The 60948-nt window shown below is 46.4% G+C and overlaps 5 protein-coding genes across 6 annotated transcripts; 2 read left to right on the top strand and 3 right to left on the bottom strand.

The window, feature by feature from the left end:
• Positions 1-3021: 3021 nt before the first annotated feature.
• On the bottom strand, positions 3022-24028 carry DNAJC18 (DnaJ heat shock protein family (Hsp40) member C18). Its single transcript, XM_081233295.1, has 8 exons — positions 23909-24028; positions 22064-22247; positions 16318-16463; positions 12619-12804; positions 11652-11761; positions 10527-10636; positions 7815-7987; positions 3022-3245 (listed from the first exon to the last, which is right to left on the bottom strand). The coding sequence occupies exons 1-8, from the start codon at positions 23946-23948 to the stop codon at positions 3121-3123; spliced, it is 1074 nt and encodes a 357-aa protein (XP_081089421.1). The 5' UTR covers positions 23949-24028; the 3' UTR covers positions 3022-3120.
• A 4732-nt stretch (positions 24029-28760) lies between these two features.
• ECSCR (endothelial cell surface expressed chemotaxis and apoptosis regulator) lies at positions 28761-36475 on the bottom strand. 2 transcript variants are annotated; one of them, XM_081230481.1, is made up of 10 exons: positions 36319-36438; positions 32997-33032; positions 32705-32755; positions 32496-32555; positions 31467-31514; positions 30726-30839; positions 30243-30341; positions 29996-30032; positions 29279-29375; positions 28761-29108 (listed from the first exon to the last, which is right to left on the bottom strand). In XM_081230481.1, exons 1-10 carry the CDS (start codon positions 36377-36379, stop codon positions 29100-29102), a joined length of 612 nt encoding a protein of 203 aa, XP_081086607.1. In that variant the 5' UTR covers positions 36380-36438; the 3' UTR covers positions 28761-29099. The 2 variants fall into 2 exon arrangements, with proteins under 2 accessions (XP_081086607.1, XP_081086608.1); XM_081230482.1 differs by lacking the exon at positions 31467-31514 and having other exon boundaries at positions 36319-36475.
• Positions 36476-38104: 1629 nt separating this feature from the next.
• On the top strand, positions 38105-40071 carry SMIM33 (small integral membrane protein 33; the record flags this gene model as incomplete). The annotated part of the gene is made up of 2 exons (XM_081232618.1): positions 38105-38113; positions 39444-40071. 2 exons carry the CDS (start codon positions 38105-38107, stop codon positions 39921-39923), a joined length of 489 nt encoding a protein of 162 aa, XP_081088744.1. The 3' UTR covers positions 39924-40071.
• Positions 40072-42810: 2739 nt separating this feature from the next.
• STING1 (stimulator of interferon response cGAMP interactor 1) lies at positions 42811-48064 on the bottom strand. The gene is made up of 7 exons (XM_081232902.1): positions 47386-48064; positions 46630-46856; positions 46316-46499; positions 45958-46066; positions 44838-45076; positions 43917-44103; positions 42811-43315 (listed from the first exon to the last, which is right to left on the bottom strand). The coding sequence occupies exons 1-7, from the start codon at positions 47716-47718 to the stop codon at positions 43125-43127; spliced, it is 1470 nt and encodes a 489-aa protein (XP_081089028.1). The 5' UTR covers positions 47719-48064; the 3' UTR covers positions 42811-43124.
• Positions 48065-59203: 11139 nt separating this feature from the next.
• On the top strand, positions 59204-60547 carry LOC308616362 (uncharacterized protein; the record flags this gene model as incomplete). The annotated part of the gene is made up of 2 exons (XM_081232619.1): positions 59204-59254; positions 60090-60547. The coding sequence occupies 2 exons, from the start codon at positions 59204-59206 to the stop codon at positions 60429-60431; spliced, it is 393 nt and encodes a 130-aa protein (XP_081088745.1). The 3' UTR covers positions 60432-60547.
• Positions 60548-60948: the final 401 nt, after the last annotated feature.

Consider the following 60948-nt stretch of genomic DNA (forward strand, 5'->3'; position numbering starts at 1 on the left):
ATCTGTGTCAAACCTGGCTCTGGTCACAGAACATTCACATCTTTAATTCCAAATACTGAATGTGATGCAAAAGATGTAATCAATATCTAACACACAGGTATATAGTTACTTGGTGGTCACTGCACAGGTTATCAACAATGCAGGCTCAAAAAATAAGATGTATAATAAGTTGGTCCTTTCCAAAAATAAATATATTAGGACACTAAGCATATACCTTAAATGAATCCAAAATAAATACTAATTAAGTGCTAGCTCCTGTGAGGAACAGTGCATGCAGACAATGAACCCGCGTGTGTGGCTATTCATAACAGAAAGCTCTGGAATCCAAACAGTGCCTCCTCACAAAGCCAGTCCTGAGTGTGAGGATGTAAATGAGAGTAACACATAGCTTGACTAGGCTGCTGGATTCCACGTTCCAGTAGGGTTTGGAGTTCGGCGTAATTTCTAATAGTTTCCAACAGAAAGAACAGCAATGGCATTTTCTTGCTGGTCACTTCTCCCAAGCTGTGAGGCCTGGAGCTCATCAAGGAAGTTCAGAAGTCTTCTAGTTTGAGCAGATGAACCCCAGGGTTGCTAATCTGGGGACACGGATTCCTTTAAATTGCAGTGCCCCTTGTGATGAGAAGGGTTTTCATCCCACCTTCCTCACTGCTGATCATGCAGTGCAGAGGGCACTTCCATTCTTAGGAGAGCTTCGCTTTCTGCTCGAGGCTCAAGCCCTATTTCTTAGCCCCACTCCCATCACGCGTCTCCAGTCGGCATTTGTGCTCACAGAAATAGTCTAGAGTTGCATGCCAAGTTCTGAGAGCAAGAATACGCCATGCCTAGAGAGTTTATATATGATAAAAACTTTCCAAATGATGTAGGCAAGAGGAAAACGCTTATTTTACCATCATGCAGACAACCCATCTTAAAATGCAACCCAGGAAATTATAGTTTAACAATATTCTGGACAGTACTAAATAGATTAAACTATCCTTCAACCCGAAGCGAATACCATTCCTTTGAGGAAAACCAGATGTGAGTGTTGCAGTCTATTAGGTAATAAATAAAACAGTACCATCAGTGCTATAAAAACAGACAACAGACCTGACATTTAATGAAGTGAGTTAGTATTGCCTCTATTTAGTATCATCACAGATAACTCATCTCTGTCATGAAATCCAGGTGTGACTACGCTATTCATGGGCATCTAGAGCAGAGTCTTTTACCTTGTCAAGTCAGTTTAATTATGGCCCATTTTCTAGCAGAGATTGGGGTTGGGGACAGGAGAGCTTTGATTTTTGTGTGTACAGGAAAATAACTTTCTATAGCTCATTTGGCTCACAGGCACATTTTACCATGTAAATCCCTTCAGTCACTCAGAGGGGATCAAGGAAGCCCCCCAAAACCCAGGAGGATAGACTTCATTGGGTAACAAAATCTGACTATCTCTGGAGCTGCTCTCCCTCCCTACAGCTGAACGGGTGCCCCTACCAGCCTCCAAAGTCCCACTCTTTACCTCTGGACTCGTCTCCTGACCCTGTGGGATGCCCACACGTGGGACAATACTAGACTCATCTGCCCAAATCACGGCTATGCATCTGAAAGGAGAAACTCTACTTTGGAAACAAGTTTTAATGTAGACTCTCCTTCCAACAGGAACTTTTCTTCCATCCTGAAGAAAACATGGAGTGTAGACTACATTTACCTACTGATCCTTCCAGGTTCAGATTCATGATATAACCTGGGCTGCTCAATCCTGGTAGCTCACCTCCACAGGAAGGCCCAGAACCACACAGTCCAGGCAACAACTTCCCTCCTCCTTGTCACCAGTGGGAAGAGCTGCCTGCTTTTGTTTTGTATACAGAAGTGGTGTAGAGAGGTGTCCTGAGTGGACGTAGCACTGCCATAGAAAGGATACAGGATCCCAGGGTGGGGGGAGGAGCATCCTTGGGAAAGATTCTGCTTTAACCAATATGGCTAGAATTACCTGAGCAATGGGGATGATCACACACTTCCTACTTGATAGTTGGCCTACCATCTAGCTCTGTTACAACAAGTTGTGTGACCCAGTTCAACCATGCATCCTTTCTGGGCCAATGTTCTCATTCCATACCAGGCACTCAACAAATGTTGACTACATGAAAAAGCATCCCCTATCACAAAGTACAGGGCACTGGGTTAAACAAACTGACTGCTGGGGCCAACGCCAGACCCCCATAGCCACAGACTGAGGGTCTTTCCCCTCTATCTCTAGGCTTGAGCAAACAGCCCAGCTGGCTGGCAGGGCCTCCTCTTAGGTCTGACCACTGTACCTCTGTGGGGTGTAGGGACTCAGCTCAAGTGTGATGCTCCAAGGGGAAATGCCAAAAAGAACATTCTCTGGGTTCTGTGATGGACTAGGGAACCTGCACTGAGCAGCCGAGACTTAGTCTTGCATTTTACCTTCACCCCTGGCCCCTGCTTCCATGTGTCCATTGAATTGTTTCACTCAATAACTTAATTTCTGGGCTCTCTACAAGAGAGAGGGTTAAGGAAGTAAAAGAAACTCAAATTAGGCAGTTTGCTAATGCTAGTAGCTCTGAACAGATATTAGACAAATAGAAAACTGTGGACTACAACAGTTTACATTTCTCCACATTTCCCTTAGAAAATGGAAAGTTGAGTTGTTCCAACAGCTGAATCTGGTGGGGAGACAATGACTCTAATGAAGGGAGAGGTATAATTCTCAGTGCACATTGTAAACAACCAATATTAAGCTGCTTTGGCTAAGCCTAGGAATGACTGGCTATTGAGACTTCACTGAAGGGAAGAAGGAAGAAAACATGAATCTGCTTTGGGGTGCCCTGAACTACATTTCTAGAGGCAGGGTAGGCGCAGAGCAGGGGGCTGAATCTAATGCTTTGCCATTAATTCAATTTAGATGACCTGCTCCTGGCCCCCAGAGCCAATCCCCAGGAAGGATTCTGTGATGACAAGTCTGGCTCCGTGCTGAAGCACCTCCAACTCTGCCCACCAAACAAAGTTAGCAAATTGTAAAATGTTCGTCATTTCCTAATTTTGTATTATACAATGGAATTAGGAACATAAACAGTAACACGTAGCAAAACCCCGAGCCTGCATAGGATTACCATCCTCTCAGCCACCTCTGCGTAGGCCAATCAGTTTGGAAAGTTTTTCACAGTTTTCAAGTTTCAGCGACTCTGCCTTCTGCTTCAATCGTTCATCTCTGTATAATCCTGCCAAGTTGGTCAACTCCGACTCTGAAAGATAAAAGAGGTAACAATTCATCAGGAAAGTTGAGCCCCTCTGTTTCACTTCAATACTTCTGGAAGCAAAGCTCCTTTTACTTTAATGCTTTGTCTTTCAATTAAACTTAAGAAACACTCATTTACTCAAGAAACACGTATCAGGCAGCTACGCTACACCCACCAGGTGCTGAGGATTAAGGGACACCTGTGATCCTGGAGTCCAACAGTATCTGTACTCTATTACAAAAGCACTGGACTTAGTTCTTATCAACAGAACATTTGGCACCAGACTTAGGAAACCTGCACGCGTGCGGTAAGAGGAGACCCTGTTTCAGGGCTTTCCTACGAATGGTATTCAGATGGCAGTTGGGAGAGAATAGAGTCCAATCGCTTGTTCCTGTCATCTGAAACAAAGACAGCTGCTTCATCCTTCCCTCTGCGTTGCTGGATCATAACTCATATATGCGGACTGACACAGAGCCCTCCACTGGCAGGCATGCCTTCTATAGAAGGCCAGGTTGCTGGTGGCGTTCTTCATTCCCTCACCACACGTGGGGCCCCTAACTCAAAGGCCAAAGGCAGCTGGGCTCTTTTAAAAGTGAAATCATCTGGATCCGGTGACCTCTGTCTCCTTGACGAAATGTATTTCATTTTCTCTTCATGGTGGAGAAAGTCATTCTATTTTTAACCAGAATATAATCTCTGCTGTCCTCCCGGACTCAACAGTGGTTTGGCTGCCTCTCTTTTTTATCCTTTTGTATAGTTTCAGAGACATTCGTAGGAAGGAATGCCTGAAAAGCAACTCCAGAGACGTGTTGTGTATTAACAGGATGGCATGCTTCGAGGGGCTGCGTGGCTTCTGAAAGCCTCAAATAGCAGGCAGCTACTCAATGTTTAAAGGACCACACTTGTGAAAATGCTATTTTAATCATTCTGAAATATGTCTATCCATTCTTAGTCATCTTGCTGACAGATTTTGTTTTTCTTGGTGGAACGAGAGGCACCTGTCTGATTAATCAGCAAACTGCCTGGAAACAGGACTTAATACCTAGCCAGAGGGAACAATGCACAGTGGTTTCTGAATAAGTCTCTATCAACACAAAATACAGGCATTTCTGCTCACAATGGTTCCGTTCACACCAAGTAAGGCCCAAAGTGCAGATTAAGTGCAGGACTCCAGGGTGAGGGGTGGGTATGCATGAAAACCCACCCTCTGCGATGGGGGTTCAGAGGCTGGGCCCTGGCCCAGCAGTTGCTTGGCAAACAGGGGGTGTCCTAGGCTCTAGAACAATGTGCTCTCACCCCGCGGTGTGGGGCCTGCAGTGCGCGCCAGCCAGAGCTTGCCCCCCGCCCAGGCATCCTCGCAGGTGATGTGGCTTCACGGCGGATCACGCACCGCACCCAGATGAAAGCCCTCTGCTCCTTGGTTCCGCCCAGAGCTAGGCACTGACTCCACTTGTCTGGCTTCTTTGGCATGTGGGAAACCTGTTCCAGAGGGCTCTGTGAAACCAGGCTGTCCCTTCGGTCCTCTGAGTCACAGTTACACCAGTATATAGAGCAGATCCTATGGCTTTGCTTTTCCTTGAAACGATTTCCTTAGGTTTTTTGTTACTGACCTTATCCAAATATCTCATTGCCTGAAATCTCATTCCAAAAACATTAAGGGCTAGTGATTCTTACTATTTTATACACTGACAACCACTGTAATAAGCTGATGAAAGAGAACTGCACATATATGAATGCTTTTCTCAAAACATGATGTTGCTTTTTTAAAGTTCATTGAAACCAGTTTTCAATGCTCCAGAGATTGAGAGCAATGACCTTGCACAAGGGCAGTGTTTCAAGGAACTATGTCGCACACCCCCATGACCATGCTTGGAGAAATTTCTCTCCAAACTGCCAGTGAATCCTTTTGCACTTCAATGAACAAAAGGTTAACTCAATGAATGTTACTTTTCACAAGTTCTGTTAATATTCAATAACTTCTAAGAAGAAACAAAATCTTTGGCAGGGGCAGGATCAAGAGAACATCCTTTCTTCTCTGCAAAATGTTTCCCGAGCCCTGAATGCCAGTGTTAATAGATGGACAGAGCATTGCACCTTCAAGGTAAGCTGACTCAGGCAAATTGCCAAGAGAGGCAAGTCCCAAAGCCTCTCTCAGAAACACTCTGCATGCATGGGCTACCCTGGTGGCGCAGTGGTTGAGAGTCTGCCTGCCAATGCAGGGGACGCGGGTTCGTGCCCCGGTCCGGGAAGATCCCACATGCCGCGGAGTGGCTGGGCCCGTGAGCCATGGCCGCTGAGCCTGCATGTCCGGAGCCTGTGCTCCGCAATGGGAGAGGCCGCAACAGTGAGAGGCCCGCGTACCGCAAAAAAACAAAAAACAAAAAACCCTGCATGACAGCCCGGATCAGAGTCCTGACAGCTGGAAGACCCCGACAGATCCCAATGACCATCATGATCCAGCCTCATAAGACAGTGCTGCATCCAGTCGAGCAAGGCCAAGCAAGGTCTGGATTCAGTCAGGACCCAACCACTTACTATATGCCAGACACCATGCTAAGCGTTATACTCATACCATCTTCTATAATCCATACAACCTCCTTGGGAGGAAGAAAGCAGAGAAAAGAAATTAACAAAAGATTTTAAAAGACAGTGGCTAACTTTGCTAAAAACAGTTTCCATTCGGTATTTTGCCAAGAGTGAACTTTGTTCTCAAGCGGATTTATTTTTACAACCTCCATGTGCTAAATTTAACCATGCTGGCTGCACTTGCTGCTGGATCCGGAGGGCAGATGCTGCTTGTTCTCAAATGGCACTTGGGTTGTGTGGAGGCTCCGGACGGCCACCATCCTTAAATGCCAGAAATAGATTTTTAAGGGGTGTGTGCTGATAACCCCCGGGTTGGAACTTGTGGGTACACGCATCATGCTCACCCACTGGATCTGTTTATACCTGGAGGGTTCCAAAGCCCTGAAAGTAGGCCTCATGAGGATGGGGACAAAAGCCTAGAAGCCACCTTAGGTGTAATCCTTACCGTGAGCTCTCTGCATAATTTCAAAACCCTCTCAGAGTCTAAAATAATGGAGACTCTTAGCACATACACTGTGGCCTTCACCTGATTTGGATCCACGTTTATAATGCCTTTAAGTCTAAGGCCTCTATCTTGCTCCAAAATTCTTTCCTGATTTTGAAACTTGCAAAACCTAGTTTAACAGTGGGGTAGGGGTACTTCCTGACCCCTCAGTTTTTTCAATAAGAAAGCAACTTCCTCCTCCTGCTGAATTCCCCCTTACATCCAAGTCATTGCCTACCAAGCTCCTAATGCACCTGAGAGGTCAGATGGGCTCTGCCCTACTGAGATAAGGTCCCTCAGGGGCAGGGTTAGGACACTAGCCCTGCTCAGTGATTCCTAGTCCTCAGCAGTTTCACTGTTTTCCAGTCCTGAGAATCCTCTCTTCAAAAGACATTTGTGGAGCATCTGTTCTGAAGCAAAGACTGTGCCAAGGGCCTGGGACACAAAATTAGTAAGACATGGTTTTTGCCCTCAGAGAGCCCAGAGTCCAGCAAGGAGACTGTCATGTACCTACAGAACACGTTAACATGGTGAGGGTGGCACTGTCTTAGCAGGATGAGCAAAGTGCTTTAAAAACACAGAGGAAGGAGAGACTAACTTGGGGTGGGGTTGGGATGCATGATGGGTCAGCGAGGACTTAGCAGCACTGTGACTGAGGATCTAAATTTATCAGGCGCTGTTAGATGTTTAACAATACCCAGTGACAGACTAGGTTTTAAAAAATGAGTTCGTTTGCCTTTTAAAAATTAACCAAAGCCAAGTTTTATAAGATACAATTACTAATGGATATGTGTGTGTGTGTGTGTGTGTGTGTGCACTCCCCATGAACACTCACTGGGGTTGGAAGCCAACACTGTCACCCCCATTGTCTCCAGGGAAACAATGTGGAAGACCTGCTTCCTGGGAGAGTCGCTTTTGTTCTGTGTGGCCACAGCTGATTGGAGGGGAAGAGAAGGGGCACTGAACTCAATAACAACAACCTATAAAACTTTGGTTAGGTTGGATCCATCAGATTTCCCTCTGGGAAATGTGAAATTAGGAAATCATGGACCAAACCAGCAAGCTACTTAAACAGGAAGCTTGTGATGTAGAAAGGGGCCAATGACTTGTGGGGGTGGGGAAGTTGGGAGAGTGAATAGGAGGGTAGCAACCAAAATAAACCATGGCAAATTAAGGCTGTGAAGGAGGAGAGCTTGAAAAAGCAAAGAAAAGAAGCTGGCAGAGAGAGGAGAGAGGGCAGATAGGCAGAGAGATGTAGAGACTCAGAGACAGACAGACAGATAGGCAACTAGTACTGCTGAAGTTCCTAAGATTTCCCAGTCCTGGCCACATGTATCCTGTCAATAAACTTCCCTTTTTTTGTAATATCCTGAATGGGCCTCTGTCCTATCCCTGTTCATGTAAACATGAGTAGCTCAGACAAGGAGAGAGAAGGGATCAGGAAGCTGGGGATGCCTCACGTTGGAAGCATGGCACCAGCTAAAGCCCCTTTTAGAGCATCTTACTTTGTTGTTTCTCCTTCCAACAACTTGTCTGGATGTAATCAATGTAATCCTTTTCTATCGTCTTCTCCAGGTCACGCAGAGATGCTCCTCTGTAGGCCTTGTCAAAGTTTTTATCCACAAAGTAAGGCACCTGTAGGTTCTGGGTTTCTCTAGAAATGGTGTAGCCCAAGGTCCTGAAACAAGGAGAGAGAGGCTCAGGTATGCTTGTCATACTTGGCAATATCACTTTTAGCACTGGCCTCACAGAGATCATTCACACAGTCACCTCTTCATAGGGCAGATGCAGATATCATTTTCTAATACATCTAACATTTATTATTTCTCAAGCAAAGCAGTAAGTGTAATGTCATCATTGTTGCTATTATGTGAGCATGTTCAAATGGATTCAATCTCAACATATTTATTTCCTTAAAGGATTCACCTCCCTCTCTTCACTCTCTCTTTTTAAATTTAAAACATACGTCATGAAGGCTTGTCTTACATAATTATGAAATGATTACCACAATAGGTTCAGCTAACATCCATCTTCTCATATAGATACAATAAAAAGAAAATAAATAAGACAAGAATAAAGGAAAAAGAACCTTTCTCCTTGTGATGAGAACTCTCAGGATTTACTTTCTTAACTTTCCTATCATTTTCTATCATACAGCAGTGTTACTACTGTAACACTGTGTTGTATGTGACATACCTTGTACTTACTTAACTTATAACTGTTAGTTTGTACCTTTGACCATCTTCCTTCAATTCCCCTTCCCTCTCTCCTCCACATTCGGTAACCAGAAGTCTGATCTCTTTTTCTGAGTTTGGTTTGTTTTTTTTTTTTTTTTAGATTCCACATATAAGTGAGATCATACAGTATTTGTCTTTCTCTGACTTATTTCGCTTAGCATAATGCCTTCAAGGTCCCTCTATATTGTCACAAATGGTAGGATTTCTTCATTTTTTACGGCTGAATAATATTCCATAGTGCGCACGTGTGTGTGTGTGTGTGTGTGTGTGTGTGTTCAGGTTGTTTCCATGTCTTTACTGTAAATAATGCTGCTGTGAATATGGGGGTGCAGCTATCTGGATTGACCTCTCTTAGACTGCTTTCTATGTTAAAAGTAGAATGCTGAATGCTTAAAAAACAATTTCTATATTGTATAGGACCTAGCATGGCACCTGGCGCAGAGTGGCTATTGGTAAATGTTGGTTGAATTAAATGATTATTACTATAAACTATTTAAAAATAACCAGACAGCTTATACCAACTTAGTTCTAATTTTTAGGACATGATAAAAAGTACTTTACACATAGCCATTAGGTGAGAACTGCGAAAAATTAAGACAAAAGATTTCAATGATACCTCCAGGCTAACTCTCAGTGGGTCTAAGATATCCAAAGGTGTCTGGTGCTCAGCAACTTTAACAGGTCTGGGTTAACTGAAGTCTAACCGTAAGAAGGTACAGACGGGAGTTCAAATTCAAGTTAAAACAATGTGATGGCAATGTGCAAAATCCAAGCTGATTTTGTCCAAACTGGACAAAGTCCATCTTAAAGGAGTTATATTTGACCTTTTCCTAGCCTTTTCCTTTGATCTTTCAACTTATGGATCTTCCTGGATGTCTAAGAGCCATGACTGCTCTTGCCTCCCTCTGGGAAGCTGTTATCAGGGTAGGTTCCTGTCTGTCCCACTGGCCTGACAAGAAAGGAGGTAGCAGTAGCATATGGAGAAATATGGGAAGTCAGGAAATAAGAGGGAATCAGGCCATTGTGTCCCGACAGCAGTAACCTCTGAGTCTCAGCTTTCCTCTCTGTAAAATGAAGATATTGATCTAGAATGATAGTCTTTAGTCTACAGTGATCACCAACAAGAGCTCTTCCTGTTAGGTACGGTTCCATGGAGTCCACATTTTGAAAGGTTTTTGTCTGCTAAACTATAATAGTAATGACTCATTTCCCATTGTTAATTAAAAAAAATAATCCAGTGATTCTCAGACTTTAGTATGGACCAGAATTATCTGGAGGGCTTGTTAGAACTCATATTGCTGGTTCTCACCCCTAGAGTTTCTGATTCAGTAGATGTGGAGTAAGGCCTAAGAGTCTGCATTTCTAACATGTTGGCAGTTAATGCTGATGATGCTGGTCTAGGGATCAAATTGAGAACTGATTTAACTGAAATAGTTAATTGAAGAAATTTTAAAATTCCTATCAGAGCTCAAATTTTCCATGCAACACAAATTTTATAATGATTTCTATATTTTTAGCAAAAGCAAAGAAATGAGATACTATGGTTTGACTGTATAGCTTTATGAATAAATGTACTATTCTTGCAATTTCTTAAATTGGAAATAATCACTAGATCTTAGTTACTATGTTCTCAGACTCACAGGGGTCCAGCGATACTATCACAAGCTCAGTAAGGTCCTTTTTAACTCTAAAGTGGAATGTTAAGGATTTAATCTGAACCTGGAGTTCGTCTATTAACCCTTCAGAAACCAGCCATTGCTATTCTGCAGCTGACCAGATGGTGTCGCTGTAGAACAAAACAATCCAGGTCCTGAGTGCCTGGGAAACTGCCTAAAGTACAATATTTTTGAGTCTCTGCATTATTACTATCCAGCTGTTCCTTTAAACACAAAATCAGTGTTTTCTACAACAAAAGGTGAAATGGAATGTTAGTAATGTACCAGCTTGTTGTTAAGAAATATTTCTAAATATTTGACTTACGATTTATAGAATAGACTATATGGGGGATTAGCAGCTAGCAGCTGAGTAATCACAGATATAATCACAATCACCAGAACTGGAAGTAACTGAATAAATGCAGAATATGTAGTCTGAAAAAGAAAAAGCATTTGGTGTAAGTGCTCTTCATCAATATAAAGTTTACTGAAAAGAGAACAGTTTTCCCAAAGAAAATATGAATTACTGATGTACTGCACATAGCCCAAGGCTTTTCTGGGAAGGTTGTACCTTCTGCTGAGAAGTACCAAACAGCCCCATTCCGTCTGCTGAAAAGGCTGAACAAGGCCCACCTACAATCTGGATTGACACTCAGTAATCCTTCTGCAGCCCCCTTTTCTAAGACCAATGAAGCAGACACCTGTGTGGGAGCTTGCCCAGACTATGACTCTCATGAGGTCATGTTATTATGCAACTCTGTTGCCTTGGCCTCAGCTGAACGGACTGTGGGACATCTGGGGGACATCAAACCGTAGCAGGGATGATCACATTCTCCCTCCTAAGCATCTGGGATTGAGATTCATCACCATTCACTGCTAGGCAGTCACTTGAAGAAAGGACACATACTCTGAGGCACTGTCGACTTGACATTTGCAAGGGGAAGCAAAAAAGCCAGCCTGCTTAGGGAGAACAAAACAGATGCAGGGAGGCAGGAAAACTGGAGACAGTCTGGCCCCAAGAGTCATGGAGAGCACAGCTGCATGGGGGCCTGACAGCACCCCAGTTCCTGGTTCCCATCTGACATAAGGCCCAGCAAGCTTCCTGCCCTTAAGCTTCATGAGACTCCCTTGATCCCTTACCTTAAACCCCCTTTAGTACTGAATATTTTGAAGGGGGTTCCTATTCTCTGCAGTCAAGAAAACGTTTTTCAAGACAGCCCCATAGGTGAACAGAATTCCCGGGACAGTCACCAAAGAATGGATGGGGGAGGGGGTAACATTCTGGCTTATTTGGGCCAGTTATCCAGCTCTTCTTGCCAGGCTTCTGCTTTCCTAAAGCACATTTTAGCAACATATCTCAAGTTGAACTTCAAAAACCTGATCATACTACAAAAAGGTCAGCTCAGTACAAGTGTTTATGGGCAGCTGTTGTCCTGTCCTCCCCAGGTACCTGAGGCTTATCTTCTTCCTCTTCCTTCCGTGTCTGCATCCTCTCATGTCGGTGCCGCCGGCGGTAATAGTGGGGGTCATCTGTCACGTTTGAAAACATATGAATGTTTCCTGGAAAAGAAAGAAAAATACTTAGTATGCAATATGGCAAACACCCCTTCCTTGCCTTTTCCAAGGTCCTTGCTTCCAACTAGGTTCTCTGAGGGTAGAGTATTGTCCCATTTTACTCAGTAGAAAAATATAACAGTAGGTATGTCAAGTGAACCAGCTGGAAATGGGACATGCTTAGCTCTCTCGCCCTTATTTAAATAATCCTTTGTAACCAGGGAGTGAGAGAACCCCAAGAGGCTAAGAAAGAAAGCACTTGGGCCATGAATCCTGTCTGACATGCTCATGTCTGCCTCCTTGCCCAATATCAAATTATGTCACTACTATCTTTAATAGCACCTAACAAAATTCATTTTACTTCCCAGGCATTTAATTAACCCAACTTCCAACTCTCTGGGGGTACTTCTCTAACCTTTACCTTTATATAAATGCTATTTTGCAATAATGACAATATAGGCATTTTGCTTCTAATTTATAAAACACTTAAAAAAATATCCAATCCTCACAGCAGCCTTGTGAAGTTGGTATTATCAACCCCATTTCTAGGTAAGGAAACAAGATCAGACGGACTAAGTCAAAATCATGCATAGTTGGAGGGTGGAGACATGCCTTCAACCCCAGATTATCTGATTCCAAAGTTTGCTGCTGCCACCATACCATGGTCCCTCTATCAGATCCTCAAACAGATCTCAAAATATATATGAATTTTTTTTTTTTGGCCACGCCGAGCGGCATGTGGGATCTTAGTTCCCCAGCCAGGGATCGAACCTGCACCCCCTGCAGTGGAAGCATGGAGTCTTAACCACTGGACTGCCAGGAAGTCCCTATGACTTCTTAAATGATAATTTTGGGATACTAACCTGTAGGAAAATGTCCTCCAAAGAAGACATTGAACAGCTCTTCTGGAGTGATGTCGGCTTCAAAGTCCCTGTAATAATTATAAGGTCTGGCTCGAGGGGTAGTGAAAATCACCTGTTCATCTCCATATTCATCATAGCGGAGTCTCTTGTCAGGATTGCTCAGGACTGCAAAGGCATTTCCTATTGCTGCAACAAAAACAAAAAGCACCTGAGTACATAGTCTGCTGTAGCTGAGGGTGATCATAGTAGTAGCATTGAAGAGCCCGGAGTTCATTGGTGCTGGACAACTTCACAGTGACCCAAGGAGAGGTGCTTGGGCCTAGAAAGTTCACCAAAATGCTTGCCCTTGAAATCTTCCATGATCTAGTCTGATAAGCCTGAAACAACACTGGACTCAAGATGAACTAAGAAGTACTGTTCTCCGTCATCAAAAATGTGTTATTTCACTTGAGAGCAGTAGTTTATGGTTGGAAACAGTTCCTACATAAGTAGTGGTATTCTAACATGAAGTCACATACAATCTCCTGAATAAAATAATCAGTAAAAATCCTCCTGCTTGGCTAAAAGCAAAGTCCTCACTCATCAGTCTTATTTCAGCTTACTTTTTTTATTTTTGGCTGTGTTGGGTCTTCGTTGCTGCGAGCGGGGGCTATTCTTCATTGGGGTGCATGGGCATCTCATTGCAGTGGCTTCTCTTATTGTGGAGCACAGGCTCTAGGCACGCAGACTCAGTAGTTGTGGCACACAGGCTTACTTGCTCCGCACCATGTGGGGTCTTCCCAGACCAGGGATTGAACCCGTGTCCCCTGCATTGGCAGGCGGATTCTTAACCACTGTGCCTCCAGGGAAGTCCCTCAGCCTACTTTTTTTTTTTTTTTGCGGTACGCGGGCCTCTCAGTGTTGTGGCCTCTCCCGTTGTGGAGCACAGGCTCCGGACGCGCAGGCTCAGTGGCCATGGCTCACGGGCCTAGCCGCTCCGCGGCATGTGGGATCTTCCCAGACCGGGGCACGAACCCGTGTCCCCTGCATCGGCAGGCAGACTCTCAACCACTGCACCACCAGGGAAGCCCCCCCTCAACCTACTTTTTTTTTTTTTTTTTTTTTTTAGCGGTAGGCGGGCCTCTCAGTGTTGTGGCCTCTCCCGTTGCGGAGCACAGGCTCCGGACGCGCAGGCTCAGCGGCCATGGCTCACGGGCCCAGCCGCTCCGCGGCATGTGGGATCCTCGGGCTTCCCTGGTGGCGCAGTGGTTGAGAGTCCGCCTGCCGATGCAGGGGACACGGGTTCGTGCCCCGGTCTGGGAGGATCCCACATGCCGCGGAGCGGCTGGGCCCGTGAGCCATGGCCGCTGAGCCTGCGCGTCCGGAGCCTGTGCTCCGCAACGGGAGAGGCCACAACACTGAGAGGCCCGCCTACCGCTAAAAAAAAAAAAAAAAATGGTCTTTAGAAATTAAGAAATGTATCTCCAGGGAATTCCCTGGCGGTCCAGTGGTTAGGACTCTGTGCTTTCACTGTCGAGGGCCTGGGTTCAATCCCTGGTCAGGGAACAACAACAAAAAAAAGTATCTCCAATGTCTCAAAGAGGGATCAAAGACTGAATAGATTACATATGCATACCATCACTTCTCCTCCCTATGCACAAATGTGCAAACTTTGTCCAATTTCATTTAAACATACAATCAGTACCAACAATCAAAGAAATCTTGAAAAAAAATCTTTTAAGACATTCCTACCCACCTACCTTTAATTCAGTCAACACTATCAGAAACATAGCCAGAAAGAGCATTTCCTTATGATTCTTCTAGCTAGGCAATTGTATTAAATATTTATAGCAATAAAACTGCTAAGCAGAAAAAATAAACAGAAAAGCCTAAACAGAGTTGCTTAAACATTCACATCCCTTGAAATCTGGCAGATTTCTCAGAGAAATGGCATTAGTCTGTGAGGTACCTTACATGAAGGTGTGAGGAAATTGTGGGTTATCTGTTTCCTTGTAGAAACTGTGGGGAGAACTAGATTCACAATGGCACATCAACAAGGGTAGCTTGCCCTCTGAGGTAAATGCTGACTTTAAAAAATGTCTCAGATCTATCATTTTTTACCTTTTCTTTTGAAAAATTTCAAATCTCCAGAAAAGACGAAAAAATAGTACAATAAAAACCTTTACATTTATTCATCAATTGTTAGCATTTTACCATACTGCTTTCCTCAACTCTCTACACATACACATATAATATGTGTTCATTTTTTTGCTGAACCATTTGAAAGTAGGCTGCAGATATTATGACACTTCACCCCTAAATATTTTAGCTACGTCTCTGGAGAAGAAAGATATTCTCCTACATGATCACAACATCATATCATAGCTAAGAAAATTAACATCAATTCATTATCACCCAGTGACTCCATGCAAGGTTCATGAATTACATTTGGTTTCACGTCTCTTTAGTTACTTTTAATCTAGAACAGTCTCCCTACCTTTTTTGTTTTTCATTATATTGAATTTTTTGAAGAGTAGTTCAGTGTTCTTTGTAGAATGTCCCATATTTTGATTGCTTCTTTATTAGATTCAGGTCAAACATTTTGGCAAGAATACCACATGGTATTACAACATGTAATGTTAGGTTGTTCTAGTATTGGTGATGATAAGTTGGATCACTTGGTTAAAGTGGTGACAGCTAGCTATCTCCGTTATAAAGGAAAATCTCCCCTGTGTAATCAATAAGTATTCTGTGGGTGATTATTTGACATTATGTGAATATCCTATGCAACAACAACCTATCACCCAATGGTTTCGGCATCCATTGATAATCCTTGCCTTAATCAATGACATTCCTGAGGGTGAAGCTCTTAAGTAAGATTTTTATTTACGTGCTGGATCCAAAATATTTTTTAAGATTATATCACTGGGGCTTCCCTGGTGGCGCAGCGGTTAAGAGTCCGCCTGCCAGTGCAGGGGACACGGGTTTGAGCCCTGGTCCGGGAAGATCCCGCATGCCGCGGAGTAGCTAGGCCCGTGCGCCACACCTGCTGAGCCTGCGCTCTGGAGCCCGTGCTCCACAACAAGAGAAGCCACCGCGGTGGGGAGTGGCCCCCACTCGCCGCAACTAGAGAAAGCCCACCTGCAGCAACAAAGACCCAATGCAGCCAAAAATAAATAAAAATTTAAAAAAAATTTAAAAAAAGAATATATCACTGAAAGTATCACGGAAATCAATGGAAAAAAGATTCGATCTATAACCATGTTTTTGCTCTTTACAAAGCTGTATAAAGCTTTTTCATACATGTTAATAACAGAGGTTTCATGAACAAATATTTTGATGGTCAAAGAAGTTTGGAAGTGCTGTCTAGGCCCTACTTGCAAGTGGCCACCAACCTATAAGTTCCACAAGAGGAACCATATCTGTTTTACTCACCATGGCACCTGGCACATAGATCTTCAATAAAGATTTGCTGAATCGAGGAATGAAAGGTTCCAAAAGGTGTCACTGAGAAACCAAATATTTTTTCCAAAAGAAATTAAGGTAAGTGAATGAGGACAGGAGAGAGCTATGCTAATAATCACTATCTAAGAGGTGTGGCAGGAAAAAACAAAACCCTGTTTGTGGCCTTATAAAACAATTACAGGGGAGGCTGAAAACAACTTGTTCTGACCAAACAACATAAGAAGGGCAGAATTAAGCATTAGTTTAGGATCAGACCTTTGAAAGCATCTGTTGCTCCAGGAGCACAGTTCTTGTCAGGATGAAATTTCAGGGCGAGTTTTCGGTAAGCTTTCTTAAGCTCTTCATCACTGGCATTTCGTGAAACCCCCAGAATTTCATAGTAATTTCTGCATTTCTTGATCCTAAAAACACAAATCAGAAATATATTTTGGTATGTCTACAAAGGCCCCTTTTGTACAATTAACTTCAAAATAGTAAATCAATCCCCTCTCCAATCTGTAAGCCCCAAAACAAACCTAAAAGAAAACTGGTGAACACGTTAATGAAACATACAATTCACTAACAATGTCCTCCTCCCAGTGACAGCTTAATTCCTTTCAAAGTAATTTTACATCTAATATTTTTTTCTTTCTATATCCCTGCAAGTGGATAGAACAAGTATACTAACCCTTATAATATTAAGGCCCAAGCTAAGTCCTCAGAGTTGAACCATTGGACAGCAAAGTCAGAAGAAATACCCTAACAATCCTTTTTTTTTTTTTTAAAGCTACCTTTTTTTCCCCTTATGGCTATCTGTTTAAATTTTGTTTTAAAAAGTTAACATATTCACATGGTAGAAGAAAAATATCCAATGGTACTAAACTATATACAGTGAAAAATCTTCCTGCTTCCCCATTCCCTGTCCTCCAATCTCCTACCCTAAGAATAACCACAGTTAGAAGTTTTCTGTGGGGCGTTCCCTGGTGGCCTAGTGGTTAGGGTTCTGGGCTTTCACTGCCATGGCCCAGGTTCAATCCGTGGTCAGGGAACTGAGATCCTACAAGCTATGTGGCACGGGAAAAAAAAAAAAGTTTTCTCTGATTCCTATGTACAGAGAGAGTACATGTATAGAGACTTCCCCATTTTTTTTACATAAATGGAAGCATATTATAATCACCCTTCTATATCTCATTTTTTTAAACTAACAATTTATCTTGGGAATTGATCCATAACTTATAGAGATGAAAAGTACAGGGATAACAGTTTAGATCACCAGAGTGTTGGTTCTGAACTTTTTGATCTAAGAAGTCTTTTATAAAATGATATAATGGCATGTTATACAGCCTCTCAAAAATTCCACTGTATAATCCTGAAGGAATGAGAGTGAAAAAGGCAAATAATATGTTTGTATTATCAGGAAGATAGTTTTAAACTTGCAGACCCCTCCCCAAAAGGGTCTTGGGGTTCCCAAACCACACCTTGAGAGCGGGTGGACTACAGCATGAACTCTGGAGTCAAAATGCCTTGGTTGGCATCTGATCTTGCTGTGGACTTAACTCTGTGCCTTTGTGTTATCTTCTGAAATGGGCTGATAATTATACCTATATTTCACAGCTGTTATAATTAAATGAAGTATTCATTAAAATGCTTGATAGCATCTGACATGACGTAAATATTGGCTATTATTACAAATCTACCACATTCTACAGATGGTCAACAGGCACGTGAAAAGATGCTCAACATTGCTAATTATTAGAGAAATGCAAATCAAAACTACAATGAGGTATCACCTCACACTGGTCAGAATGGCCATCATCAAAAAGTCTACAAATAGTAAATGCTGGCGAGGGTGTGGAGAAAAGAAACCCTCCTACACTGTTGGTGGGAATGTAAATTGGTGCAGCCACTATGGAGAACAGTATGGAGGTTCCTTAAAAAACTAAAAATAGAACTACCATATGATCCTGCAATCCCACTCCTGGGCATACATCTGGAAAAGATGAAAACTCTAATTTGAAAAGACACATGCATCCCAATGTTCATAGCAGCACTATTTACAATAGCCAAGACATGGAAGCAACCTAAGTGTTCATCGACAGATGAATGGATAGAGAAGATGTAGTATATATACACAATGGAATATTACTCAGCCATTAAAAAGGAATGAAATGCCATTTGCAGCAACATGGATGGACATACAGATTATCATACTAAGTGAAGTCAGACAAAGACAAATATGATATCACTTATATGTGGAATCTAAAAAAATAACACAGATTAACTTATTTACCAAATAGATACAGACTCACAGACATAGAAAACAAATTTATGGTTACTAAAGGTGAAAGCAGGGGTGGGGGTGGAGAGGAGGGAGATAAATTAAATCAGGAGTTTATAATTAACAGATACACACTACTTTATATAAAATAGATAAACAACAAGGTCCTACTGTATAGCACAGGGAACTATACTAATATCTTGTAATAACCTATAATGGAAAAGAATCTGGAAAAGAATATATATATATATTCAGTTACATATAACACTGCTGCACACCAGAAACTAACACAACATTGTAAGTCAACTATATACTTTAAAATAAAAACCTACCACATTCTTTAAAAAAGCTGCATATTCTTGCATTTTATGGATGTATGTACATTCCCTACTGATGGGCATTTAAAGTATCTCCATTTTTTTGCTACCACACAATTCAGTTAGGCAGGCAGAGACCCAGAGCCTTGTTGAAGAGTTCACAGTAAGTCAGTTAACACAGTTGGGACTATAATGCAGGGTCTGGAATGTTGGTCAGGGCCCTTCCCCAAGAGCTGCCCATGAGGATCCTATGGATTCCCCACCCTAGTTTCTGATCCCTCCTTCAATGGCAGATCCTCCCCTGCCTTTCTCTTTCCCTCTCTCCCTTATCAGATATATAATTTGAAAATATTTTTTCCTGTTTTGTGGGTTGATTTTTCACCTTCTTGATGGTATCTTTTGAAGTACAAAAGTTTTTAGTTTTGATGTAGTCCAATTTGCCTATTTTTTCTTTTATCCCTTGGGCTTTGGGTGTCAACAAGAAATCGTTGCCTAACTCATATGTCACAAAGCTTTACATTTGTTTTCTTCTAAGAGTTTTATGGTTTTAGCTCTTACATTTAGGTCTTAGAATTAATTTTTGTATTTGTGTGAAGAAGGGGTCCAAGTTCATTTTTTTGCACGTGGATATCCAGTTGTCCCAACAACATTTGTTGGAGACTAGTCTTTCCTTCATTAAATTGTCTTGGCACTCTTGTCAAAAACCAATTAACCATAAATATAAGGGTTTATCTCTGGAGTCTCAATTCTATTCCATTGATCTACATGCCTATCCTATGCTGGTGCACACCGTCTTCATTACTGAAGCTTTGTAGTAGGTTTTGAAATTGGGAAGTGTGAGTCTTCCAACTTTGTACTTCTTTTTCAAGACTGTTTTGGCTACTCTGGGCCCTTTGCATTTTCATATGAATTTTAGGATCAGGTTGTCAATTTCTGCAAAAAAGTAGCAGGGAATTTGATAGGGATTGTGTTAAATCTGTGGATCAATTTGAGGACTATTACCATATTACCAATATTAAGCCTTCCAATTCATGAATACAGGCAATCTTCCCATTTATTTAGGTCTTCTTTAATTTCCTTTAATAAAGTTTGTAGTTTACAATGTAAAATCTTACATTTCTCTCATTAAATTTATTCCTAAGCATTTTATTCTTTTTGATGCTGTTATAAATGAAATTGTTTTCATTTTCAGATTGTTCATTCTTAGCATATAGAAAAATAATAATTTTTGTATATTGATCTTATACTGAACTTTGCTGAAGTAATTTATTAGTTCTAATAGTTTGTGTGTGTGGGTATTGCTTAAAATTTTCTATACTAGATCATATAATTTGTGAATATACTTTTATTTCTTCTTTCCAATTTGATGGCTTCTACTTCTTTTTCTTGCTTAACTGCCCTGGCTTGAACTTCTAGCACAATGTTGAATAGAAATGGCTAGAATCTTGTTCCTGTCCTGTTCTTGATCTTGGAAAGCATCAAATTATTCACCATTAAGTATGATGTTAGCTGTAGATTTTTTTTTTTAATTTAAGGAGTTTTTTTAAATTAATTATTTATTTATTTGGCTGTGCCAGGTCTTAGTTGAGGCATGCAGGATCTTCGTTGTGGTATGCGGGATCTTTAGTTGCGGCATGCGGGATTGAGTTCCCTTACCAGGGAACGAACTTGGCTCCCTGAATTGGGAGTGTGGAGTCTTAACCACTGGACTACCAGGGAAGTCCCAGCTGTGGATTTTTTTTTTTTTTTTTTGCAGTACGTGGTCCTCTCACTGTTGTGGCCTCTCCCATTGCGGAGCACAGGCTCCAGATGCGCAGGCTCAGTGGCCATGGCTCACGGGCCTAGCCACTCCGCGGCATGTGGGATCTTCCCGGACCAGGGCACGAACCCATGTCCCCTGCATCGGCAGGCGGACTCTCAACCACTGCGCCACCAGGGAAGCCCCCAGCTGTGGATTTTTTGAAGATGACCTTTATCAGGTTGAGGAAGTTCCCCTCTATTCTTGGTGTGTTGAATACTGTTATCATGAAAGTGTGCAGGGTTTTGTCAAAAGCTTTTTCTACACCTATTGAAACAATCATGTGACTTTTGTCTTTTATTCTATTAATATGGTATATTACATTATTTGATTTTCATGTGTTAAACAACCTTGCATTCCTAGGATAAATCTCACTTGTTCAAGATATATAATCCTTTTTAAACGTTTTAAATGTTGCAGAAATCTGTATCCATCTTGTGATGACTTTGTTTTTGGTTACAGGGTAATAATACTGGTCTCATGGAATGACTTGGGAAGAATTCCCTTCTTTGGTATTTTCTAAAATAGTTGATGAAGGATTAGTTAATTTGTCTTCAGACATTTGGTAGAATTCACCAGTGAAGTCACCTGGGCTTGGGCTTTTCTTTTGGGAAATCAAATTTATCCATTTCATTCAAGTTATCTAATTTGTTGACATATAATTGTTCACAGTATTCTCTTACATAATCATTATTTTGTAAGATTGGTAGTGATATCCCCTATTTCACTCCTGATTTTAGTTATTTGAGTCTTCTCCCTTTTTTTTGCTTGGTCAGTCTAGCTATAAGTTTGTCAATTTTGTTGATATTTTCAAAAAACCAACTTTTGGTTTTGTAGATCTCTATCGTTTTGCTATCCTCTATTTCATTTACTTCCACTCTATATTATTTCCTTCATTCTGCTTTTTGAACTTAGTTTGTTCTTCTTTTTTTAGAAGATTAGGTTATTGATTTGAGATTTTTAAAAAATATATAAACATTTATAGCTATAAATTTCCTTCTAAGTATTGCCTTAGCTGCATCCTATATGTTTTGGTATGTTGTATTTTCATTTTTTAAATTAATTTTTATTGGAGTGTAGTTGCTTTATAAGTGTTTTCATTTTCATTCATCTCAAAGTATTTTCTAATTTTCCTTGTGATTTCTTCTGTGACCTATTTATTTATCTTCTGTGACCAACATATTTAGGAATATGTTGTTTAATTTTCACATATTTGTGAATTACCCAAATTTTCTTCTGTTGTCAATTTCAAAGAACATACAGCGTTTGATTTTAATCCTTTTAAATTTATTAAGGCTTGTTTTATGGCCTAATATATGGTCTATCCCGGATAACGTTCCATGTATACTTGAGAAGAATGTGCATTCTGCTGTTGTTGGGTAGAATGTTGTACAGGTGTCTGTTATGTCAAGCTCATTTCCCCTGTCTCTCTTACAGTATAAGCAGGGCAGTTACTTCAGATTATACCCTAACACTCCACTTCCACCTAGCCGTGCCTCTGAGGCCAAGAAGCTATTGTGCTTCAATAATAGTAATAAAAATAATAATAGCAGTCAATACTTACATAACACATCATCTGTGCCAGGCACTGTACATAAAATCACTCATTTAATCCCACCACAGGCTCACCTTTGTACTCCAAGCAGCTGCTCCTCAGTATAAGTGGCATTCCCCTCACCCTGCCGGGTCTGATTCCACTCATGCTCAGACTTCTTTTCCTTTTGTGCCTTCCTGCAGTTACAGCAACCACAGGGGTCATGACTTTTAGGTCTGTCTTCTGGGTATTTGTTTCTTCTAACTGCATCAATGTAAGCTGCAAAGCAATGGCACCTCCATGAGGCTTCAGTCTGACCTGAAAATCAACTTTGCTACTGGCCTAAGCTATCTGGGAGGCTGCCTGTAGGCAAATGAGTGTGAGGCCCAGGTTACTGACATCAATGCTGACTTCTAAACAGCCATACAAAGCTGAAGAAACATCTTCCTTGAGAAAACAATATAGAAAATACAGAGGCAATCACGAAAAACTTTTAATGCCAGAAACATGAAGCATAATAATGTCCACCATACCTACAGTCATCGGTCAGCAAATAATCTTCACTCAGAGCCAGTAAAGGGGCTCAAGAGGCATCTGCCCAATACCTTGGCTTTAGGGCAGCACAGGGGAAGCCTATTTCTCTGTCGTTCATGGTCAGAAGTGAATTGATCATAACACATTATTTTTTGTCGCAATGCCTCCCACCACTAAGATTTAAAGTAGAAATGAGTTCAATTTTTTAACTGACAGTTATAAAACTAATATGTACAATACATTTGGCTAGATAGATCAAGGAGATGTATGCATAAGACCTACTCCTGACCACAAGGAGGATATAGTTTAAAGGAGAGTATTTAATTAATCATAATGCCTGCAGAGTACGAAGAGGGCCATAGCAATATAGTCAAAGAAGGCAGAGTACTCGTGTCCTGTATGGAGGATCTGGGTAAGATTTTTAAAAACCCTTTCTCCTGCTTAACATCTCTTACTGACTATCCACTGCTCGGTGTCCAGATTTCTTATCATGGGCCCAGCCTGTCTCTCCAGCCTCAAATCTCACCACAAGCTCCTTTGTAGTCTATGCTCTAGCCACACCAAACTCCCTTCAGATCATCAATGCTTTCTCTTTTCTCTGTGCCTTTGCACATGCTGTTCCCTCTGCCTGCAAAACTATTCTCTAAGTAGGTCTGGCTAACTCCAACGCACCCTTCATGTCATCATATGTAACACTTTCTTCATGAGGCCTCTGACACCCAGGCCACGCTGAGTGCCTAGTCAGTATGCCTCCCAAACCTACGACCTTGCTGTGTAGCCCAGGACATTCTGGCCCTGTTTTGTAACTGACTGTTTACCTGTCAAACTCCCTCAGTAGACTTAGAGTTCTGTGGGCTCCGGGGCCCATGTCTGTCAAATCCCGCTGCAGGATCAGCATAATGCAGAGTACGTAATAGGCACTGGCTCAGTACTCTTTGCCTGACTGTAGGATGGAAAAAGCTGGCCCATCCGTCCTGATGCTGGCTGCAGGGACAAGACCAAACCCAGGCCGAGGGTCAGGTAGCCCAGTTTGGAGGCGAGGATAAGGACCGAGTAAGCAAGCTGCGGGAAACCGCGTCACCCCGCTGACCCCGGCGCAGGCGGGCCTGACAGCTGCAGGCCCTGGGCGGGGCTGGGGGCCGGAGGCAACAAGTCGTCACGGGTGACTCTGGGTACCCGGCCGGGTCCTCAGCTTGAGCCAGCGCTCCTGGTTTCCGGATCCCGGCCCCCTGCCCTGGGCGGTTTCCCTCCTCACCAGGAACCGGACTCAGGCCCAGCATCTTCTCATAGACCTCCATCCTTCATCTCAGGCCCAGGATCTCAGCCCCTTCAGGCGCCGTCAGGAGCCCCATCCCTGATTTCTCCCTGACCCTGCCCTGTCCCACCCTCCGGCCAGGACTTGATACCTTCCGTCCAGCGCTCCCCGCTGCCCAGCGTCGCTGCCATACCGCTTCCCAGTCAGCAGGTCTGCCGAGCCTCCCCCGCGCCCGAGGCTGAAAGGGAAGGGGGCGCAAAAAAGCGCGGGGCATGCTGGTCATTGTAGTCCAATCCATAGGAGCGGAGGTTCATTGGACTACAATTCCCGGCAGGGATCGCGCCAGGGGTCGCAGATGCAGCGGTGTGAAGGGGCGCGACCCTTGCTGCCGGTTGACTGCTTTATGACTAGCGGCTCACAGCCGGAAACTGTGGCCACAGCGGGCCGCGCTTTTCCTCATTTGTAGAGTGGGGATAGTGGCTTTGGCCCCGCCTAACACTTCGGACGTTCAGGGAGACGCGATGAGATCCATCCTGGGAAAGGCATTGCAAACTAAGGGCTAGAGGGTGACATTATGACTATTTTTATCCTCAGGGATGTCCTTTTTAAATATAGCTGATGCCTGTTCTGTGCAAAGTGTATGTTCGGTCCTGGACAGGTTTTGGTGATGTCGAACCTAACCCTAGGGGGAACCAAGGAAATAAGAAAGTGAGAGATATATGTGGTTAGAGGGCGGGTCCTCTGGCATAGTTTCATTAGAGGGACCGATAGGAGTCAGGGGTAGGGAAAGAAGAAGAAGGCAGGTATTGGAGCTGGCATTAGATCCCCTATCTTTGCTGTTCCTTATCCTTCATTCATCCCATCCTACTCCAGGGCCCCTCCGAGACTTTTCTCCTCTCCTCCACCCCATTCGTTTCCTTGGCCCATTCCCTTCTTTTCTGAAGGACCAGGCCCTAGGAGATTAGTAAAAAGGAAATGAAGAAATATTCCTGCTTTTCCCCACCCAGGTTCGTATGGGGCCTAGCAAAGAATAAAAGCAATTCTTCATAGGTGGATAGGTCCAGTGTCATTGACTCATCCCTGCAGGTGAATTGAGATGGCCAAAAATCAGGTCTGCAAAAGTGAAAAATGATCATGTACATCCCCAAATAAAAAATTACCTGGAATTCAAGGAAGACCAAATCGGTTATGTCAATTATGATATCAACCAGCAGTTACTTAGGTAGTTGGAGTGTAGTGGGAAGATGTACAGCCCTAGACACAAACTGAAAGGGTAAATGCCTTCAGTGGTATGCAGTTCCATCCCTTCCCTGCAGTCATGGCCGTGGGATATATGAGCATCAGTGTGTTCAGAAGGCTGCGTCCTGAAGAAGCCACTTGTGCTCTTCAGACAAGGGGTCTGATCAGGGACATCCTTTAGATGGTTGAATATAAGAAGGAAGTGTATTTGGTTTAGGGAGGCTAGATAGACTGATCTAGAAGATGTACAGGGGAAGGTGGAATATGTCTTGAAGTCCAGGGGCACAGGGCTAAGGTCTGGAGGTACTCAAAGATGTCAGAGTACCATGAAGTCAGAGGTATCTGGTTGAGAGTGGGGGTACTAGAGCATTGTAGGGGGAATTGGATTGAGAAGGGGTGCTAGAAATTATGGGGCTACTTAGGAGTAGAGTCCAGGTTCAAGAATGCTGGACAAGATTTGGGAAGCTGGAGCCTCTTGAAAATGTCTGGTACCTCAACAACCTTTCCCATCATCCTCTGAAACCTCACTTCCTCCTCTTCTAGATGGCTCATTTACTCCTAGATCAGTAAACAATGGTTTAGCTTGCAACCTTCTCAGGTGTTGCCATGCACAAATATCCTAGAGCTCATTTACACCTCAATTAACACCTCTGGATGAATTTTTCTATGACTATATCACCAGGACTAACTTAGAACTCCAAACCTCAACACTTAGAACACTTCTGTGCCAGTTTTTGCTTAAGCATGCCAACCACGCAACAAAAATAATTCCCACTGTCAAATTCAATCTCTGTGTTTGGTAAAAGAGGAAGCTGTGGGCTCAACAGCCTCCAGATAGAGGTGCCAGGGGAAAGCAATCAGCAGGAAGAGTGAGAGCACCTGGGAAGGAAATAAAGGACAAGAACTTGGCAGTTCTCAAAGAGAGGAAGGTAGGTGCAGAAAGAAGTTCAAAGAGCTAAGAAAGGACATCCACAGATCCAGGGGAAACTACTGAGCAGAGGCACACAATGTTTTCCAGCAGATTCAAATAGAATTGCGTAGTACTAACCTGGCTTTGGGAAACGGTGTTCTAGACCTAGGCTGGGGACCCTGCAGTGACTCTTTACCTGCTAAACCATTTTACCTAGAGCCAGCCTCGAATTTCTATCAGTTTTCTCTTCTTACTTTTAGAAAAACTTGTTGAACTGTAGTGAAATTTTTCTGGTGATACTGAGGTTTGCCATGTGCCCTATATGATTGAGGTGCTGCCCCATCCAGCCCTGGAAGAAAGATACTGAGTAAATGATCCCTCTATTCAACTGGGCCTGTGCTCCTGAGCTGGCTTGTTGATTGCCCACCCCCACAGGATGAGGGGAGAAGCAAGGGAAGAACACACAGCAACCACCCACGCCTGCCACCCGTTCCTGCTTTGGGGCCCTTTAGTCCTGTGTTAGAATAGGGAGGAAGCTGTCTTCTAAATGGCCACCATCCTGTTGTCTAGACATAAAGGAAGAGATGTGGTCTCAGGGAAGCTGCAGGGAAAGGCTATATATACTTGGATTTCCTGTCAGAGGTGGAGTCTTGTATTTACATAAGTAGTAGGATCCTCCAGCAGAACCCTGTCTAATATAATTTACCAGAGAGCGGAATTCAGCATTAAGTGAATTCATCCTCAACCCCTTTCCAAAGGGTAGTTATTTGGCAATGGGAAAATCAACATGGCTAATGTGGTATTGCAATGTCAGTTTCAGGGTAAAAGCCTTTCAATCTCATACTAATACAAGTTCACCCCATCTCTCCCATATATAAATACCTTAGGACTAACAGCTCATATTTGCAGGACATTGTCCAGAGTCAGGGGGAAGTCTGTGGCCTTATATTGAAGACGTCAACTTACCTAGAATGAAGACCATGTCCTTGACCTAATTAGTCCAGCATGATAAGCAGCTGAACTAAGTACCCATGGCAGTCAGAATAACAATAACAATTCAAACAGAATCCAGTACTTCTAGACATTGTTAGGTCACCTGCAGAGTTCTGTCCCAGTGATGGATTTTTGTGCTGGAACTAGCTTGGAAGTCACATGTTTTTTGCACTGTGGCTTAAATAAAATATATCTGAATTGTTTTTTAAAATGCTATAGTCTTGCTGTCATAGGTTGGGTACTCCAGGAAATAGAGTCTCTGAGATTTGCATGCTGAAGATTTATTGGTGAGTGCTCCTGGAACTACAATTGTGAGGAATAAGGGAAGCAGGATTAAGCAGAGGGAGAAATTGAGGCAAGGGGTCCAGGTCTTCATCCCCACCTCCCCGCCCTATCAACTGGTCATCAGTCAGCTATGAGCCCTCAGCAGCCAACACTCCCAGCAATTCAAGATCAAGGGTCTTGATCCTGAAGTGGAACCTGTGTGGTGGTACTCCATGTTGTCTGCTGCAATCGCCAGCTAGTACTTTTACTTCCCAAGTGTCTCCACGTTTACTATTCCATTTTACCTACCAAGTAGCCTGTGAGAGAGACAGGGCCAGGTCGGGATCATTCTTCCACATTAATACACATGAAAGTGCAGGAAAATCTAAGTCCAGAGAATCTAAGTCCTAGAGTCACCCAAGACTTGTCTCTGGCTCCCACCCAGAGTGATCTCTACTTAAAAGATCGTGTTCATTTTTTCTTACATCTAGAGTTTATAGAACTGTAAAATATAAGAACCCAAAAAGATAGTGAAGGCCAGGTAGTCTACCCACCTCATTTTAAAAGTAAGAAAATAGGCTCAGAGATTGGGATGATTTCGCCAAAATCAAGCTACAAGTCTGTGGCAGAGCCCAGCCTTTTGACTAGATTTCCTGCACTCAAGATCCAGTTTTCATGATCTCTGATGTGCTGAGCACAGTGTACCACATGGGAGCTACAGACATGAGCAGGTTATGAAATCCTCTGTGCTAGATGATTTTAGAATCCAGTAGGTTTCTTCAGGCCACTTTAATAGTTTCACTGAGACAAGTAGAGTGAAACTTTCTGTTCTAAGCGTTCTCTCTCCTTGCAGAGACTAAATCCAGAAAAAAATAGCATATGGTTCCTTCAGAATGGGTAATCTATGTTCTAAACTGCCATCAACCAGATGCCTGTAGCACTCCATGCAGACATACCCAGATGACTCTTGCATTGACTTTCCCCAACCAAGATTCATTTCCAAACCAGTGTCATGGTAGAGATGACTAAGATAACTGCATTCTTATTCTCTTGAAACAAGTTTACAGTGTTTGTGAGACATCATTCTGTGTCTTGGACGCAAAAATCATAGTTGTGTGGGGCAAAGGGAGTGGATTTGGGTTTACAAAGTCACAGATCTATCCTCGCTCCAAACCTTCCCAGTGCTATTCCCACAGCTAGGACCAAAATGAGGCAAGTCTACCTGGGGCAGGCAGAGGACATTTGCCCTTATATTATTCAGCTCTCGTCACCGGAGTTTTCTAATCAGAATGCGTTATGTGTCCCATGTTCTCACTCTCCAAACTTAAAACTTCTTTACTGGTGACAGTGATCACTGTTTACAGCTCCTTTTCTCTCCCTTCTGTTGGAGTGGTTAGTCCTCGTCACTACTTAATAAACCAGGTGAAACAAGGCAGACCTGACAAAAAGTTCTCTCCACCTCCCAGGTTTCTCAGAGAGCTCCCCACGGGGGTAGAAACTTGCACACATGCCTTACCTACAAAAGGAGGCCCCAGAGCTGTTAGAACACTCTGTTAAGAAATACCCATGGGAACATAGACCTTAAAAGAAATTAGACTGCAGGCTAGAAAATAATTTTAATGCAAAATAGAAAGGACCAATTCACTGTCATTTTCCTTGCTCTGGCCCTATAGACTCCTCCTCCCTGTGACTTTGAGATGGTAGGAGGAGCATGCTGTGTTTCTAGGGTGACTGTCCATGTGGGAAAGAGTCTCTCATGCTGGCAGCTTGCTCCCAGATCTGGAGGAATGCTAATGTCCTTTAGATCTGGGAGTAGATGTGAAACAATAAAATAACTTATATCTAGTTTATTGCCTCTACCCATCCCATCGCCTTCCTTCTTACAGTCACAGGGAAGCTGCATCATCGTCAGATCCACAGGGACCCAAGGTCGTTTTTAAAGAACCTGCAAAATAAATACATAATGAGGATGGATGAAGTTAACTGGGAGTGGTGGGGTAGGGAAGAGGAGAGAAAAGCCTGGATCTTTGAAAGTATCTCCTTTCTGGTTAAGGAAGTGGAGCCTGAAAGGAGGAGGAGGAGGGAGAAGGGAGGAAGGAACCAGGAAAAATGCACCTTCTCTGCTGAGGGGCATCCTTTGCTGTTATTCATGTTGATGTTCTTCATGGAGATGAGGGTGATGCTGTCTTTCTCTCCATTGGCTGTGGAGCAGCTGGGGAAGGAAGAGAACATGGGTTATAGACAGAAGGAGCCGTAGGGCAATGGGGGTCAAGGAATTGGAGGGTTGTGAAACTTAACCTTTGTTTTAAGAAACCTTTATTTTGGTGGTGGACTATAATGAAATGAGTGTGTGCTTTGAAGCCCCAAAGACATGTGTTTAAATCTTAGTTTTGCTACCTACTACTTGTGTGATCTTGACCAAGTTCCAACCTCTCCTAAGTCTTAATTTTTTAAATGTGTAAAATGCAGTAATATCTGCCTTGAAGAACTCCTCTAAGAATTTGAGATATTACAAAAATTTCTACCATAGTGCTTGGCACATATAAGGTATTCAACAAGTGGTTCCTTAAATAAGTACCTTCTTGTTTAAGGAGTATATTAGAATCTGAATTCCTGTACTTTTCACGAAGGGGTTATAGAGACTTAGTCTTGGGGCTGAAGTGTTCCAGTCCATCACCTGCCCGAGCCCTGGTCTCGGTGAGGCTGTCAAGATTCTGTGTGTGTGTGTGTGTGTGTGTGTGTGTGTGTGTGAAGGCAGGAAGTGTTGGTCCTTCTTGGAATGGGGGAGTAAGAGGTCAGTAGATGATTCTTCCCTTATACCTCTTCCCTTACCTTTCAGGGAGCCCCGAACTCCCAGGTTTCTGGGGATCTGTAAAAATCCAAAGGCACGGATTGGGGGTCACAGGCTGTAACTCAGAAGCCCAATCTGACCCTCAAAGCCCACCCAGTGGACCCTCCCATTTCCCCTAGTGGTGCCATTCCTTCCCTCAACTCCAGGCTGGATGTCAGTTCCAGAATCTAGCTCTGGGTCCCTCATCAAAAGAGAGGCAAAGGGGGCCCTGAGGGTCAGGGCATGTACCTTCAGACTCCTTGTTCTTCCGACATTTAAACCTTAGACTGACCACGCTGACCAGGACGATCACCACAACCACCAGGATGGCAATGAAGCTGATAACACCTGAATAGGGAAAAGGATGGGGTGAAGGAGAAGTGGAGGACAGGACAGAAGAGGTCAACAGGAGTCCAAATTCCCTTCCCAGCTAAGTGCTGTGTAGACAGGCTCTAGGAGTAAAGTGAATTCCCCTTCTCTGTTGAATGAATGAGCTCTCCGCCTGCTATTTCTGGCTCCACAGCCCTGCCCCATCCTCCCTTAAGAACATGGAGCTCATCAGAGTCCAGAAGAGCTGAGTGGAGGGCCAGTGGAGGCTCCTTCCCACCAGCGTCTTCCTCATCAGCCAAAGCCTCCTAAACCAAATGGACAAGATTTGAACTTGAGTCCTAGAGTCCAAGTCAGCTCAGGCGTGAGGTCCCCTGCCACTCCCCACCTTCTCCTCCCTCTCACCGAATGCAGCCACAGTGAGCACCGTCTCTGACGTGGGGCTGGGCAGGATGGTCGAGTCTTCTCTCATCCTCAAACTCATGGTGGGTAATTTGGACGTCACATTGTGAGAGCTGTCTAAAAGGGAGTAGGGATGGGGGTATCAGCGAAGGGACTGATGCGGTCTATATGAGAAAGCTGGTCCCCTCCCACTTCCCCCAGTTAGAGGACTGCAGAGAGAGCTCATGCCCTACCAAAAAGACTTCCTCCCACCCTTCAGAACTGGGTGATGTGGGATCACGTGAAGAGCATTGCTGGTTGCTCGTGTTCCTAGTTCCAGAGGACTTCAGAAAGTTCAGGATGCTTCTCTCATTATGCTCTTCCCACCACACCCGTGGGGTCCAGAGGAAAGGGATTTATGCTGCAGAGATAGGGAGCCAGACCGGGCAAGGGGGAGCCATCTGTGTTTTGCCAAAGGTTGAGGCGGAAGGAAGGAAGGGCATCAGATGTTTGTCCCCAGGCACTGACCTAACAAGCCAGGCTGCCAGTTAAAGGGCACAAGTTTCTGGTGCTCTTAAAAAACGGTATGGTCGCCCATCTCTGCCCCACTTCAACACATTTACTGCAGGCCTGATTGCTATTCCACTTCCTTATCCTCACCCAACTCCTAAATAAGTCTGGAAGTGTAAAAAAGCCCCAGAGCCGAGGGCTGGGATGAGAGAAAGGGTCAGGGTGCTCTTCACTGTGAGCACAGACAGGACATACCTCTGCTTGTACTGTCACTGCTCTTGCCGCTGCTTGGGACACCTGTGCCTGCACCAGGAAACAGGAGGGCCCTGATGGAGAGTGTCCACCCCCTCCTAGTTTTCTCCCATGCTGCTGGGTGAAGGCCAACCTGCCCTGAGAAGCGTGTAGCTCTTTCCCGCCTTTTCTGCCTCCCTTTCCAACATTTTGGGTTCTCCTACCCCCGGCTTACCCGTTCTATGTCTTTATCAGTCCTGAGTCCAGGCTCCTTTTACCTTCACTGAGACCAGTTCCTCTCTCCACTTCCCCCCCACCCCAAGCCTCTCTACTTCTCTCCCAAAGCAGGGTACCACTGGTGTGGATCCTGGCCTTGAGAACCCTCACTGTGGGGCAGGACCTGGGCTTCCCGAGGCGGGAAGAAGGAACCCAGCCAGACATGACCCAGGGTTTTTCACCCCCAGTCCCAGGTACTCATGGAGTCCTGATGTGTGCTTCTGTGGCTGGGACCAAGTCAGTCCCAGCAAGGACAGGGGTGACCGGCCACGGTGCTTGAACTCAGAGTCATGGGTTTACTGGCTTCCATGGAGACCTGTGAGGGCTTCTCTGGAGCTGCTGCAGATTAGGAAGCATGCGTGGCCTGCTTAGGGCCTCAACCAGCATGTGCGCAGGGAAGCTCTTTAGCCTCAAATCTGCCTTCAGTTCCTCTGGGCCTTTACCTCTGCAGTTCCCTCTCCCTGGGATATGCCCTACCACCCTCCACCCCACAATCTTCATCTGATTAACTCCTTCTTGGGCCTCAGCTTCAGAGATCACTCACTCTGGGATGTCTGGCCCCCAAGTCTGAAGTGGCTAATGTTGCCCGGGTTCCTATAGCACCTTTGGCTTACGCTCATCATGGACCTTCTCACCCTGCTTTGTAACTGTCAATATGAGGTCCTATTTGCTTGTCTGGTCCTCCACTTATCTGTATTGTCCTTTAGAGCAGAAACTGTGTCTGCCTCCTCGCTGGACCCTCCCTGGATGGCATCTGAAATCTGAGTGGCAGAGTACCTGGGATGTCGGTGCTGGACAGAGGGCTTGAGTAGCTAGGCTCTGCGGAAGGACCATCTCCTGCAAGTACAAGTGGAGGGCAGCTGGAGGGGGGGCAGGTTTGGTGACACCACACTCCCTAGCCCACCCGAGAACCCTTGGGCTCCAAGCACATCTAAAGGGCTGGGCAAGGGACAGGGCTTGGCCCCTAGGCAACCACACTCACTCACCTGTCTGGGAGGAAGTTGGCTCTGTGGTTGGACTATGACTGCTGAAGTTTCCTGAAACAGATCATCTGAGACTGAGGGTCCGTTGCCTCCTATAGCTCCATCGGCCTCTCTCCTTTGCTAAGCTGGTATTTTCTAGTCTTTCTTCCTCCCCCGCCCCACGCCCCAACCTGTCATCTCTCTCCTCTCTCAAGGCATGTGAAAGATTAGTGCCAAAACAGGCCTGGAGCTCTTTCCACTTTTCCTCAGCTCCCAGGCCAGAATGCTGGAGTAGGCCCTGTGTCTTTGGTCTTACCCTGAGGGCTAGTTGTCGCGGGCTGGGAGTTGTGGCCTGCAAGAGAAAGCAGAACATGTAGACTAGCTTGGTGAGCCTTCTGCCCAGCCTTCACCCCCCCGGAGAAGAACCCAGGCCTTTTGGCTTCCAGCCTCCAACACTAGAAGGCAGACACCCTTGGAAGTAGGCTAGAGGATGTGACTCCAGCTCATGGCGCTGGCTTCCTCTGAGACTGTGACTCAATCACACCATCACCACCACCTCATGGTTCAGTGTCCTAGAGTCCTTTCCTGTCTCTTCAGTCCCACATGGGTTATATACCAACCTGACACAAGGGCAGGGGAAGGTTATTCTAAAATAGTGATACGTCCAAGGACAGAGGGCCAGTGACCTGCCATGTCTAGACAAAGACCCAGAACTCCAGGTCTCTAGCTAATGTTCTCACTACACTACCATGGGGCCATCCCTTTTCTGTGAATACTGTCATCCTGGTCTTGCCCCAAGGGAAGGGGATGGAAAGATGTGGTGAATAAGATGAGGTGAGGGATTGGGGTTGGTACCTGGGCTGTCTCTCTGCCCCTCCAGCTGGAGGTAAGAGCCTACACAGGAAACAAGTTCTGAGGTACATACAGGAGGCAAGGAAATTCTAGAATGAGCCACCAGTTTACTCTAACAGGTAGAGGCTACTTCAGAAATGGTCACTGTTAGCCAAACCCAGGGAAGAGGCAATTATCAGGAGGCCCCAGTCACAAGGCCTTGTTCTCCTTTGTGTGTGTGCATGAGTGTGCCTGCGGACCTCCATGCAGATGTACATGTGTGCTGTGTGTCAATATACGTGTCCCCTGTGTGGTGGGATCTGAAAGGTCAGGTTGTGTTTGCTCATTTTCCACAATGAAATCATTCTTGAAACCTGTGAACAATGTGAAAGGAAAACAACGTGGGGAAGTGGAGCCGCCCAGCTGGGTTCCCGTCCTCCACTAGCTGGGCTGGGACTGCAGCCACTGGCCTGGCCTCCTGCTCCCTCAGCCCCTCATCATCAGGGGAGTACCAAGCCTGGGATCCCAGGCCCCGGTGAACAGAGGCTGCTGAGGGCCAGGGACCTGCCCAGCCTGGGGCAGCCCACTAGTTTATTTTCTTCAGCCACTGCCTTCCTCCATGGGGCTATCACTTGGATAGTGTAGAATTAATTGCTTCCAAGCCCAAGCTTGCCCAAAGCCAGGGCTGTGTTTTTCCAGGTCACCATCTCTCATAGCCCCATTCCCTCCTTGGGTGGGGCCATCAAGAGGGGAATTAAAACTTCTAGGTGCCCCAGCCTAGAGAGAACTCTTCCCAGTTGGGGAGTCACCCTGGGTGAACATTTTTCAATCTGAGGCATGTCTTTAAAAAAAAAAAAAAACTATCAGTTATTGATCAAGCATATCTAAGGTACCATCTTTGTTCTATAAGGTGATCACTAGTTTTTAGTGGGAAGGCACAGTTCACTGCCTTCCTGCGTTTATCTAGAAGCAAAACTAGTGTCTTAGAAGGAGTTCCAAAGTCACAAGCTCTGAGTCCCAGTGGCCTGCTCTCTCTTTGTCTCCTGTCTCCCCTCCCCCTACCAGAACACTTTGTCAACAGTGGATTCCTCTGTGAGTAGAGGAGGGACTTGGGGAGCATCTGTTTCTATAGGCCGGTCTGCCTCTGACCACTAGGCACAGGGATATCTTACTTTCCTGTCTCCCCTCCCTAATCCCTACCTGCTTCACTCCCTGCCAGCCTCTCTCTTCCCCCTCTTCACCACCACCACACTGTTTTCCTCAGCAGCGTAGTTTAATAGTTAAACTCATGGATTTTGGAGTCTGGCAGTCTTGAGTTCAAGCCCTGACTCTGTCACTTACTGTCTGACCTGGGCTTCAGTTTTCTCTTCTTTAAAATGCAAGTGATTTTAGTAGCCCAAAAGTCGTTGTGAGGTTAGGAAAAGGCACATACAGCACTTAACACAGGGCCTGACAGTTCATGCTCAAGAAATTCTAAACATTTAAAATATTGCCCCCTTCTCTTCAATCCTCCAAGTTTCAAGTCTGCCCTGAATCTGTGTCTCCACAGTCACGTCTCTTTGTGGGCCTGAATATCCTCAAAAAGATTCCCCAGTCCACCAAAAGAAGGAAACAGCGAGGGCTGTGAGATCCTGGGATGAGCGGCTAGGATACTCCAGGGTGACTGCAGCTCAGGTAGAATCACTCAGGACATTCCTAACCCTGGGGCTTGGCTGGGACAGGACGGCACGTAGGGAAGCTGGGAGAAGCCTAGGTTTGTGAAAATGTCCCCTCGTGGGTCTCACCTTTTAATCTCCTCCTCTGCCATTTCTGAGGTTTCTACGACAGCCTAGTCCCCCAGCCCCAGATCAGATGTGTGACTCTATCCTCCCGGAAGGGGGTGGGGGAATAGGAATGGGATGATCAGAGTTTTATCCCCAGTCCTTGGGCTTTTAGAAAAATGTCTGACCTCTCCAGGAGACAGAGCATTGGGCAACTTGGGCCCTCTCACCTGCCGCCAAGACACCGCCATCCTCCCTCCCCATCCAAATACTCTTGAACCCCCTTCTGCTGCTTTGAGCACATGCTCATAAATCCTCCACAGAGGACCTGTGGAGGGTGAGGTGGGGGTGGGGAAGGGATGACCAAAGGGAAGTTTCTGCCCTGTGAGTCAGAATCTCCTGGATTTCTCATGTTTCCCAGAAACCGCTCCCTAATTAGAGGACCCCTTATGAGCTGCTTCACAACTCATCAGCTAGCAGAGCTCTATCTGAGAAGTGTTGTTCCCAAGTCATTTCTTCTGGGGGTCATTTCATCTGGCCTCCTAGATGAAATGCGTACATCTTCTTTGGCAAATGGTTCTTTGTATCTAACCTGAATCCCTCTTGCTGTGATTTGAGCATAAAGTCAATATTTGGAAATCCCAGGTTGTTACTCCTCATATGAAAGAAGAAAAAAGATCACCTGTAAAGCCAAGGTACAGACAGTTTTGTGCTAGGACACCCTGGAAGGAGCTTTCCAGCCTCAACCTCACACCAAGACAGTCACCTCCCACATTTCAGGGGGCCAGCCTCTCCGGGGGCCCCAGTTCACCCTGGAAAATGTCCCACAAAAGAGTCTAACCATACCTCTATTTTACTGCTGCCTGGGAATGACCAGCTCCCAAGCCAAGTGATCCCCTTCACAAAAAGGCTCTGGAATTTCCCTCCGGGTGAGCGAAGCCCTGGATGCAGAGCCTGTGTGGTGTGTGTCCTGAAGGAGAGACAGGCGCCCAGGACTGCCGGCCGCAGGAGAGGAGCTGCTGAAGGACAGTGGCAGGTGCCTCTTACCTTGGAACAGGAGGAAGCCCAGGATGGCCCAGCACAGCTGCGTTTCTCCGACGCTCCCCATGTCAGCTGGGTCTGCGGCAGGCAGGCAGCCTCTGTGCGGAGGCTCTGTCCATAGTGGAAAAGAGAGAGGGAGTGCTGGGGGGGGATGGGGGTGGGGGCTGACTCTCCAGAGCTTCCTGTCAAAGAATAGAAGGAAACAGATTGGGACTGGCTCCAGGGGCCCTGCTCAGCCCAGCAGCCCAGTTGAGGATGTAAGGCTGAAACAGCCGCGCCTGTGCCCCGGGCTCCTCGTGGCCTGGCCTAGGGCCACCGTGGTCTCCTCCAGGACCTGTGCCCAAAAGCCAGCGATGGCAACCTGGCCCTGTGCCTCCTCTCTTCCCCTCCATGGGGATCCATCGGTCCCTCCGTACGCCACCTGGAGGCTTTCTTGGAGTGTAACTCTGTTTCATTGAGCCCTATAGCTCGGTCCACCGGCCGCCCACCCTCTGTAGACTGAATCCTCTACTTGCCTCTCCCTCCTCAGGGCTCCGGATGCAGATGGGACTCCCTACATCTTTCAGGGAGAACTTACAAACATTATTGTTATTCTGAATAGAAAAACAAGAGGACCACGTTCTAAGCATCCCTCCCTCAGCCCTCCCCTCACACTGGGGTCAGGTGTTCCCTGTGCTCCAACAGCACCCTGTCGTTAGCATCCAGCCAGCCAGTTGCACTCACTCTGCAGGTCAAGTCAGCAGCCCAATGACCAGCAGCTTAAGTGAGCTTGGAGGTCTGAGTGGAGTCCCTAAATGTTAGGGTGTGTAGCAGCTGGGCTGAGAGACAAGGAATCAGAAGGCTACATCTTACTTCCTGGGATCAAATCACTGGGTGAGGGGAGTTCCTGGGGGGTCTCCTGGTCTCCAGACTGGAATAGAGGGTGGTGCATGCACAGCGAGGGACAGATTGAAGGATGGCTGGTCCCACGGAGTTAGTTGGGAACCCAAAACTATCCTTTATAAACTGTCTCCAGGGAGAGGAGAGACTGGTGGGCACTTTTTGTGACTTGGATGCATTAAAGCACACACATTCACAAATGAAATTATAGACAAGTGCAAAGAGACATACCAGAATTTATATTTGTGAAAGTCAAAGAACCCAAAGAGAAAAGAATGTCTTGCATGGGAATGATAAATATCAAATTCAACAAGATATTTATCCCTACGGTGAGAAGGAGGGGAGAGGTCAAAGAGTGGGGCTTCTATTTTATTTGTAATGTTTTAGTCCTTAAAATTTTTTGAAATCAATGTGACAGACTATTGAGATGAACAGAACTAGTGGTTGCGCCAGAGAGATTTAGTATATTATAGTCTGCGCTTTCCAGTGTGTTTGAGAAATCGCTTTTTAAAAAAAAAATCAAAGACAATGACTTCAAGGAATCAGTTGGGATAGAGAGCAGGCAAGTCCTGGTGGGGGGAGGGACGGGATTCAGGCACTGGCCAAGTGCCTGGGATCTTGTGGAGGAGGTATGGGCAGGCAGACCTAGGCTCCTGAAGCTGGCAGGGGGCATGAAAGGAGGTGCCAAGGAGTAAGATCAAAGCACTGTCAGAGTTGAGGGCTGGGCTCAGGGTAGTCCAGATGTTCGAGGAAGTAAAAGCGCAGGAGAGAGCGTTGAGGCTGTGTGTGCAGAGGGTGTGTGCCCCGTAAGCCCCATAGACGTGGCAGCTCCGGGTAGGGACCGAGCTGGGGAGGCAGGCTCTCCTTTGCCCGGCTGGCCGCCAGTCCCGAGGGAGCCTTGCGCAGCCGGACAATGCATCAGGTAGATTCTCAGCTCACCCCCTCCCGCCAGGCTGGTGAGACTCCCCCCAGGGGCCCCAAGCCTTTCACCAGCCTGTGCTTCCCTTTTTCCCCTGTACATCTGGAGCTGCTACCCTACCCCCTGGCCTGGGGGCTCTGTGGCCTGGGCCCCAGAGAGCTCTGACTTTCAATTTCAAGGGTGGGGAGGTAGGTATTGAGCTTTCCAGATGCCAAGAGACAGGTACTGGGGAGGGATGGGGTGGACAGTGTGACTCAGGAACTAAAGGGAGTGGGTTTGTCCTGGCCAGCCCTTCCTGGACCCCAGGTGCCTACCCATGGGGATGGCCAGGCTGAGGGTTCAGGGTTAGGGGAGGGGCTCCACCTCAAGGGTCTGCTCCTCAAGGTCCAGCTGGGGAAGAGAAGACTAAAGAGATAGTTTCTTGAGCCTGTGATAACTTCGCCAGCTCTGGGGCTTACAATTTGGAGGTTTGCTACCTTGATGGTAATCCCCCCAACCCCCTCTCAATACTTAGCAGGATAGAGACAGACAGAGGTAGGGATCATGACCCCCAGCTTTTGGTAGAAGACCCTGGAAGAGAACAGAGGTTGGCGTGGGGTCTCCTCAGTCCATCTTGGACAAAGCCAGGAATCCACACTGGGCATTCCCTCCCCTCCAGGCCCCTGAACCTGATTCTGAGTGGGGTGTTTTGGGGTATAGCTCTTGCCTTACTCCAAGCCTCTGGGGTTCATGCCTCCTCTTCCTCTCTCCCTCTCCCCGGGGTACACCCCTCTTCCTACTCTGTGTGTGGAGAGTAGTGGGAACGTATGATGCTGGACACAATGACTCCTTTTTCCTGGGACTTTAAGGAATAGCTGTTCACTACCCCCTGGCCAGGACATGGGACAGCAGCCTATGGTGTGCTAAGATTCCTGACCCAGGACATAAGATCTATTTAGGAATTTTGCTGAAGACCTGGGAAGAGAGAGCAGTGGGAGGGGACTTGGCAGGGGGTCGGGGTGGGGGGAGGAGGCAAACTTCATATGCCAGCCTGTAATAAAGCCCCTCTCTTTGTCCCTTTCTGAATGACCTTGTTGCCTTATCTCTGTTTTTTTCCACCCTCTGTCTCTGTCTCTCTGCATCTATCTTCACTTCTGTCTCTTTATCTCTTTCTTTCTGTCTCTCTCTTTGTATCTTTCTCATTCTCTCTGTATCCCCCTCTGTCTTTTTCTTTCATTCTCTCTATTGTTATGTGTGTTTATCTCTGTGATTCTCTGTCTCTCTCTTCTCTCTCTGTCTTTACTTTTCTCTCTGTCTTTCTTTGTCTCTCTCTCTCTCTCTTTCTCTCTCTCAGTTCCCTTTGAGTGTCTATCTCTCTCTATTTTGGTCTTTTTCTGTGTGTACGTGCCCATGTCACCCTCTCCACCTGCTGCTTCCCTCCCAGGCTGGCCACCATCCCTGGCTTTCTGCAGCTGTGAACGGCTCAGCGGGGCAGGTGCCCCAGAGGCAGCTTCCGGAGGTGCTGAGCGGGGCCTGGGAACCACCTCAAGGGGTCGGGCTGCCCCTGCTAACTGTCATTGTCACTGCCTTTGTCTTGCTGGCAGTCTGTATCGTGGTGGCAGTCCACTTTGGGCCAAGGCTGCACAAGGGCCATGCCACTCTCGCCACAGAGCCACCATCCCCAAAGCCAGAGGGCGGCATCTCTCTCACCCACTGGCGAGTGCTGGGCCGTCAGGACAGTCATGAAGATCCCCAGCAGGAACCTCCTGGCTCTGACTCCTGCCCTGTGCCAGATGGACCCAGGTTCAGCATTGATGAAGTCACATTTCTGTAGGAGGGAGACTTTGGAAAGTTGGCCTGACCTGGCTCAGAACAAGAAACTGGACAGAGAATTAGGGCAAAAGCAAATTGGGGCCTGGGCATCAAAGCTTCGGAAGGGCACACTTGGACTTAGCTGGAGCTGCCCTCTCAGCAGAGTATTTATACAGAAAGCCCTGTTGTGGACCAAAGAAATAAAAGAAGCTTGAGTGCTGCTGTGAGCATTCCCAGGGCCCAAGTTGCCCTTACAAACGTACCCCCTCCTCTTCAGCGACCACCAGACCACTGAACCTCCCTCCCTGAGTTCCTACTCCCTCCCTGAGTTCCTACTCCCTCCTCCACTCCTCATCTCCACCCCTTTTGGTGTCAAAGTGAGTCTAGCTTGGAAGATTCCACCACCCACCCCACCCCTGTGCAGGGATGTCAGAGGCTTCTGGTAGAGGACCCGTCCCCACAGCCTGTGAGGGCCAGCCAGGGAGAGTCAAGGCAAAGAACCCAGGGGTCTGCCTTCTCTGAGACTCAGGAAAGGAAGGAAAATCTGTTACCCTTTACCTTTGGCTGTCAGGGCCCAGGTCTTGCCAACAACTTCCAAGGCCCTTAAAAACCCCAAGCACCAATCATAGCTCCCCAAATTGTCTTTGAATTGCCCCCACTATCTTGGAGCAAGACTCTATCTTGCCTTCCCAGGATGGGATAGAGGAAACTGGCGCGGGGCGGGGGGGGGCTCTCAATACCTCCCACTTTCTGTGCGCATTGGCCTGTTAGAACTAGCCTAGCATTTACCCCAGGACATTTCCCAGATCCAGAATCTTCCAGCTGGTGGGAAAACAGGAAAGGAAAAGGAGCTCAATGGAGGTTGTCTGGGGAGAGGAAGGGGTGGGGATCCCTGCAGCGGTCGGGACATGGAGACTGGGAAGATGCAGGAAGCCAGGAAAGCAGAACAGAGCCTCCCAGTGGCTCTCTGGAAAAGTACCCCTTTCCCTGACACCTTTGAGCCTCACTTATGTGCAGTCAAGAACATGCAGACAGACATTTATGGAGGAACTTCTGGGTGCTTTACTCTGGGGAACACCTCAGGGCAACAAGTCAACCCTGGGGACTCTCCTCGGTGAGACCCCAGCACAGTCAAGGACTCTGAGAAATAACAGAAGATGAAGAGGAACAGAGACGGTGATTGTAATGTGTGCAGAGGACTGGCTTGCCTCCACTGAGACAGGTAAGAGGCAGCTCTAACGTTAATAGTTGCTCCTTCTTGTGGGCCCACTATGTGCTGGGCTCCAGACTCATCCATGGACCTACAGATATTATACTGTTTACTTCTCATAACAGCCCTGGGAGGAGGAGCCACTGTTATCCCCATTTACAGTTGGGAATATCAAGACACCCAGGAGGACACAAGTACTAAGTGGTGGAATCAGGATTTGAACCTGGGGCCATCAGACTCCATAGTCTGAGCACTATGTTGGGGGCCGGATGGGTAGGGGAAGGTTATGTTGGGGATACCCTTAATTCTGGGCTGGTTTTTAGGTGTTGGAATGACTGATGTGAAGTTGGGGGATCCTCAGGGGCAGAATGGCTGGCACAGTGGGGGAGGAGAGGAGACTGTTTCCCCCTTCACTCCCTTGGCTCTCTCTTTACTCTCTGTCATCCTTGGGAGCAGTGCGTTGCTTCTGGCCAATGTGTGTCTGTGCGTGGAGTTTTTTTCCACAGTAATACTGTACTCAGAAATTCTTACTGAGCATTTGTGATAAAAACAAAGATGGGAGGGAGGGAATAAGTCTTGGGCGGAATGGATAGAAGTGGCAGAAATGGGCTGTCTGGCCTCCCAGATGGGGGCAATTTTGCCACCATGATGTCATTGCAATGGCTCAGGTCTAACAGTGATGGCACAAAGTATGGCAGGTGGCCAGCTGTGTTGTCCAAGGTCCCCAGCGTATATCCCATCACCTCACACAAACCTTCTTCCCCCCGTTATCCAGGGGACTCTCATCCAGAGACATTTATTCAGTGGCCCCTGATTCTTTGAGCAGCCCCTTGCCCAGGACACATGTGTGTAACCGTCATGGCATCTGTGTGCTGGCTCAGGCCCCTCCCTGTCTCCCAAGCCTCCCACCGGAGACAAGGGCACTGAAAGGGCAGGTGGAGCGGGGATGCTGCCCAGGTCCATACCCTCAGCCCAGCTGGTGGGCTCTGTCTACACTGAAATGATAGCTACCACCCTATGGCCCTGTACTAGGATGAGGAGGGGTGTAAGGAAATGTGTCTGTGCAAGCAGATTTGGACATTGCAGATAATAATGGCCAGCCGCCTGTATCAGTCAGAGTCTGGTCAGAAAAAGATGGCATACTCATATAATCTGAGGAGTGTTTAAAAAGGGGACGACTTCGGGACTTCCCTGGTGGTTCAGTGGTTAAGACTCCTAGCTTCCACTGCAGGGGGTGCGGGTTCAATCCCTGGTCAGGGAACTAAGATCCCAAATGCTGCATGGTGTGGCCAAAAAATTAAAAAATAAAAATAAAAAGGGGACTATTTACAAAGGGCAGGTGTAAGGAAATTACAAGTGAGAGTGAGCACTCCAGACTGAGCATCAGTGAGGCTCCAATACCACTACCAGGACTGAAGGGGCACGAGGAGGAGGAAGTTAATGAGACCTGGAGATAGACAGGGTTACTGAAAGGGTCCTTTAGGTCTAGAGAGAGCCCACAGTGACCTTGATACTGTAGGGAGGGACCTGGGGGAATAGATACCCCAAGCTCACCCTTCCCTTCCCCTCCTCCCACTGGGGCTTCCCATTGACTGAATGTGACCAGAAACGAGAGGGCAAGGGAGCCTGTTGAAGCCATCCCAGGACAGAGGAGAGGTAGAGAGTAGGTCTGAGGGTCCAATGGAAGACACCTGGAAGATTCTTTAAGTTTACCTGGCATTTAGAGTTTATAAAAAACCCATACAGCCATAGTCCTCACAAAAACTACGTGGTGTGGTAGGTAGGGCAATGATTATAATCCCATTTCATAGATGAGGACACTGAGGCTCAGAGAGGTGAAACAACTTGCCCAAGGTCATAGGATTCATCTTGAGATGTCAAACTCAGGGACCTCTCTGAGAGGCCCTCTATGGGAGGAAATGGCTCTGCTAGGCCTCTAGCTGCTGAAGAAAGAAATCCTCCAATCCAGAGTCTTGGGGATGGCCAGGGGCTCAGGGAAGGTGACCCTGGGCCTCAGAGGACATCCGAGCGGAGCGGGAGAGGCTGTTCCATGCCACTGATGAGGAGCTCAGGCTCTTGGGACAGTGTGGAGAAAACGGGCATCACCGAGGTCCCCACGCTGCCCATGGTAACCTCCCTTTCCTCCTGCCGAAGGTGCTGGAGAATCTCCTGTGACAAGGAGAAGCTGCTTCCCTCTGCGGGTTCTGGAACGAGGGTGGGGGTGGGGAGTGGGGTGAGGGCCTCACACATTCCCACTCTAGCACACCCAGAGGACTTGCTGGGTGAATCCTCGAACCCTCCCTCTCCCCCACCTCCCTGCACCTCCTCCCTACTCCTAGCCACTGGGGCTAGAGTTTCGTGAAATCCTAGAGCTAGCAGTGGTTTTAGAGACAAGAGAATTCCACCCTCTTTCTTTTAGAGATGATACTCAGAGAGGGGCAGATACCTGCCTAAGGTCACAGAGCAAGAGACTGGCATGGCTGAGGCTGCAGCCCTGGCCTCTTGGCTCCTGGCCTGGGGCTATCTGCTTCTTCTAGCATCCCTAGATGAAGTGAGAGGCCCCTAGAGCCCACCTCTTCACACTCCACCCGGGACCCATAGCCAAAGACCTCAGAAAGCAATCAGGTATCCCACAGTGGGGAGATGTGACCTCTCCTCTTCCTTCCAGGGGAGGAAGGGGCAGGGCTTGAATGCCCTGACCACTCGGGAAGACCTGGGCATGGTGCTGCCATATCTCCTGTTGACCCCCTGGGAGACCCCTGGGGCCCCCAGCTTTTCCTGCCCTTAAGTCTATCAAGCCCTCACCCTGGTAGACAATGAGGTGGCAGTTGTTCTGAGACTCAGGGGCAGCTGCCAGAATGTCTTCAAGTGTCCGGCAGAAGAGTTTGGCCTGCTCAAGCCGGTCCTCCCGGCTAAAGCCAGCTCGGCCATCCTGTGACATGGCAAACAGGGTCTGCAAGGGGGTGGCATATTCCAGGATACAGATGCCTGCCTGGAGGAGGTAAAAGGAAGACCAGACTCAACCAGGGGCCAGGCAGACAGACGCTGGACCCCAGTGCCACTGCTCAATCTGTAGGGATGGAGTCAGGGGAGGTGGCCACCTGATGGGGTCTATACTGTCTGGCTGTCCTTTGCCTCTGACACCCCACTCCTAAATCAGGGCCAGGGCTGCGTTAAATTTACCCTTCCCAGATCCTCCTCCTGAGATTCTCAGGGCAAGGCCCACTGAGCTAGGATGTCAACTGCTCCAGCTGGCAGTCAAGTCTGGGGATGGGGCTTTGGGGTTCAGCCTTGGCTGGGTTCCCCATAGCCCATGTGAAATCCTTCACACATTCTCACGGCCTTCATCTAGGGCAGCTTTATGGTCAAGAGCATGGTATACTCAAGGTGAAATTGTCCACTTTCTCCCTGGTTCTCTGAGTCTCGGTTTCCTCTTCTGTAAAGTAGGGGCTATAACAGTCCCTACCCTACAGGGTGGTGGTGAGGATGCAGTGAGGTAGTCAGATGAAGCACCTGGAATAGCACCTGGCATGCAGTAAGTGCTCAATTAATGTTACTTGTCAGTTTTGTCATTCAGAGCTCAATTTTGCCCAGCCCTGGGACCAATTGGAGAACCTGAGGCTCAGAGAAGGGCAGTGAATTTTTATCAGGGCTTGGCCAGGGCCCAGAGTTCTGGGTCTCTAGGCCTGACCCCTCCCCAGAATTCCCACTTCTCTGCACACTCACCGGCTGCCCATTCTCCAGAAGCTCATAGACGCTGTTGGTGTAAACCCGGCCCTTGATGCCAGCACGGTCAGCACTTTGCTGGGGCAGCTTGTGTAGGAAGCGAATGTTAGGGTCAGCCACGCTCAGGTCGTCAGGCACCCCACAGTCCAACGGGAAGAGGATGTGCAGCCGGTGGCTTCCTGCGCCCCGTAGCACATTGTTGTGGAACTGATTGTAAATTTGGATCCGGGCCTGGAGCCCTGGGGTGGAGAGGCCCAAGAAGTCATTTCCACCAACTGTGTCTCCCATCCAACTCAGGACAGAGACCCACATCATTGTTCCCCTCAATGTGTGGGTGCAAGAGAACCGAGGGGCCACTCCACTCACATTGCCTGGGAGGCCAGGAGGGGAAGAGCATGTGAGCATCCTCCCTGCTCCTCAACCTGCTCCCACCACCCCTTTCTCTCCCTCACTTGACCTTTGTCCAGATTTCTGTCAGCCCCACTCCTTCCCACCACAGCTTTCAGGGCTCTGAGAGGCAGGAAAAGTCCTGGGAGTTGACATGCCAGCAGGCCCATGTGCACTGAGCCAGGCCTCTAGAGGAAGCCCTGGTGTCAAGGGAAGGCAGCCATGAGACGGGGGAGAACCAAGGCCTTGACCAGCAAGTCAGAGGAGTGAGACACGACCCGTGGGCTCCCAGTGGGGTAGTCAGGGGTCCAGGCTCTGGAGAGGCCTGAGTTCAAATCCTGTCTCCTCCTCTAACTAAGCTGTGTGACTTTGGACAAGTCACTTTATCTCTCAGAATAGCTGTGAAAACAGGGGTGATGATTATCCCTTCCTCACAGGGTGTGAATTGAAAGAGAAAGTGCGCATGAAGGGCATACAGCATGCAGCAAATATTTATTGAAAGAATTCATGTGTGACTTGGGACAAGTCACTTAACGGATCTAAGCTCCAAATTTCTTCCTGTCAACCAAGCATAATAATAACAGCCTTCATGCTTACAAGATTGCTTTGGGAATGAAATGGTTTGTTAGACATGAAAATGCTTTGAAAATATAGTGAGTTCTGGAAACACAAGGTTGTGTGTCTTGCTGTCTGTCCTGTAGATCTGGAAATGGGGGCAGAGAGGATGGCTCACCTGGCAGGATCAGCCGCAGGTACCCAATATAATATGACCAGGCCAGCCCATGAGCCACATTGAAGTTCCTTTTTTCACAGATTGCAGAGATCTCTGCTGGGGCCAGGCCCTGTGGATAGCAGGGTGGGGCTGGGGGGCCTCCATGAAGAACAACCAGAGCCCTCCTCCTCCTCCCCGCAAGATTACCCAACCTGCTGCCATTTGGCTCCGTTCTCTGCCACTGCTGAACCCAGACCATTATAGGCTCCATCCAAGGACCAGCCTCTAAACTAGTCCCACTCCCAGTACTAAGCTCAGAGCAGGTCACATTTGCCACACCTCCTCCTGAGCAGACCCTTCACCTCTCTTTGTGTCGTACCTGGAGGCCCAGGAGGATGTTAAGTGCCTGTGAGAGGCCCAGGAGAGCAAGCATCCAAGTGAAGGGCACGCCAGCCACGTTTGGGAGGGAGCTGTAGAAATAGCAGGACAGCAGCAGCAGGGCCCCATGGTGCATGGGGCAGCCCAGGCAGGCCCGCACAGCCTTCCAGTAGCTGCCTTGGTACCTGCAAGTGACAGCCCAGCTCCAGACCCCAGCCCAGCTCAGCCAGAGAGATTCAAGGAGGGGCAGGGCTGGGGGTCAAGGGACTGAGACATGTTGGGTGCCTAATCGCCATGGGTACTGCAGGGAGTCACCTGGAGTGGACGTGGCACAGCTCCTCCGCCAGACTGCAGCCCCCCTTGATCAGCAGTCCCATCTGCTGGGAGGCCAGGTGGAGCACCAGCCACTGGAGAGTGTAGTCTGGCAGCTCCCCCAGCCCCCAAAGGGCCACCAGGCAGGCACCTAGCAGGACCAAGGCTGCCTTCTGGGCCCTGTGACCCCTGGGCCGTGGGATGGATGGATGCAGACTGGAGTGGGGCATCTGTGGATATCAAGAAATCCATGGTTGTGTTCTCCTCACTCTCTTATTGTTCTGGGACTGAGGCTCTGGCTGGGCACTTGCCCCAGCTCTATGTTTCCCTGGTGCCCAGCCATACCCAGAGGCTGCTCTTGGAGACACCTCGAGGGGACAGGCTGGGCATACAGCATCCCAGAGCTCCGATCCAAGAGAGATTTGTTGAAAACAGAGCGGGTGGAGAAAGAAGTGCATGCGCCCCACATACACACCCCACCCAAGCCCAGTGAGACCACAGGTGTGGCAAAGAAAGAAGACAGCAACTACCCCAGACCTAGACCTGAAAGTGTCCCGTGAGGTACCACCCACCTGGGGACCCTTGGGGACCGGGGCTTCCCTCTCCCCACAATCCACCCCAAGAAGGACCTTAGTCAGCAAAGCTGAAAACTACAGTTCAGAGGGTAGGGACAGGGCAGCCAGAAGGTTGCCACCCACCTCTGCAGCTTCTGCAGGGGCCTCAGCCTTGGAACTCTGGCTGGGCTGCTCCTGATCTTACCTTCTGCCTCCCAGACGGCAGCTTGTTTCTGGAAGGCAACAGGGAGAGAAGGCCCGGCACAAGGGCTCCCACCAATGAAGGATGGCCTCTCAGGGTGCAGCGTGAAAATGAAAGCTTAAAAACAGTGGAAGCTTCCTCCACAGCACTCCAGCCCTGGCATCTCACCAAACCACAGCTGCACTGGGCTGTGCTGGGGAGGTTATTTCCTGCCACCCAAGGAGGGAGGAAGAGCCTTCCCACCAAGGCCCCGATGAGCCACGTCCCAGTATCAGGGTGAGGAAGAAAGCTTGAGAAGGCCCCCATTCCACTGCCCATTCCCCAGACCGAGGGCATTCGGAAACTCCCTCAAACTCCCTGCAGACACAGCCCTGAATGGGCTGTGCCCCTCAAGCACCCACAATCAAGCCCACTCTACCAACACCCACGTGGCACTTCACACACCCAGCCAAGCACACACACTACACCATGCTGCCCTGCCTACTTGTTTTATTCTGATTTCCAGATGCAGATCCTCTTCTGAAGACGGTGATATCAGGCCAGAGGCGGGGAAAATGAAGAGTTATTTCCTGTAACAACAGCCTTCTAGTAAAAAGCTTAGTGGGAGCAGAGGCCCTGCGGAAGAGTGGGGTTTCATCTCTCCACAGGAAGTGGCAACGCCTGTGACTTCTCAGAGAGAACCTGGTGCTTCCAGCCAGAAAGGCAGTCGCGTGAATAATAATAATAGTAATAATAATAAAGTGCTCACCGTGCTGCAGACATTATGCCAAGCATTACATAAATTGTTTCACTTAATCCCCTCAGCCACCCTCTCAGGAAGGTATAATACTAACCTCATGGACAATCTGAGGCTCAGTGAGGTGAATTAACTTGCCCCAGTCCCCTGCCTAGTAAAGGAGGGAGTGGGGACGTGAACCAGGTAGGTGGCTCCAAAACCCAACTGGTTCTGTGCCTTGATTTCCCAGAAAGGGGTGGAAGGTGCCAGGACCAAGTTTCATGATGCGCTTTCCCCTGGGGTGGGGAGTGTCTCTGGCTGCTTCCTGGTAAACTGGTGAGCTGATTGGATTCGAGGAGGGGGCACCCGGGAGTGGGATTGGGGTGGAAGCCACAGAGCGCAGCAGTCTATATGTCCCCAGGCCAGAGGGTCCTCGCCTAGACCCTTCCCCACATCCCAAACAGACACAAGAAGACACACCACGTTCATAGATGCCATTGGCCTCTCAGGAGCAAAGAGGCTTCCAGAAAACTCTCTCCTTTTTTAGAATAATTTTCTAAGAATGGAGAGAATTTGAATTTTTCTGTACTTTCTCTCCCCTACAGTGGCTCACAAAGGGGCCCCCTGCAGTGGGCAAGGGCTCCAGTGCTTCAGAACCAAAGAAAGTCAAGGTTGCCAAACAAAAGGCCTGAGCAGAGTCCTCCCAGAGTGGGCAGTCCACAGCTGCCCCAAAGTCTCCCTGTGCCAAGCAACCCTGGGCCTCCAGTATCCTGCCCAGCGGCCGGCACCACCTCCCCTGGGTGATACCACTGCTGTCAGCTCCACTGTTCCACCCCTAAACCTGTGCTTCATCTCTGCCCCCTTCTCCTGGAGGATGGTTCTCTATTTTATAGGCCAGGTTTGCACTATGCATCAGAAGCCTTAAAATACACATAGACTCGTAGACCTTGCAATTCACTTCTGGGGATCCTTCATCAAAAAATAATGAGACAAGGGCACAAAGATACCAGTTTTTCAGATGTTTGTGCCAGTGTTGTTCATACCAGAGAAAAACTAAAAACTATCTAAATGTCCAACAATAGGGGACTGATTAACAAAACCGTGGTTCATCTTATAATAGAATGTTAGGTAGCCACTAAAATGATGATGTAATTTTATATGTTGACTCTTAAATACGTTTAGTATATTGTTTCTTATTGGAAAAAAGCAGAGTACAAAACAGTATAATTGCATTTTAAGAAATACACATTGCACGAGAGAAGGTCTGGAAGGCTACATGATATACGAAAAATGCTAACAATGATTACTCTGTGGGGCGGGAAAGTGAGTGATTTTTAGTATAATTTTCCCTTTTTGCTCATTATGTTTTTTAAGGTTTCTTTTCCTGACATTGAACATGTATTCGTTGTTTGATGCTTGGATTATGCTGTAAAGAGAAGAAATCCCAACATTGTCTTGGGGCCTCCTTCCACCCCACTCTGTCCTCACTGCCCTTTGCTGCCTGCTGCTGCTCTGGGCTGTTTTTCCTGAGTTTGAACCTGCTCTGAGGAGCGCCTTGCAGGAGGCATGAGGGCCAGGTCATTCAGGAAGAGTAAGATGTGGCCTGGCTGAGGGGAATGAGGAATGATGGGGACCAGGGAGGCAGGGAGGCCATCCGGACTGTGGAGTTGGGGGCCAAGTCTGACTGGAGAGAAGGCTGCTGGGGCAGCCAAGGCCCCAACTTCTGGGCCCTCAAATACCAGCCCAGGAGTTTCCACACACCATGCAGTCCACACAGGTGTGTCCTGACTTCCTGCTGTGTGTGTCAGGGAATGTGCTAGGCATGGGACATGCCTGTGAACTGTCAGGCCAGAACCCTGTTGTCACAACACCTATAGCTGGGCAGGGGCAATGGGCCTTGCATAACTGTGCAAGTCAGTACGAGTCACTGCAGATATAGTGAGGGCTTCGAAGAATGCATTCCTGTTGCTGCTCTGAGGGGAACTTGGAAAATCCCAAGTCCAGATTTCCCTGTGCCATTTATGTTGAGTTTGGAGGACCAAGAGAGAGATGTGGTGGAGGAGTGAGAGTCTAGAACATTCAGAAAAAACAGCACACATAAAGGCCCTGGGGTGGGAGTAAGGAGTTTGGCCTGAGGAGAAACAGAAATGGCTGGTGTGGCGGGAGCATGTAAGCATGTTGGGGGTCTGTGTTATTTTCTTAGGGCTGCTATAACAAAGTACCACAAACTTGGTGGTGTAATACAACAGAAATTTATTCTCACACAGTTCTGGAGGCTAGAAGTCTGAAATCATGGTGTTAGTAGGGCCATGTTTCCTCTGATGCCTCTAGAGGAGGACCTCTCCTTGCCTCTTTCACTTTCTGGCAGCCCGAGGTGTTACTTGGTTTGCAGCTGTAGCACTTCAGCCTCTGCCTCCATCATCATGGGGTGACCTTCTCCCTGTGCGTCTCTGTCTTCACATGGCATTTCCTCGCCTTATAAGGATACCAGCCATTGTCCCATTGGATTAGGGCCCACCTTAATGACCTCATCTTAACTTGGTTACATCTGCAAAGACACTGTCCCCAAATAAGGTCACATTCCCAAGTACTAGGGAGTTAGGACTTCAGCATATCTTTTTGGGGGGACACAATTCAACCCATAACAAGGTCAGTGATGTAAGAAAGGGTACTGGAGAGTTGGTTGGAGCCTTGTGGGCTGTAGCCAGGGCCTCAGGGCATGGGAAGTGTCATGACGACTGCACGGATGAGATTATCTCATCAGCTGTGCTGATGGCCAGGGACCTTGAAGCCCTTCCAGACTGGCCATCTGGCACCCAAGGAGGAAGCCAAGGACCACAGAGGGAAGTTAGGTCTAAGTTCCAGACTGCCCAGCTCACAGGCTGCTGCCCTCGGGTCAGTGTTGCTGAGTGCCAACACTCTGCTCCACAGCCTGCTCACTCCTGGGGCCTCCCCCCCCTCACTTCCTGGTAGTTGCGTCTTCCCTCCAGACACCCCAGAAGTGCTGGTCTGGGATGGCTTTCATTTCCATTGCCAACCTAGTTACAGTTCCCATGTGTCTTCCCTAAAACTTGTCATCAGTGTTCCTGGGAGAGAAGAAAACACTAAGCACTCATTCAGTGGACGCTGGTTCTGGGACAGAGCATGAGTGGGATAAGGAGGCCTCTGGCTTCTAAGGAGCCACTCTTTTGCCCATGCAATGCCTTTCATGGTTAAATGTCCCTGATATTTGTGTGTAAATGTTCCTGAATCCTGCTAGCGCAGGGACATTGGGGGGATTTTGATAACAGCTGAACACGGTACACCTGGGATCTTGCCTCTGCCTCTCCTTGCTGTGTGACCTTGGCCCAGTTATTTAACTTCTTTGAGAGTTAGTTTCCTCAACCTAAAGTGAGGATGGTAATACCTTTTTTCTCATAAAATTGTCATGAGAATGAAAAGAAATAATGTGTTTGTAGGCCTGACTTGTAAGTGCTCAGTAACTGTTAACTCTAATCACCGCCACCACCACCATCATCATCACCATTGACAATCACACTCTTGGAGTTGCCAGTCCCTGTCATCTTGGCCTCTACCTTGGGCTCAAGTCACCTCTCCTGTGGACACAGAGACTTGATGTCTCATCCATGTGTGGCTCTGAGTCTGACCTCAGCCACCTCCTTGCTGTAATTTTATTGCCCCATCATGGAGCTGCCTAGTGTGTCATGGGCTTTCCAGGACAAGACAATATCCTGGTAAATGTGATAGAGAAAGAGGGACTGGATGATGCATGATTGGGGTTGGGGAAGTGCAGCTGGTTGAGCTTCTGTATCTTCAGGGAGTAAATAATGGACCTACATCCTCCTGGAAACAGGTATTCCTCAGGGTGGAGAGATCTATCGTTGTTTTTAGTTAGTTTTTGGTAACAGCCTAATTGAAATATAATTCACATACCATACAACTCACTTATTTAATGTACAATTCAGTAGTTTTTAGTGGGCTTCCCTGGTGGCGCAGTGGTTAAGAATCCTCCTGCCAATGCAGGGGACACAGGTTTGAGCCCTGGTCCGGGAAGATCCCACATGCCACAGAGCAACAAAGCCCCTGCGCCACAACTACTGAGCCTGCACTCTATAGCCTGCAAGCCAAAACTACTGAAGCCCGCATGCACCTAGAGCCCGTGCTCCGCAACAAGAGAAGCCACGGCAATGAGAAGCCCTCGCACTGCAATGAAGAGTAGCCCCCGTTCGCCACAACTAGAGAAAGCCCATGCGCAGCAACGAAGACCCAACACAGCCAAAAATAAATTTTTTTAAAAAAGTCCTAAAGAATAAAAGACTTCCATTTCAAAGGCAAATACAAATGGGAAGATATGTTCATTAAAAAAAATTAGTTTTTAGTATATTCACATCCCCACAATCGAATTTAGAACATTTTCATCACCTCAAAAGAACTCCTGTAGCCAACACCCCCACCCCACCCTCAGGCAACAACAAATCTACCTTTCTTCTTTATATATCTGCCTGTTTTGGACATGTCATATAAATGGAATCGTGCAATATGTGATTGTGTCTGTCTTCTTATGTTTTAGAGATTCATCCATGTTGCAGCATGTATCAACATTTCATTCATTTTTATTGCTGAATAATATTCCATTGTATAGATATACCACATTTATTTACCTATTCATTTACTGAAGACACTTAAGTTGTTTCCACTTTTTGGCTATCATGAAGAATGCTGCTGTGAACATTCATGTACAAGTGTTTGTATGGACATATATTCTCATTTCTCTTGGGTAAATACCTCAGGGTGGGGTTGCTGGGTCATTTGGTAATGCTCTGTTTAACCTTTTGAAGGACGACTGGATTGTTTTCCAAAGTGGCTCCATGATTTTACATTTCCACCAGCAATGTATGAGGGTTCTAATTTCTTTAGATCCTAGCCAACGTTTACATATGTCTTCTTGAGTATAGCTATCCTCACTTAACTGGTATGAAGTGGTGTCTTATAGTGGTTTTGATTTGCATTTTCCTGATGGTAAATGATGTTGAGCATCTTTTATGTGCCTATTGCTATTGTATATCTTTTTTGAGAAAAGTCTGTTCATATCCTTTGCCCATTTTTAATTGGGTATTTGCCTTTTTATTATTATAATAATTTATTATTGTAATTATTATAGGAGTTTTTTGTATATTTTAGATACAAGTCCCTTACTAGATAAATGCTTTGGAAAATTTTTCTCCTATCCTTTGGGTTGTTTTCTCACTTTCCTCATGGTGTCCTTTTAAACACAAACGTTATTAATTTTGATAAAATCTAATTTATCTTTTATTTTGTTGCTTGTCCTTTTGGTGCTATATCTAAGAAGCTATTGCCTAATCAAGGTCATAATGATTTGTGTGTGTATTTTCTTCTAAGAGTTTAATGATTTGGCTCTTACATTTAGATCTTTGTTCCATTTTGTGGTTTTTTTTAATGTGGTGTGAGTTAGGGGTTCATATTCATTCTTCTGCATATAGATATCAAGTTTTCCCAGCACCTTTTGTCAAAAAGACTATCCTTTCTCCATTGAATTGTTTTGGCACCCTTGTCAAAAATTAACTGACTCTAAATGTGAGAGTTTATTTATGAATTCTCAATTATTTTTCATTGATCTATATATCTATCCTTATGCCAGTCCACACCATCTTGGTTACTGTAGCTTGTAGTGAGTTTCAAAGTCAGGAAATGTGATTCCTCCAACTTTGCTCATCCTTTTCAAGATTGTTTTGGCTATTCTGGGTCCCTTAAATTCCCACATAAATTTTAGGATCAGCTTGTCAATTTCTGCAAGGAAGTCATCTGGGATTTTGACAGGGATTACATTGAATCCATAGGTCAGTTTGGGGAGTATCATCATCTTAACAATATCAGGTCCACAAACATGAGTTGTCTTTCCATTTATTCAGATCTTCTTTAATTCCTTTTAGCAATGTTTTATATTGTATAGAGTATAAGTTTTGCCCTTCTTTTGTTAAGTTTATTTACAAGTATTTTACTCTTTTTTTGGAATTTTTAAATTGTGGTAAATACGTATAACACAAAATTTGCGACTTTAGCCATTTTAGGTGTATGATTCAAGGGCATTAATTACATTGGTGATGTTGTACAATCATCACCACTATCTGTTTCCAAAATTTTTCACCATCCCAGACAGAAGCTCTGTACTCATTAAGCAGTAACTCCCTATTTTTCCCTCCCCTCAGTCCCTAGTAACCTCTAATCTACTTTTTCATCTCTATGAATTTGCCTACTGTCTATTTTTTTTTTTTTTTGCTTGCAGTATGTGGGCCTCTCACTCTTGTGGCCTCTCCCGTTGCGGAGCACAGGCTCCGGATGCACAGGCTCAACGGCCATGGCGCACGGGCCCAGCCGCTCCGCGGCATGTGGGATCTTCCCAGACGGGGGCACGAACCCGTGTCCCCTGCATCGGCAGGCGGACTCTCAACCGCTGCGCCACCAGGGAAGCCCTGTCTATATTTTATATAAGCTAAATCATATAATATTTGTCCTTTGTGTCTGGCTTATTCCACTTAGCATAACGTTTGTAAGGTTTATCCACATAGTAGCATGTATCAGAACTTCATTCCTTTTCATGACCGAATAATATTCCATTGTATGTGGGTACCACATTTATTTATCCATTTATTTGTTGATAAACACATGGGTTGTTTCCACCTTTTTTTTTTTTTTTTTTGCGGTATGTGGGCCTCTCACTGTTGTGGCCTCTTCCGTTGCGGAGCGCAGGCTCCGGATGCACAGGCTCAGCGGCCATGGCCCACGGGCCCAGCTGCTCCGCAGCACATGGGATCCTCCCGTACCGGGGCACGAACCCGTGTCCCCTGCATCGGTGGGCGGACCCTCAACCACTGCGCCACCAGGGAAGTCCTCCACCTTTTGACTATGGTAAATAATGCTGCTATGAACATTCACTTGAAAGCATCTGTATGAGTCCCTGTTTTCAATTCTTTAGGGCATGTACCTAGAGTAGAATTGTTGGGTCATTTAGTAATTCTATGTTTAACTTTTTCAGGGGCCCCCAAATTGTTTTCTATTTTATTCTTTTTTTGTGTGTGGTACATGGGCCTCTCACTGTTGTGGCCTTTCCCGTTGCAGAGCACAGGCTCCAGACGTGCAGGCTCAGCGGCCATGGCTCACGGGCCCAGTGGCTCTGTGGCATGTGGGATCTTCCCAGACCGGGGCACAAACCCGTGTCCCCTGCATCGGCAGGCAGACTCTCAACCACTGTGCCACCAGGGAAGCCCTATTATTTTTAATGTTATGGTAAATGGAATTGTTTTCACAATTTTATTAGATATACAGTCTTGTAACCTATGTTTTTTTTTTTTTTTAAGACTAGGGAATGTTTCAAAGACATATTTGTGGATCAGTAAAGATAAGATTACATCATAGTTTTTGGTGTATACCTAGCATTCCATGGATAGAATTATGAATCATGATTTAATCAGTCACATATTTTGGGACATATAGGGTTTTTTTTGGTTTTTTTACATCTTTATTGGAGTATAATTGCTTAACAATAGTGTGTTAGTTTCTGCTTTATAACAAAATGAATCAGTTATACATATACATATGTTCCCATATCCCCTCCCTCTTGTGTCTCCCTCCCACCCTCCCTATCCCACCCCTCCAGGCGGTCACAAAGCACCGAGCTGATCTCTCTGTGCTATGCGGCTGCTTCCCACTAGCTATCTACCTTACGTTTGGTAGTGTATATATGTCCATGCCTCTCTTTTGCTTTGTCACAGCTTACAGTTTTTAAAAAGTTTTTCTCTGCTATAAGCAACTTTGCAACAAACATAAGAAGGTGCATCTTTGTGCACTTTTCTGATTATTAGGAGAGATTCTTAGACGTGGGATTGCTGGATCAAAGATTATGCCTATTTTTCAGGCTTCTGATAGTACCAAAAGGCTCACTAGATGTATGCTGTTTGCTTTGGAAGCCACCATGAGAAAATAGGAAAAAACTCAAATTTTCAGCACCAGGGGATCAGTTAAAATAATCACAGTACATGGTGAGCAGCCACAACACACTATAATGTAACACTAGATTTACTGACGCTGAAAGACATTTATAGCACATTTTAAAATCACAGAACTAGTTACAAAATAGTCCATATTAAATAAACTTGGCTGTCTCCATTCAGTAAAATACTCTGCAGCTCTTTTAAAAATGAGGCAATTCTCTATGTACTGATATGGAAATATCTGAGAGCTATATAGTAAGGTCAAAGAGTAAGTTGCAGAACAGTGAGTTTGGAAACAAAAGGGTAGATATGTATATGTTTGTGGTATGCTAGAAACAGGTGAAGGCATATTTCAGGGAGGGGAGCCAAGTGGCTGAAAGCAAGTAAGAAAGGGAGACTCACTTTTAACTGCATATGCTTTTGTGCTATTGTACCTTTAAATTTTTATACTGTGAGTTATCACCTGTTCAAACATTACATAAAATAGTAATTAACCACAGTATGTACATTATGATACCATTTTTATTTTTTAAGGTTGATGTATATAGTTGAGTGAGAAAAGTTCTGGTAAAATGTTCATAGTAGTATTTGGGAAGGGGATTTGGGGTATCTGGAGGTTGAAAAAGGTATCCACAAATTCTTTCATACTCCTTCCTTCAAGAGGTAGAGCCTAATTCCCCTCCCAAGTATAGGATTAACTAGATCATTAAAGGCATTGTGGTTTCTTCCTTATTCTCTTTCTTCGATCATTCACTCTGGGGACAGTCAGCAGCTGGGTCAAAAGATACTCAAGCAACCATGGAGAGGTCCACGTGGTGAGCTACAAGGCCTCCTACCAACAACCAGCAACATCTTGCTGGGTGTACAAATCAGCAACCTTAGTAATAAAACTCCCAACCCTGATCAAACCTTCAGATGACTGCAGCTCTGGCTGACTTCCTGATTGCAGTCTTGTGAGAAATCCTGAGCCAAATCCTTAAGCTACTCCAAAGCACCTGAATCTGAGAAACTGGGAGATAATAAATGTTTGTGGTCCGAAGCTACGAAATTTGTGGGTAATTTGTTACACAGAAATAAATACAATAATACAAGGTAATTTTAGATTCTTATTTTGTTTATCGTATTTATAAATTTTATTAAAATGAATGCCTGTTGTTCATGAAACTGAGAAAAAAGGAAATAAGCAAGAGAACAGAGGAAATACAGTTCAGACTGAGGTTCGTTAACTCAGCTGTGAGATCCCTAGATGGGACCTCTCTGGCCTCTTAGCAGCTTGAGTGAAGAACCCTTGAAGGCTTTAGAGGACCACAATTACACTGCGAGTCCCCATCAAAAGTCTGCTGCTTTCCTGGGCTATGTTCATGGGAATGTAGTGTTTCTGCATCAGAGAAGGTGACCTCATGGTTTCCCCAGACCCCACATCACACCAGATCTGGGCATTGGATACTGGTATCCAGAAACCACTGAAGGGCCTAAAGGTGTCTCTCCCTTCTTTTGGGGACTCTTGCCACACAGCTCCTTCCTCAGTTGTGTACTCCAGCAAGACTGGACCTTATCAGCCCCCCAGCTACTCTGTGCTCTCTCTCACTGCCTAGATGGCTCTTCTGTCCCTGCTTCTGTTCCCCAAACACCCCATCAACCCCCCACCACAATGATGCTGCATTTTCTAAGCTCAGGGTACCAGCAAAATTCTCCCAGTTTTTCTTAAAAAGTTTGATATTGAATGGCATTGAAGTTTCTCACCCTTTGTCTGACCACAGGGAGATCTCAGGAAGTCTTCCTAGGCACCAGGCTGTCTGAGGCCCTTGCCCCCTGCTCCATGTCAGACCAGATCTCTCCTATTTGGCCTTGTACAAATTTTATCATTACTGCTGGTATAGTTTTTGGTTTCTTGGACAGACTACAAGCCATGGGAGGACAGGCCTCAACTTTGCTTGTTCTCTGCTGTGGCCCCGAGGCCTGTCACATAGTAAATGCTCTGTATACAGACATGAATAATGAACAAACAAACTCAGGAGACCTGAACAATCTCTTCAAATGCCTGGAGTGCTGTATGGGAAAGAAGAGCCCTCCTCTTTTTGCCTATAGAAGGTAAAACGAGGACAAATCAAAGTGATTGTCAAATTTTGGTTCTAAGTCAGGAAGGGTCTTCCAATAATACAGGTTGCCTGTGTTATTGACCCAGGTTCTTGGACTCTTTAATCAATAGAAATTGATAAGAAGTCAGACAAGAAATTCAAGCAAGGCTTTATTGGGACTGGTGCTGCAGCAAGAGGGAAGAAAACGAGCAACAGGTTCCCTTGCTCGCTCCCCAAGGTGGGGTGGGGTGGGGGGCGAGAGGGGAGGGTGGGAGGTGGGGAGGCAGCTGGTCCCTTAATTGGGGTGAGGGTACGTGTGAATTGGTGGGTCGGGCCAGAGGGGCGGCTTAGGTGGTCTGCCTACCCCCTGGGTGGTGCCGTGTGCAGGGATCATGTGCAGTACCCTGCTTTTGCTCCCCCTACCTCAGAAATGGCAGTTGGGTTTTGGTCTTTTTGTATCTTGTTCATAATTTGCCACAGCTGGGCATGCATGCAGTTATTTTTAGTCCCTTATAGTTTCTTTGTATTCTGTTGCTTGAGGAAACATTTGTCCAGGGGCAAGCACTGCAGTAAAGGTCCCAGGTCTCTGCCTCTCTCACCTGTGAGGTAGTGAGCTGCAGTCACCAAAGGGGTTTACAAGAAACTGGTGGGCTCTCTGTGAGGGATGGGCTGTAGAGAGAATTCCAGACTGAAGAGGAGTATGAGTAACCAAGATCCCAAGTGAGCTGGGCTGTTGAGGAAGTCATGAGCGTGTCTTTCTGGTGGGGGAGGGGCAAGGAGATGGATTATTTTTTCCACTAGAGGAACTTGCTTCTGATTCAGGCTGGCTGAGCAGAGCTGGTTGGGTTCACCCGTTCACACTTCCCCATCCCAGCTCCACTTTCCTTCATCAGACCTGAGAGAGGCTGTGTGGCTGGCACTGGTGACACCTGGTGGCCAGTTGGACTAGGACACAGGCAACCCCACCATCTGCCTGTCCTGTGCATCTGGTTCATAGCTGTATTCCAGGGCCTAATACAATGCTTGGCACAGAGGAGGCCCTGCCCTTTGAGGAAGAAATGGATGAATGGGTGAATGAATGAATACAGACAGTAAAGAGGAAGAGGAAGAAGAGCTGCTGTCTCTCTGGGCCTGGAGGTCTAACTAAGTGGACCAACCTGGACTCCAGGAGGGAGCCAGACAATTCACCTGCTCAGGGATGTACAGAGAGAAATATCTCTGCTCTCTCTTTTGCCTTCCTCCTCTGTGCCTGTCCTGTGTCCTAGGGGTACCTGTGAGGTGGGGGGAGTGTCTATTGTAGGAAAAGACTAAAGTTAATTAAAAGCTGCTCCTGCATCTAAGCTTAATTGGGCTCTGGAGCTATGAAGCTATGAATAGAGACCCATGGGCTGGGTTGGAAGTTCCTGAACAAGGCTCCTTTCAGGGTGAGGACACCGAGGCCCAAAGAGGGCAGGAACCTACTTAAGGTCCCACAGCCAGACTGTAGCAGGACCAGGACTCCCAGCTCCAGTTCCTTAGGTCAAAATCATAGCATTTGACCACCTAAGATAAAAACACAGAGGAAAAGAGCAGTTGACATGGAGCCTAGAGGAGCAATGACAAGCACCTTAGCCTGGCAACCAGGGCTTTCCCATCACCTTGTGACACTCCCTAGCACATGCCTTTCCTTCCAACTGAAGAAATGTGGCCCAAACTGAGTGTGCATCACCTTCCAACTCACTCAGAGCCCTCCTCTCAACCACTCTGCTTTATACCTATCCCTTCAACTGTATGGATGGGTTTAACCTCCCTGAGCCTCAGTTTCCTAATCTGTGAAGGGATTATTTGAGGTGTGAGAGAGGCTGCTTGTCAAGTGCTTAGAACAATGTTTGACACACAGTAAGCATTCAATAAGAATCAATAAAGGTCCGAGAGGATCGTGAAGCCCCTGACTCAGATGCCGAGGTGGATGGTGTGGATGAAGAAGAGGATGATGAAGAAGGAGAAGATGAGGACAAGGAGGAGGATGAGGATGGTGAGAAAGAAGAGTTTGATGATGAAGAGGATGAAGATGAAGACGAAGATGTAGAAGGGGAGGAGGATGAAGATGAAGTCAGTGGGGAGGAAGAAGAATTTGGACACGATGGAGAAGTTGATGAAGATGAAGACGATGAGGATGAAGATGAGGATGAGGATGAAGAAGAGGAAGAAAGCGGGAAAGGTGAAAAGAGGGAGAGAGAAACAGATGATGAAGGAGAAGATGATTAAGACCCCAAATAACCTGCAAAAAAAGAACTGTTCAGTATTGGTTGGACTGCTCACACGGATTTGGTAGCTGTTTAAAAAAAAAAAAAAAGTAGCTGTGATACAAACCCCAGGACACCCACCCACCCAAAGAGCCAAAGAATAGTTCCTGTGACATTCCACCTTCCTCCATTTAGTCCCTCTTGGAAATCCACCACCAAGCTTGGGGACTTCACCCCAACAAAATTGTAAGCATTGTTAGGTTTTCGTGTAAGACTCTTGCTGTAGCGTGGATAGCTGTGATGGGTGAGTCAACGGTCCGTGGCTGCCAGTTACACTGAGACTGTAACAACATTTTTACTTTCTGTACCACAAAGAAGCTTTGTAAATAAAATCTTAACATTTAAAAAAAAAAAAGAATCACAGCTGCTATTACAGTTGCTGTTGTAATTAAGACCCAATTCAAGTCCTTCCCACAACTTCCAACTAGATGGAGACATCCTTGAGGGCAGAGGGCAGAATACCTTGACTGTGTATGCAG

Source organism: Mesoplodon bidens, assembly GCF_964165515.1.
Source record: "Mesoplodon bidens genome assembly, chromosome: 4".
NCBI classification, from domain to species: Eukaryota; Metazoa; Chordata; class Mammalia; order Artiodactyla; family Ziphiidae; genus Mesoplodon; species Mesoplodon bidens.

What these genes read in the sequence shown, in the direction of transcription:
- DNAJC18 (XM_081233295.1), bottom strand. Translation starts at nt 23,948, where the DNA reads ATGGCAGCGACGCTGGGCAGCGGGGAGCGCTGGACGGAAG. An exon ending in TATAGTCTATTCTATAAATC is followed by an intron (nt 7,988 to 10,526) that starts GTAAGTCAAATA and finishes TCCTTGTTTCAG; the next exon opens with GACCTTGGGCTACACCATTT. An exon ending in TTGGAAGGAGAAACAACAAA is followed by an intron (nt 3,246 to 7,814) that starts GTAAGATGCTCT and finishes TTTATCTTTCAG; the next exon opens with AGTCGGAGTTGACCAACTTG.
- ECSCR (XM_081230481.1), bottom strand. Translation starts at nt 36,379, where the DNA reads ATGGGGAGCGTCGGAGAAACGCAGCTGTGCTGGGCCATCCTGGGCTTC. An exon ending in GGGCTTCCTCCTGTTCCAAG is followed by an intron (nt 33,033 to 36,318) that starts GTAAGAGGCACC and finishes TTTCTCTTGCAG; the next exon opens with GCCACAACTCCCAGCCCGCG. An exon ending in CGCGACAACTAGCCCTCAGG is followed by an intron (nt 32,756 to 32,996) that starts GTAAGACCAAAG and finishes GATCTGTTTCAG; the next exon opens with GAAACTTCAGCAGTCATAGT.
- STING1 (XM_081232902.1), bottom strand. Translation starts at nt 47,718, where the DNA reads ATGCCCTCGGTCTGGGGAATGGGCAGTGGAATGGGGGCCTTCTCAAGC. An exon ending in ACATCCTCCTGGGCCTCCAG is followed by an intron (nt 46,067 to 46,315) that starts GTACGACACAAA and finishes TGCTATCCACAG; the next exon opens with GGCCTGGCCCCAGCAGAGAT. An exon ending in CCACCTCATTGTCTACCAGG is followed by an intron (nt 43,316 to 43,916) that starts GTGAGGGCTTGA and finishes CCCTCGTTCCAG; the next exon opens with AACCCGCAGAGGGAAGCAGC.